Source organism: Hibiscus syriacus, unplaced genomic scaffold, assembly GCF_006381635.1.
Source record: "Hibiscus syriacus cultivar Baekdansim isolate YM2019G1 unplaced genomic scaffold, ASM638163v2 tig00020266_pilon, whole genome shotgun sequence".
NCBI lineage: Eukaryota > Viridiplantae > Streptophyta > Magnoliopsida > Malvales > Malvaceae > Hibiscus > Hibiscus syriacus.
In genome coordinates this window covers 54,281-126,369 of record NW_024062484.1, presented here as the reverse complement: position 1 = coordinate 126,369, position 72,089 = coordinate 54,281, and the positions used below count along the sequence as shown (strand labels likewise).

At 34.3% G+C, this 72,089-nt stretch overlaps 1 pseudogene; it reads right to left on the bottom strand.

The window, feature by feature from the left end:
- Positions 1–18,197: 18,197 nt before the first annotated feature.
- On the bottom strand, positions 18,198–46,618 carry LOC120209784 (annotated as a pseudogene).
- Between the last annotated feature and the right edge of the window lie 25,471 nt (positions 46,619–72,089).

Genomic DNA, 72,089 nt, shown 5'->3' with positions numbered 1-72,089 from the left:
GAGAACAAGAGATGGTGTAGTTGAAGTTGGTAGGTTACGTGTAGCTGAAGTTGGTGCTAGAAGCTTGTGAAGTTTGTTAGCTTATGAAGTTTGTTAGAGCTGTTTTAAAAAGCTGTTAAGCTTGCTAGCTAAGAGTCAATTATGTCAGGTTGGCTAGTAGTTGATTATAATTTTACCTATATATATTTGCCATTGTATCTTTGAAAAAGTAATGAATAAGATTTACCTTTGTTATACTGATATTGAGTTTCTTAACACCCGTTAATAAATCAGCCCCGTCTATCTTATGCCTTCGTTCCTCTCTTCCAACTGGAGCTTAGACTTATACTAATATTCATATTATCTCTCCTAACTGTTGGATGATTTTTCTGATATATCCATTATTGTTGCATAATTTGCTTGGCACAGGGAACCCGAGTAAAACCACCTTCGGCTTTTGTCAACTTCATTTCCGTGGACTACTGAAAAGTGCGGGTTCTGCGGAGTAAGTTTTTTGGTGTCTCCCTTTGGATCTTATTTAGGCGACTCGCCTCCTCTAGAGCCAATCTAATCGCGTGGAACGCATGTTTGTGTCGATGTTGATATGTGGCCCTCGTCTTAGCCTAGTTTTCATGCCTCCTCCTTGTCCTGGCGACATGGCTAGGAAGGTTATCCCATTGTCCCCCTTCTGATGGTTGTATGGTAAGAAGTTTTCTAGTTTATAGCAGTTTTGGTCTTGATTCAAACTTCCTCTGAGGTGGCTAGCGATCTTTTTTGGAGTTCACGGTTAGGAAGTTTAATATTCTTGCTTATGGTCTTGATCCCATTGCATGCTCTCCAAATTTTTGGTTTTGGCTATGTGCCTATTGCTTCGAAAGTTCTCTTATGGGTTCCCAAGCGCTTGCTCAATCCTAGTGTTCTTGATGTTGGACTTGTGAAATGATATTATCATTTCCCTTGGTTCGGTTTCTTTTATAGTTGTCACTTGATTGATGTCTTTTACTTTGTTTTGGGGTTTTGGTCGAAGATGTTTGTTTCGCTCTATTGCAGGAGTTAATAAGGGCAAAATTCATTGCCACGTGGTGTGTTTTGTTTCTATTAAGATCACGTTTGATCGATGGGCACTTATGGGGGTCGGGGTTGTGTTCTATTTGCCTAGGACGAACACTGCTAAAGACTTTAGTGCTTGTTGACTGCAGGTTACGTTTTTAATGGTTTGTTGTTAGGCCTCTCTTTTGTTTTTGGGCTACATGTTTAAGTATGGTCATTGTAAGGTTTCGTTTTGTATCGGACAAAGGTTGAATCCTTTTCCTACGATGATGGTTAATAAATTTTGTAGACACTTTTTCTCCTTCTGTTATCGCGATCAAATTTGATTGTGGTATGAAAAGGCTTTTAATGAGACTCGCTCTTACTTTCAAAAAAAATATAAAGTGATATACACATTTTTATAATATATAATAAGATAAAAAAAGGATTAGGATTAAACTAAAAAAATAGGTATAAAACTACCTAAAATAACACCTAATTAGTAATTAAAATGGAAAAGACTACCAATTAACAAACCTAAATCTATAAACGCAATAAAAAATGGTATATACCTAGCATTTGAGACAAAAATGAATAGAGAAATAAATTACCTACCTAAATTAGTAATATCATCATAGATGCATCACCAATCAAACAAGGATGAAAATACAATGAACCATAAATTAAAGGCTCGAAACGTTAAATTTAAAACATCATTCACTGACTAAATCAAAAAATACTATAAATGAAGGAATCTTTAAGAAAATTCTCTCAGAAATCTCCCCAAAGCTCTCATCGTCTCATAAATCTCAAAAATTTCATCGATGTTGTCAACGAAAGTCGATGTCTGAAACCCGAACTTAAAACTCTTTAAGCCTAAAATTCATCATCCAAACTTAGATCTAGGAAAGTTACTTTCGAGTAACTTCATCCAAGCCCTCTAAACAGTTGGTAACTATTTAAGGTCATACAATAATTTTTCCAATTTGCATACCTTTTTGTCACCCATTTCTTTTCCTATTCTTGGAGGGATTTACATATAATCTTCTTCTTCCAACTTTCTATTCAAGAAGACATTTTTTTATATCTAGTTGATGTAATTTCTAACTTATCATCTACCAAAGACAACACTACTCTTATTGAATTTAGCTTCGCTACATATATAAACATTTCTTGAAGGTATCCAACATAATTATGTAAATCTTTTAACTACCAACTTTGCCTTGAATCTTTCCACTCTTCATTAGCATTGTATTTTATAGTAAAAACTCAACTGCAGTCCACTGATTTATTCCTTGAGGTAACTGAGTTGCGGTCCATGTCTTATTACTTTAGAGTGCATCGATCTTCGCTTTGATAGCTTTTCTTTATCTAGAATCTTTCATGGCCTCTCCTGTTTATTGGAATGTAAACATTATACACTTTTTTAATAAATGCTCAAGAAAAAAACATTATCCACCATCTTCACATGAATCCTCTTATCCTTTTGTTGTCATATACAAAGACATTTGAGGTCTTTCAAAAATAAATAATCTAAATGGGTATATATAATTTATTATTTTCATTGACGACCATTCTCAAACTAAATAAATTTTCTTAATGAAACAAAAATTAAAGATTGATAAAATATATTTTAGAAGATTTCATGGTGTAGTCGAGACTCGATTTAAGAGTAGAATACAAATCCTTCAAACGAATAATAAAAGAATACTTTGCTAAAATCTTCTATAAATTAATCCCAACAAAATGAAGAAAAGAATAAACACTTCTTAAAAGTCAATATTCCAAAATATTTCTGGACAGAAATCACTCTTAACTTATCAATAGGATACCAACCAAACCTTTAAATCTTAATATCCAAGGAATGTTTTTCCAAACAATTTCTCTTATTTTAATCTATTTTGTCGAACCCGCCTTTCGGGTAGGCCCAGAATTGGACTTTGACTTGAGGGAAATGTGTTAAAGCTGCCACCGATCATTTATTTTAAAACAAATAGGTTGATCGGATACTTCAAATTCTTACATGATCTGCATCTTACCAAAGATATATTGGATTCGAGAATCGGTTACAGTCAATGAAGGATTAATACCCTTGAACTGCCCTTTCGGTACTAATTAATTTTCAGTTGTCTTTAATTAAGAAAATTGAAAGTTTAAAGTAAAAGGTAAAATAACGATCCAAATTACTTACCTTTGATAAATTTGAAAGTGTACCATTAAGAAGTCAAGAAACGTATTAGATAAAAAAAGAATGGAAAAAAGTAATAAAAATAAATAAAAGAAAATACAGAAAATAAAAGAAATAAAAATAAAGATAAACATATAAAAATACAGAAAATAAAACAAAGAAAATAATAATAATAATAATATATGATAAATAAATAAAAACAAGAATAAAATAAACATAAATAACGAAATAGAATAATATAAAGGAAATAAAAATAAAGTGAAGATAAAGAAAATAAAAAGAAAGAAAGAAAGAAAGAAAGAAAATAATAGTAAATATATATATTTTTATATATATGTGTGTGTATAATAAAATGTTAGGTAAAAATAATAAAAAAATATATATAATAAGTAAAATAAAAATAAAAATATATAGTGATAGTAATAATAATAAAGGGGAAAAAAGAAAAAAAAGAAAAAAAAATATACATTAATGATAATAGGGAAAATAATACTAATAAAAATATATATATAATAAAATATAAAATTTAAATAAATAAAAAAGAAATTAATCATGGCAAAGGACTAAATTGAAAGAGTGGTAATTAGGGGGGCAAAATTTGAAAGCAAATTGGTGGTGAAAACCAAATTTAAGGGAGCCAAATAAACACATGAAAACACGGGGGACCAAAGTGGGGATTTCCCCATTTTTAATGAAAAACACGCGGATCTAGTATTCTCCGGGTCAAGTCGCGGGTCACCCATCGGGTTGGGTATAAAGCCCAACTTTTTAAACACCCAATTCATTTTTTATTTCACCCAAAACAAATCAAACACTTTCTCCTCACTTTCTCTCAAAGTTCATGGGGGTGTTCTTCATCAAACGAAGATCACCACAGTGGTTTTCCAGAAACTGGCCAGCCCCCACCTCGTCGGTCACCGTACACTAGCGCCGACCACCGTTAATCGACGGTGGTCGGAAAAATTTTTGTATTTTTTTAAGTTTTTCTTCCCTCTCTTCGAATATGAAGTTGGTTTGTTGAAAAAAGACCTCAGGAGGAGTAGATCTAAAATAGATCTTTTCGAAAAACCCCTCCCTTGGGTCTTCGGTCGAATAATTTTTGGGGTTCTTACGAGTAAGGACAAACAAAAATCAACATGCATGTGTCAAGAACAACCGAAAAGGTAAGAAAAATGATACATTTCTTTTATTTCTCTTTCGAAAACCTTACAAACGTTTTGACTGCTTGTATATCTCTCTGCGTATTTCGTATGATTTTCTTGTGTGTAATCTCTCTTGGATTTCCTCCCCCCTTTCGAATGTAAACATTACATTTATTTATAGAAAAAATGCTATTTTTAGACTCCTAATAAGATTCAAACTCTAATCTTGTTTCTTGATTTGTTTGTGGTACTGGAAAAATAGGGGGTGTTGGCGTGAAAAACAGCAGTTGACCGAGCGGCTGGGCCGAGGTTGTAGTGTTGTGGAGAAAGGGAAGGGTTAGGGTTTCAAAACCCTAACCCGTTCAGATCCGGGCCAGTTCGGGTGCTCCAGCGGGTCATAGGCTGCCTGTCACGTGTTTTGCCTTCTGTTGGGCCACTGTTGGGGTGTAACGAGCTGTGATTTGTGTAATGGGTCACCCGTCATTTTGGGCCTGTAAATGTAATAAAATAAATAATAAATATATTTAATCATATAATGTAATTTGTAATATTATATAACACAATAATATTAATTAAAACGGATAAAATTTGGTGTCTTCAGCTGCCCCTCTTTGCTCATTATTGTGTAACGAAATTAGAGCAAAGATTTAAAGACACAAATTTCGTCCATATCGAATGTCCTCTGTCGTAGAGTTGAAATCCGATGTTAAGGCTGGTTTGAATCACGAAATAACTCCCTTGTCATGAGGTCGAGTTTAACTGGAAAATTCTGAGCACGATATCCTTTCTCGCGAAGTTGAAACCAAACTCAAAGCTTTGGTAAGTAGTTCATGAATAGTCTTCTAGCTCAAGATGAAGCTGAAACTTGACTTAAGGACTGTTTTATTACAGACGACTCCTTCGTCTTGAAGTTGGGTCAATCTATTGGGTACAATATCATTCGTTGTGAATTTCAGATCGTAGGAAAATCGAAAAGTGGCTTTTGGTTGCCAAATTGTAGTCAACTTCGGTCTTCTTCTCAGGCTAAAGACCTTCGTTTAAAAATTCGACTGGAAAATAATTCATTGATTCCACCATGTGGTTGATAGGCCCTCAAGCTGAACAAAATTGAACTAAAAAAATCTTCGTTGACAGATAGCTTTTCTCGACTTAAGCTAAGCTGCTGGAAAATAGTTTCTTGTTATTAAGGCATAGCTAACCCAGGTCTTCTTCTTGACTTAAAGACCTCGGTTTAAACTTTATCCAAAAAGTAGTCGATACGTTATCGAGCTGAATGGAATTGAACTCGAAAGTTTTCATTGATCGATAATCCTTCTCGCCTTGAGTTATACGGTACTAGGCTGAGAGATTGCCCCAGATCTTCTTCTTGACTTTGAAAACCTCAGCTTCAACCAGAAAGTAGTTCCTCGATGCTACCATGTGTTTGATGTGTCATCGAGCTGAATGGAATCGAACTCGATAGTTTCTTGTTGATAGATAGTTTTTCTCGACTTAAGCTATGTTTTAAATTTGGCATACCCTTGAGGTGAATGGAATCAAACTCGAAGATATTTATTGACAGATAACCCTTCTTGCCCTGGGTTATGCTATAAATTTGATATGTCCTAGAGCTGAATGTAATTGAACTCGACGGTCTTGGTTGTCAGATAGCCCTTCTCACCTTGAGCTATGTTATAAATTTGATATGCCTTTGAGCTAAGTGTAATCGAACTCGAAGGTATTGGTTGACAGATAGCCCTTCTCGCCTTGAGCAATGCTGTAAATTTGATGTGCCTTTGAGCTGAATGTAATCAAACTCGAAGGTCTTTGTTAACATATAACCCTTCTCGCCTTGAGCTATGCTGTAAATTTGATGTGCATCTGAGCTAAGTATAATCAAACTCGAAGGTCTTGGTTGACAGATAGCCCTTCTCACCTTGAGCTATTTTGTAAATTTGATGAGCCTTTGAGCTGAATGTAATCGAACTCAAATGTCTTTATTGATAGATGACCCTTCTCGCCTTGAGTTATGTTGTACTTGGCTGGGGAATAAACCTATGTTGCAGATGACTTTAAGTCAATCCGTTGGGCACGATATCCTTCGTCGTGAAATTGAAATCGTGGATGACTCCTTCGTCATGAAGTTGAGCTTTGAATTGGATATCCTTCGTTGTGAAGTTGAAATCCAAGGATTGTTTCACCAAAATGGTTTTTAGTTGGATATCCTTCGTCAAGTTGAAATCCAATCTTGAGTAAGTTTCACCAAATTGGTTTTGAGTTGGATATCCTTCGTTGTGAAGTTAAAATCCAATCTTGAGTAAATTTTGTCACTTCGAGTTCAATATCCTTCGTTGTGAAGTTGAAATTGACTCTGAATGAAACTGAAAAGTTGTTTGTTGACAGACACCCCTTCGCTGTGAAGTTGAGCTTTGAATTGGATATCCTTTATTGTGAAGTTGAAATCCAATCTTGTGTAAGTTGTGTTGTTTCAAGTCCAATATCCTTCGCTATGAAGTTGAAATTGACTCTAAATGAAACTAGAAAGTTATTTCTTGACAGACACTCTTTCGCTGTGAAGTTGAGCTTTGAATTGGTCACATTGGTTGAGGTGTAGCTCCTCGTTGTTGAGTTAAGCAACCACCATCAATTTCTGAATGTGCTTTTGAATCGAGTATCTTTTGTCTTGAAGTTGAAACTTGACTCTAGAAGCTGCAAAAAATTATGTATGATAAAAATGATAAATGTGACGCTTTTAAGTATGTCTAAGATGCATGAAACATGAATTAGTTATGTGTTTTATCTCTTGGATGGAGCCTCATTTTTGTCTGCTGGTCTTGTCCTTGGAATCGATCATGGCTCATTTTCTTCTCAGGTTGTTGATAATGTCACAAGTTCTATCTGGTCTCTCGGACTGATTGTTTTCAAGAATGTGAAATGCTCGAAATTTGGCATTGTTCGTTTTTTCTTCAATAGAGGCAAAATAAGCCTCAACAGCTTCTAGGACTTTTCACATTTGAGACTGTCGTGTTTGAAAATATTTTTCTCTTTTCTCTTATTTTAAGAGGAAAAAAAGATATAAATATGTAAGAATTTAGTAAAACATTGCCCCTTAAGCTAGGCTTGCAATCGAATCAAATCATAAACATGAGTTCAAAGAATATTAAAAGAATCAATAGCTCTTTATCGCTTTCAGAGTTATAACTCTTTGACAAATGTCCAAAATTGATGAGTTGGTTTTAGGTTGGCTTCCTATTTTCTAAGGTTTCGGGCACCAAAATATTGTTTCTTTCTCGGTCCTTTTGAACATCGCAACATGCCCCTATTTCTTGGCTTGGCATTTTAATCGGATGCAGACAAAATGACGTAACTAGCGTAATCAATTACTAGACCTTCTATTTTCGGTCATCTGAAATCTTCCATTTGTTCAAGCTTTGTAGACTCCTCTAAAAAAGGTAGTGCGGAAATATCGGTCTAAAAATGGGAATTCCTGAGTGCTCGTGTGAAATTGACTATAACAGGTGTTTCTTAACTCCTTTAGTCCATCTTTATCGAAACTCCTTATTTAGATAAACTTAATTTGCCATTGTCTGGCTAGCTGAATCCATAAACCCGAGGCATTTAACCAATTGCTCTAGAGGGACAGCTCAATATTATAATCATCTTTATCAGGCTAGCTGAATCTTATCCATAAATTTGGGGTATTTAACCAATTGCTCTAGAGGGACGGTTCAAGCTTTATTGTATAGATATTATAACTACCTTTATCAGGCTAGCTAAATCGTATCCATAAAGCCGGGGCATTTAACCAATTGCTCTAGAGGGACAACTCAAGTTTTATTGTATATATAAAATATTATAATCTGGGTATACGGATCCTATTTCTTAAGTTTGTCAAGAAGAACCTGTTATAGTCTAGGTGTTGTTAAAAGTCAAGGAATCACATCTTTAAAGTTTAATTTCCATGCAACTGACCTAAACTAGATTCACCTACTCGACTATTCCATCTGTGAAGATCATTATCATCATAGAACGTCCTAAAAAAATGTGTAATAATGTCATATACAAAAGATGCCCCATGTTGTCCGCTCTTATGCATACCTAATACCAAGCCTCTTGTTCATTCTCTTATGAAAGGGAAGGCTATATCAGTTCTTGAAAGAAAAGGGTATGGTGTTCGAGTGTTTCTTTTGGGGTAAAACCTAGGGTCATTATTTGATCATGTCACTTTTTCAAATATCTATAACTCCGATCATTTACAAAGTTTCTTAACCCTAGTTGATATTCAAAGAATTTCAAGTTGTAAATTTGATTCAATGCTCAACATAAATTCACTTAAATATCCTTATAAAAAAAGTTCAAAAAACAAACAAGTTACAAAAGAACATGAGAAAGTTCAAAAAAAACAAAGTCAAACAGGATGTTGCAAAATGGAATAAGGCCTTATTATGATGCCCCACCAGTTGGATTAGGGTCTTCATCTGCACTTGCTCCTCATTCCTCAATTGTTTCACTTGTCGGGGCTCCTTTTGATGTACCCTCAGACACAAATTTCTGCTTCCTCCTGAGCAGCTTCTTGGGAAAATCCCACTTCTTTTTGATTTATCAGCATTTCCTTTCTTGGGTGGAAATTAGGCCCAGATTTAGATCCAAAATGATTTTCCTCGGTGGTGATAGCTTTGGTTGGATCCCGAACGCATATTGCAGCTGTGATTAGCGTAATATTTGTCAGGCCTTTTGAGCTTCCCAGAATCCCTTTTGCCTTCAGGAAATCTGATATAGGTGTTTGAGGTATCTTTAAAGTTGCAACTGTCCCACTGATTCTTAAACCCACAGGCTAGTCTCGGACTACATTCATGGAAGCCCTTTTGCTTGGATTTCCTTTCTGATCATCTTGCGCCTTATGTTTTTCCAAGAACCCTCTGTTGAAGCAGTTTGAGGTATCTTCTTGTCTACATCTACCCTATCCATTCTCAAACCCACAGGTCAGTCTCAGATTACATTCATGGAAGCCCTTCTGCTCAGATTTCCTTTTTCACCCTTTTGCACCTTATGTTCTTCACAGGAATTCTCTGTTGCAGCAACGACTTCCAAGTTTTGGACCTTGATCCCTTTTTCTTCTACCTTGCACCCCTAAATTGCTTGTTCTAAAGGATCTTCAAGATTGCTAGAACCTTAACTGAACAATCTGGGGTTCCATCCTGATTTATCCAAGGAATCTCCTTGTAGGTCTACTTCTCATTCTGGGACCACTATGATTGGACATATCCTGGTGTAATCAATCTGGATGTGAGCATTTTTTAATATACTTTTTCAAGCGAAAAGTGGAAGGGAGGGAACTGAAAACCTTGCAATCTGTTTTTCTTCTCATTTAGTCCCCATGACGAGAGACTACTTGACAATGGCTTTATAGATAGAACTTGAGTGTCCTAACTGGATGATTGTAAAAGGTTAAACCTCTAATCATGAGAGGTTGATCATTTTTAGCTTTCTTGGTCAATGTTTGGTCCTCTTCTATGACCTTCTTCTTTGAGTGAAGCTTATCTCTCACAAGAGAAATTTTATTCCTTATTAGCTCTTCTTTCATTGTTGGCCCAATGGAACCTTCTACAACCACATTTGGTTTTTGGAGCTGGCCTGAAATACTTGGCTCCTTAATAGGTCCTCTGGCCACTGTCATTTCAGTTTCAGCACTAGCATTCATAGTCTCATCCAAAATGGGATCCACTAGTGGCTTCTCCATATAGATCACAATATTTACCATGTTTATTAACTTAGTCATATGTTCTCTTAATTCATCTTGAAATCTTATTGCTTGATGGATCATCTCCTGTTGGTTTTTTATGAGTTGCTCTTGAATTTTCTCAATCTTACCAGCACGCGCTAGTATCTCATTCATTTCTTTGGATCTTCTTACTGACACGCTTCAGGTAACTTCAATTTGCCTTCATTGTTTCTCTTTTAACTACCTTTTCTTTGAATGAGCTCGATGTGTCCAGTTTTGTTCCTTTTTTATGAGACATCCCTTGTTAGTTAACGTGGATGTAATGAAGGAAAAGAAAAAAAATAATGTGAAATATGCAAGAATGTATGATGCATGAAATGTTCGAGGCATTGATCCAAAAATGTCTCTATTATCATAAACAATCCTTATTGGGGATGAAAGTGTTATTTCTTAAGAGACAAAACATTTTAAAAGTATAATCTTTTAGACCCTGAACAACTTCTGATAGGTTGATTCATCTTCCGTCTTTTTTCTATCACCGGTTGGATGCTCTGTCGAACTGTTTCGTCTTCTCTAGCTAAACTATGCAAGTGACGAGCTGCTTGCTCCAAAAAGTCTCGAATGACTACATCTCCGGCTTTCACTCTCTGTTGATCTTGTTCCTAATGAAAGTGCCATTGGAGCCCTCCATCGATAGGAACTATCTGAAATTTATCTGCTTGCTTGTCAACAATGGCCTCCAGTTTCAGTTAACGCTTTGCCATCTTGTTCTTGTTGCTTTTGAAGGGACTCCCCAGGTCAGTAACCTTTTTCTCATCTTACCCCTATAACCTTTGCCAAACCGTTTTGGAAAAGTTAACTTTTTACGTGCTTGATATAAACCCGATCCATTATAAGTCCTTTCTACCCATAGTCGGACTTCTAAGCTTTCCTACCCAGACATGATCTTTATCCCACATGTTAATTTTGAACCAGTCCTAACTACATAAATTTCTATTTCACATACTTTGAATAAGAAATAAAGCATGAAATAATATCAAAGTAGCTTAGGGTTTGAAATGAGGTTTTAGGGTGGACTCTAATTCCCTGTAGTCTCCCGGTTTAGGTTCTAAAGAAAGGTACCCGAGTTCTCCTTGCTGGTGCCCCCTTGGGCTTGCCAAACCCTTAGTCCTAAGCCCATTACATGCTTGTGCGGACTAATGTATCACGGAGAATAAATTCTCACAAAGACATAAGGTATATGAATCTCGAAGGCTACTTGCTAGGCTCGTACGAAGAATAAATTCTCACGAATGAGTCACTTTCACCCCTACTTAAACAGGGTTTAGAGCTCGAGTATAAAGCCTTAGATGAAAAAAAGTTTGAAATGCTGAAATCATTGAAAGAAATCGTCAGTACAACTATTTATTTGAAAAGGGATAATCAAAAGTAAGTAATAAGGATCGAAAAGTTACATTAAAATTTAAACTTACCATTTTCATTAAAAAGACAACTGGAAATTAACTTAGCCTGACTCGATTACATGTCTCCATCGGAGTCGCCAAGCTGTCGAACCCGCCTTTCGGGTAGGCCCAGAATTGGACTTCGACTTGAGTGAAATGTGTTAGAGCCGCCATCGACCATTTATTTTAAAACAAATAAGTTGATCGGATACCTCGATTTCTTACCTAATCTGCATCTTACCAAAGATATATCAGATTCGGGAGTCGGTTACAGTCAAGAAGGATTAATACCCTTGAACTGCCCTTTCGGTACTAATTAATTTCCAGTTGTCTATAATTAAGAAAATTGAAAGTTTAAAGTAAAAAGTAAAATTACGATCCAAATTACTTACCTCTGATAAATTTGAAAGTGTACCCTAAAGAAGTTAAGAAACTTGTTAGATAAAAAAAAGAAAAATGTAATAAAAATAAACAAAAGAAAGATACAGAAAATAAAAGAAAAAATATATATAAAATACAGAAAATAAAATAAAAATAATATATATATATATGATAAATAAATAAAAATAAGAATAAAATAAACATAAACATAAATAACGAAATAGAATAAATATAAAGGAAATAAAAATAAAGTGAAGATAAAGAAAAGAAAAAATAAAGAAAAAATAAAATAAAAAAAAAGAAAATAATAGTAAATATATATATGTGTATAATAAAATGTTAGGAAAAAAATAATACAAATATATATATATATATATATATATAATAAGTAAAATAAAAATATATAGTGATAGTAATAATAATAAAGGAAAAAAAGAAATAAATATATATATATATATATATACATTAATGATGATAGGGAAAATAATACTAATAAAAAATATATATAATAAAATATAATATTTAAATAAAAAAAGAAATTAATCATGGGAAAGGACTGAATTGAAAGAGTAGCAATTTGGGGGGTAAAATTCGAAAGCAAATTGGGGTGAAAACCGAATTTAAGGGAGCCAAATAAACACATGAAAAATACGGGGGCACCAAAGTGGGGATTTTCCCATTTTTAATGAAAAACACGTGGATCTAACATTCTCCGGGTCAGGTCGCGGGTCACCCATCGGGTTGGGTATAAAGCCCAACTTCTTAAACACCCAATTCATTTTTTATTTCACCCAAAACAAATCAAACATTTTCTCTCTAAGTTCATGGGGTGTTCTTCATCAAACGAAGATCACCACCGTGGTTACCAGAAATCGGTCAGCCACCGCCTCGCCGATTTCCGTTTACCGACGCCGGCCACCGTTTATCGGCGGTGGTCGGAAAATTTTATATTTTTTAAAAGCTTTTTCTTCCCTCTCTTCGAATATGAAGTTGGTTTTTTGAAAAAAGGTCTCGGAAGGAGTAGATCTAAAGTAGATCTTTTCGAAAAACCCCTCCCCCGGGTCCTCGGTCGAACAAATTTTGGGGTTCTTGCGAGTAAGGACAAACAAAAATCAACATGCATGTGTGAAGAACAACCGAAAAGGTAAGAAAAATGATACCTTTCTTTTATTTCTCTTTCAAAAACCTTACAAACGTTTTGACTGCTTGTATATCTCTTAACGTATTTTGTATGATTTTCTTGTGTAATCTCTCTTGGATTTCCTCCCCCCTTTCGAATGTAAACATTACATTTATTTATAGGAAAAAAATGCTATTTTTAGACTCCTAATAAGATTCAAACTCTAATCTTGTTTCTTGATTTGTTTGTGGTGCTGGAAAAATCAGGGGTGGTGACGTGTTGGCGTGAAAAATGGTTGTTGACCGAGCGGCTTGGGCGAGGTTGCGGCGTTGTGGAGAAAAGGAAGGGTTAAGGTTTCAAAACCCTAACCTGTTTAGATCAGGGCCGCTTTGGGTGCTCCAGCGGGTCATGGGTTGCCTGTCACGTGTTTTGCCTTTCGCTAGGCCACTGTTGGGGTGTAACGAGCTGTGATTTGTGTAATGGGTCATCCTTCATTTTGGGCCTATAAATGTAATAAAATAAATAATGAATATATATAATCATATAATGTAATTTGTAATATTATATAACATAATGATATTAATTAAAACGACGAAATTAAGTGTCTTCACTTCCATTAAAAATCGTTGACTGAACACCTTTTGTTCATATTAATCAACGGTTAAGATCGAAACTAAGTCTTAGATATACAGAATGTGTCCTCTTCGATACAGGAATGTCTACAAATGTTACACTTCTACCACCAAAAAAACTTATGTCTCCATGAATGTTACCAATTTTTAAACAAACCTGACTATATCCTAAGACTGAAAATCAAGAGTATAACAAAATTTTATTTTCTTAGTAACGTTCAGTATCTTCCTTCACTAATACTACAATCACATGTTGAACCTACACTCGAACCAGCATTTCAATTTCTTTCACCTCAGTATCTTCATCGCTAATATTGCAATCACATGTTGCACCTTCACCCGAACCAGCATTATAGCTTCTTTCACCTGCTACATCCGAACCAATACCTATACTAGCTACAAACATGTTTCAATCTACTTAAAACCTTAAAAAATCCAAAACTCAGTGTTTACCAAAGGAATAAAAAAATCATTTTTAAGACCACACTACAACCTAGAATTAATCAGGAACTTGACCTTTGTCTAACATCTCCTTAAGAGTTTGGGAGGTAATAAATCATCTAGTGAGGAATTATTTCTAAATGAAAATTGTGTTTCATTTAGTGATATTACTGATATGTTTATTACTCAAAGAAAAGGTCCCAAGTGAAGAAAAATTATCAAGGAAAAGATCAATACACTGTAAAATAACAAGACATGAACCATAGCTGAGTTATCATGCAAAAAACAAAATAGGAGACAGATGAATTTTTATTGTAAAATACAATACTGATGGGGAGTAGAAAGATTCAAGACACTAATAGCCAAAAACTTTACACAGTCCTATGTGATAAACTATCAAGAAATATTTGCACTAGTGTCGACAAAGCTAAATTCAATAAAGGTGACATTATCTTTAGCAGATAATAAAAGTGGAAACTTCATCAATCAACATAAAAAATGCCTTAAAAAAAGTTTAAAAAACTCTTAAGTAATACATCTTGATGCAATTCATTTAATTATAAAGTATTTAAATAAGACTCCTAGACATGACCTAATATTAAAAAAAAGTAAAGACAAAATTGTGAAAATCTTTACCATTTCCAATTGAGCAACAATGTTAACACACAGAAAATCCATGAGTGGATATTGCTTCTTTATTTGGGGTAACTTGGTTACATAGAGAAACAAGAAGCAGTCAATTGTAGCAATGAGTAGTGTTAAAGCTAAATATAGAGCTTAAGCACTTGAAATTTGTAAAGGTATATAATTGAGGAGATTACTTACAGAATTGAGACTAAATCGATATGAAAACATTGAACTCTACAATTATAGTCAGTCGACCATTAGTATTGTCAAGAACCTGGTCCACAATGAAAGAACTAAGCATGTGAAAATTTATCGACATTTCATCTCAAAGAAAATCAATCATAGAGGAGTGAACTATTGTTTGTTCCTATTAGAGACCAACTTGCTTATTTTCTTATTAGAGCACTACAAAGAGTTGGATTAGAAAAGATAACATCCAAGCTCAATTGTACAACACATACTCACCAACTTAATTTTTAAGAGCGCAAGGCGTACCGAGGCATAAAAAGTCCCTAGAGTCTAAGCGCAAGGCGCAGGCGCGCACATTTCGTATGTGAGACATACATTTTATGCTAAAAGATTTATAAATCAATTCTAGAAAATATCTACACACATTACCCGCCAATTCACTCATGAAGCACTTAAACTCTTCCGGACACTCCATTCCTTCACCATTGCTTGTCTCATACTCAAGAGTTAAGAGCTATTTCTACAATTCACAAGACTCATTATTTGTGTACACCTAGATTCATGCATTATTGAGCCCGATTTTTCGATTTTATGCTGTATATTAATCCTAGATTCATACAAAATTACTCTTTTTGTGCAGTTTATACAGCCTAGATTAATCCCTTAACTCTAGCCATTTTATGTAATTTTACGCCAGACGACCTATTCTTTTTCTCTGCTAATATACACCTAGATTCATTCATTATACAGCCTAGATTAATGCCTTAACGCCAGCCACTATTGTGGCTCATGTATTCACACTTCACCGTTGGATTCATGCATTATACAACCTAGATTAATGTCTTAACTCCGGCCATTAGTGTGGCTCGTGTTCACACTTCACTTCTGAACATGCATTATATGTGCAATCTCATCACTTGAATCAACGCCTTAAACGCCTACCATTAAATGTGGCTGTGTATTTACGCATCATTTCTACTTAATAGATCTATTCGTTTATACTGTTTCGGCTCTCATTTCTTCTCCTTCCACTATAGTCTCCTTTTACTTTGTTTCTTTTGCTTTCTTTGTTATATAAACTTTTAATGATCTTCAGTAGCTGGTGTTGTTATCCCTTGCCCCTAAGATGAAAAAAGCGCGAGCCCGTCGCCCATCGCCTAAAACCCATAAACACGAGCCTCACAGCGCTTCTTGTAAAACGCCTCTCTAACCTAAGTGGGCGTTCTCTTCATCCCCTCTTTGCGCATCACACTAGTGCTTATTCACACCTAGGACGCGCTTTTGGAAACCTAGCTCACCAGCTCAAGGGGAAGTGTAGATTGTAGGCGTATGGATTATAAGTTATAGATTAATGATTATTTTTTATTTATCCTTTCGTAATTTGTATGTCTCTTAGTAGTTTAATATTACTCTTAAGTTTTATCCTAAGTGTAGATAAAGATAGTATCTGGTGTAGTCCTAGTTAAAGTGAAACATTATGTTTTAAGTCTATAAAAAGACATGTTATAACCAATTTATTCAAGTGAAAATAGAGAAAATCTTAGAGTCAATTCTAGAAAATATTTTTTTAGTTTTTGTTTTTATTTTTCTAAAATAGTTTTTATTTTTAGTTCTTTAAAAATCAGAAAACATGTTTAGTTAATATAAATGAAAACTTGAATCCAAAAATAAAATAGTAAAAATTTATTTGGTTTCTAACTTTTAAAAATAGAAATGAATAAATAATTATTTAAAAAATTAAATTATAAATATTAAAAAATTTCATTATATTATTTTAACATAACAAGTGAGTTATGCAAATATAAAAAATAAAGTTGATAAAAAATTTTGTAAAACAAAATTTATTTTAGTTTATAATAAGAATATATTGTTATTGTATATTAGACGTCAATTAAATTTTAAAAATACACAAAACAAATATTGTAATAAGAAAGAGCACACAAAATATTGTTAAAGTAATAGTATGTTTAATGGTAATTAAAACCCTCAAACTTTTAGGGAAAATAATTAAGGTAGCCCCTAAATATTTTTACAATGAAACAAATAATATAACCCTTTAAAAAACAGAATAAAACATTTAATTGTCACGATGCTTATATGATGGTTCACAAACTTAAATAAAAATCTACAATATTAATGTGATAATTTATTATAATGTTGTAGCAATACACGATGTACGATGATGTAGTAAATGAACTTAATCATTTTTTTAGCTAAGTATGTTGGGCAATTGATTATTTTAAAACAAAAATGAAGACTTATTATTTTTAAAAAATTATTTCAATTATAAATATAAAATATAAAAAACTATTAAAATATTTAATACATTAAATATAAAATACTACAAAATTAAGTTATTAAAAATTTCAATTTAAGGACTATATTAAGTGTAAAAAAATTTCAGAGACCATATTATTTATTTTTTGCAAAAAAATTAATGGTTTTAAAATAAATGGAATTGTCGAAAAACGAATTTTGTGGATAATTATTATTATCCGATATTACTAATGAGTAAACCTCTCTCAACAAGATAAAAAATAAAATTTTCCTTCTATGAAATGAAACTCTAATTTGGCGAGTCAAATTAAACGAAATTTATATTCTTTAAGCCAAAAATTTGTTGTGAAAACAATCTAAACTCGTCTAAGTTAAAAATTTAAATCTTATGTTTCCCTATTTTTTATATTTCTAAAACAATTTTAATAAAAATATTAAATATATTTTCTTTATGATTTAATATTTTCACTTACTTTTATGTTTTAAAAATCATTTTCCAATTTCACAACCAAATATATTTTATATTTTCTAAGGAAAAAACTAAAATAATTTATATTTTCTAAAACCAAATAGACCTTGTTGTTTTATTTTTCATATTTTCACTTATTTTCATTTTTATTTTTCAAAATTGATTTTCCAATTTGACAACCAAACATATTTTCTTTAACGTTTTTTATTTTATAAAAAACTAAAACGAAAATAATCTATATTTTCTAAAATCAAACTATCTCCACATAATCTAGATTTTCTACGCATTGGCCAACCATAACCGTATCATAGACATTTTTAAAATAATAATAATAAATTATAAAAAAACCAATTTAGTATTCTTTCTGCACCATGTGCATATGGAAACTGGCCATGAAAATTTCTCGAAGTTTCACTGGGATGATGATATTCATATATTAAAGACAGTTGAGGCAAAATAAAACATAAAATACAAAAATGAAGATGCCCCTTACCTGAAGCGGAAGAACATTCTGCAAAGCACTCTAAACCTTAAAATACAAAAGTCTTGCCCATCTTGGGGATCAAACATGTATATCAGTTCATTTCTTCTGTTTCGGTTTTTCTGTTTTCGGCTCTGATCTTGCTTCGAAACGTTTCGACTGCCGAGAACGAATCTCTAACAACTTCGACTTCGCATCTCGGAATAGAGCATCCCATCTTGAAGCCATCAATTGCTGAAATCAAATGACATGCAACGGTTTAGGGAAAAAAAGTTTTTGCTATTATTTTATTAGAAATTTGATAGATAATATTGGCAAATCCATTTTACAAACCTTTAGATGATCCATTGCTGCAAGGTTGAAACCAAGGGTATCTTTGCATTCCTGGGAAATTCAAAGGTTATGCCATTGAAATAGATCCTCAAGTATTCCCAAATCTAAAATTTATTTATGGATTATGTGATCATGTTGAACATAAATTAGATAGTAGAAATAAAAAGAGATCGTTAAGGGAATCCACAGGTTTAAAACAATCATAATCCGAAGTACATATTTACCTTAACTCGTGCATAAATAATATCCTTTAGAACAGCCAGCACTGGTCTAGAAGATGGGGTACTAATTAACTGACTATGGCGTGTCTGCAACAAAATTGTAACGATCCTGCAAACAGCATACATTGTAATAACGAGTATTACAAGTATAGCACTCAAATGCATAAAACATATGCTTTCTTAACACCAAAAGATTTAGTGTGTCTGAAAAAAGAGAGAAAGAGAGAGAGTGCATGGTGTACATGCCACTCATCTATTCACCAAAACATCCAACCATAAGCACATTTATAAGCATAGAAGCCAACCTTGTCAGGATTTGAAGTCCAATCCTTCGTATAAGAGAGCATCTTGGACTCGGATATTGAGATAAACAATAAGATGCCTAAAAATGACGATCCTAAAAAAAGATAGTCCAGCCTCCATGTTCTGAATCACTAACTTGGCTATTAACATGGCTGAAATAAGAGAAAGAAACTCAAAGTGACTAGAATTTCAGTTGATGAGTGATCTTTGATCCCATTATTGGGCATATAATTGACTAAACAATAGAAGATCATGAACTTAACCATCTGAAAAAAAGTCACAATCAGGTATATCAAAAAAAAAGACTAGTGTTGAATTAGATGCTTAATCCTCATAGGTCTGATTTCGGGTGTAACTGTCTCCATGCGTGCACTACAAAACATGGATGAAATACGTATCATCATTTCAAGAATTTTGTACTACAACTATAGAGAATGCCACACACAATGCTCAATTATCAGTAACGTCTGCTCCATATCATCGTTGCTAATATTTAAGAGAGCACGGAGGACATAGTCTAATATTGGTGCTAATCTTTGGTCCCACTATTAGGCAAATAATTAACTAAAAAATAGATCATGGACTACAAACTGAAGAAAACAGTCACAATCAGGTAGATCACAAAAAAGATGAGTGACAAGAGGTGCTTATCCAGAAGTTTCAATTATGAGCTTAATCCTAATAGACCTGATTTCAGGTGTGCAACTGTCTCCATGAATGCACTAGAAAGCATGGATGAAATACCATATCATCTTCCAAAATTTTGTACTAGAAGTAGAGAGAATGCCTTGCACAATGCTCAATTACCAGTAAAGTCTGCTCCAGATCATTGGTGCTAATATTTGAGAGAGCACGAAGGACATAGTCTGATGGGGACAACCCAAGCATACTCATTTTTGGTTGGAATTCAGCAAATTTTCCTCTGGCTAGCTGCTCCTGAAATATAACATAGTAAACATGTAGACACCCGTTTTTGTCCGGGTCTTTTTTTAATATTATTATTATTATCGTTATATTATTATTATTACTATTATTATTATTATTAATTTACATGTTACAATTTTTGTAGGCTTCACAATCTGACCCCAAACACCAAGCCCACCAGGAGACCCAAACACCAGACATGCTCAGATTGGACCCGAATCAACCCGGTTCAACAACCCAGACCCGACTCGAGACGAATAGGGTTTTATAACCCTAACCCTAGCTGTTACTGCCTCCTCTTATTGCTCCTACCTCCGACAGCCTCTGACGCCGGCCACCTACCGAACAGTGATAGATGTCCATCAAACATAGATTAGAATCATATCATTCAGTCAGACAATCCAAGAAAAATAATGAAATCTCCTAGAAGCATAGGAAATCATTTCCTATTAGATCTATCAGACACCAAACGCATGCAAAGATAAAAACAGAAGGCAATGGGGATTTGAGGGGGGGATTTTTTTTTTAGAGAACGGAGACAGAGAGGATTCGAAACCACAAAAAAAAAATAAAGAAAAATATAGAGAGAGGTGTCTCACCGTGGTTCAAAGCCGTGGAATCCCGAGGGCCGCCATATGCTCGGTTTCTTTCGAAGGTAACATATTAGATTTAGCGGTTTAGGATTATTTTTAGGCTAAAAGGGTTCGAGTTTTGAAGTGGGGAGAAAGAGAGGAAGCTTTTGAGTGTTTTTCCCTCTCTTCGGCCGAGCGCCGCCGGGTCTCCACCGTGGTTGTTGCCGTCCAGGATTATCCCTTTCGTCCCCGATGAGGGAACTTGAGAGAGTCCTCTGGTTTTGGAGACATGAAACAAATGAGAAGGCTGATGAAAAATAAGCCTTGGATTTGGGTAAATACCCAAGTCAAAACGCAGTCGTTTTGCCTCCCCAACCCCATCCGTGTTTTTGATTTATTGGAATAACTACACTTTTAATCCCTGTGGCTTTGTAAACTTACGCGCGTTTCTTCAAGGTTTGGGGGGTAAATCATAGTTTAGGTCCCTCCTGGTTTGTAACATCTCGTTGTAGCCATTAATGGAATCTCATAATATTTTATTTTGGGCATTTATATTTTCCTTTTTATATTTTAGTCCTATTTATATTAGTATTTTGTATGTTTAAATATTTAGATTTTAGCTGTTAATCTTGTGTATTATTCATTTTGGTCATCATATTATGTTTCTATTTGTTTCATTTTTGATATAATATTTGCTCACATTTCGTTTTAATCACTATTTGTTCACTAATATGTTTAGGGTAAATAATTTGTTTTGAGCCCTGATTTGTGAATGAGCTCATCCTAGTCCCTATTTGGTTATTGATGTCTTTGATGATTTTTGATTTCGTAAGGTAGTTTTGTTAACTTTCTTTTTAGTCCCTAGTTGTTGGCATATTGCTTTTATTTTTATTTTAATTTGACCACTAACTTATGATACTTTCATTTTGGTCACTAGATTTATGGTTAATCACGATTTAGATACCTATCTTTACCATGTTGTTCATTATAGTCACCAGGAGGTTCATGTTATTTGTTTATTTTGATATTGACATTCTGTTTTATTGTGTTTCAATTTGGTCACTATGTATACTATTTTGCTTATTATGAATTCAACTACTGATTTTATTCTTTTTCATTTTAGCCACTGATTGATCATGTTTTTTTATTTTTTTTTAATTCTGCTTGTATATTTCGATTTATGCATTTTAGTTACTTGTCTATAAAGTTTATTTATTTTATGTTATTTGTATGTCATATTTTCATGTATATATTTTAACCTATGCTATAATATTTATGTACATATATCATGTTTCAATATATTAATTTATTTTATTTTATTTCATACGCATGTTGTATCATATACATTTATATACTTATTAATTTAATTTAATTTTTCCCTTTGTATATTCATGTATGAAAATATATTATTAATGTTTATTCCATTTTATTCAATGTGATTACATATGACTAATTTTTCAAGAACGCGAATTTGTAGAACGGGCGTGGAAAGTACTACTTGGTCGAAGTGGTACAATCCAATACGACATTCGAACAAATACGAACTTAAAATAAATCCATTTTCTTTTACTAATTAATTTATTTTAATGATGCTATGTGTGTGTTTTTAATTTACTCTTTATTTCCTTTTATTCGAATGCAAATGTTAATTTTATTTATATTCGATTCGCATATTTATCAATGAGAGAATATTTTTTTTATTGACAAGAAATAATCGAGTTAGTTTTTCCGATGGAGGATTACTAATTTTGATATTTCTTTTCGAGTTAAAGAATTTTCTGTAAATAATTTATTCGAAGTAAATTAATTAAATTTCAATAAATGGATCACATTTTAATTATCGATGCGATTTATAGTTTCCACCATCACGACGATATGTAAGCGACACAGTACCAATTTTTGGGCGTTGTAGGGTGTTAGTCCTTCCCTACACGTAATAGACTCCCGAACCTGTTTAAATAAATCTTTGGTAAACACAGACCAGTTTTTATCTTAAAAACGATTTTTTCTTAAAGTTGTTTTTAAAATACGTTTTTAGGTATTCGACCTACCTAACCCAAAGGCCGATGGCGACTCCCTTTCGATTTAATTCAAATTAATTCCAAATCACCAATTTTTCCAAATTAAAGTCATAATCGTTTTTAAAAATAATATTTACTTGTTTTACGGAAAATGGTTATGACAGCTTGGCGACTCTGCTGGGGACTTTTTTTAGAGAGTCAAGCTGTAGGTCGCTTACACATTGTGGTCTCAAGTGGAAATTATAAGTTTGAGTGCATAGTTAACTTATGATCCGTTTATTGAAATTTTTAATTGCTTCGTTTTCTGTCATACTAACAGTTTATTTGTAGCTTTCAGCTTTGTCAAGATTTTATCATTTTTTTCCTTGTTTTGTTTTCCTTTTGGGTCGAAGGTAGGTATGTTCCTCCTCACACACATCACTCGCATTGGCATAACATAAGCTCTAGACACGAGCTTCGATCCAAATTAGTTGGGGTGAATGCTTTACTCTCGTAAGAATTTATTCTTCGTATGAGTTTTTAGTAAATAACCCAAGGGATACATACCTTATACCTTCGTAGGGATTTATTCCTCGTACGGGTATAAGACAATGAATCCCCTCGAATTGAACTCGTTCCGTTTGAAACCTGTAATGGGTGAGGATAGAGGGTTTGGCCGCCCAATGGGGCACCGACATCAAGGACAATTCGAGTCCCTTTTTCCAGTTAGAGCCAAAACCATGCATATAGTGAACCGTAGAACGGTCACCCTAGGTATAGCTATATCGAACCTATGTCCGTCAGTTGGCACCCAAACTAAGTGTACACAAAGGAGGAGTGTTTCTAAACCCTTATCTTTTGCTTTAAGTTCGTAGAATTTATTTCTTTTCGAATAAAAGCATGCGAACTAGATACCATGCGATCAGGACCAATTTCTTGAAAATAGATAATTTTGGGTAGAAAGCATGTCCGGGTAGGATCATTATCTATTAAAGCATGTTAGGGTAGATATCATGTCGGGTAGGTATTATATTCATCTTTGAATAACATTTTTATCCGTATAAATTATTTTACACATACTAACTCGTTTTCTCTTTTGTTTTATACACTAACTTATTTATTTTGTTTATGTCATTTTTTTATCCTTCTTTGCATGGCATTGCATCGTCATGACATAATGTGAAAAGTGTTGTTCCGCAAGGGGATATTCGAGAGAGAAATTTTCACAAGAAGAGGTAAAAGTTTTCAATCAAGCAGTCTCGTATACAGACATGCACTGAGGGTTAAAGAAGCTCAGAACACAAAAATGAGATTTGCTCGAAGATCGTCCATAATTCGAGACTGGAATGGTGATCCATTGATCCTAGAAGTAATCCAGCAGTAGATTCTTATTTACAATCATGTCATCGCTACACATCAAAGAGCGACGCAATGGCTTCAGCACCGGCTAGGCATTAACAAAGTTAGTTTTACTGAGCATTGAGGGGCATATGTTCCAAATATATCCGAGACGAAGCAGTGAGCTTGAAGATTGTGCAACATTCGAGACTAAAAAGATGATCCATTGAGACAAAGAGTAATCCAGCAGTATATTCTCATCTACAATCATTTCATCACTATTTGTCAAGGAGTGACACACTAACTTCAACATCACCGAAGCATTAACGGAGTCAGATTGCAGAGCGCTTGAGGGGCATCATTATTGAGGACGAAGATCCGAGATGAAGCAGTGATCCATTCCAGGATCACCATCTAAGCGAAGACATGTTTGTAAATTAGACTGTCTTGTAATGTGAAAACTTTTATCTCTGGTGAAAATTGTTCTAAAATATTCGTCGTTAGGATCAATATTTTTGCATCTGCATTTTCATCATTACATTTTGCACAACATTTATTTAAGCATTGTTACATGCATTAATCATACCTTGCGGGAAACTTTAAGGAAACACTTCTAACTGTGCAACTGCATTCACACAGTATTGAGAATGGATGCAAAATTCGAGCAACTGAAGAAAGAGCTAGAAGAGAGTTTACAAAGATGCAAGCTGAGTGGGAGGTTAAAATGGAGCAGATGCAAAAGACCACCGTGGATCGTATCTTGCAAAACCAAAAGGACATAGTTGGCCAAATGGTAGCAAAAATGGCTGAGCTTAACCAAGGAAAAGGCAGAGAGAAAATTTCCTTGACCCGTGAAACAGTTGAATGTGTGAAGGCACAGGCTAATTCACAACCACTTATCTCGTCCAACAGGATTCCTAGTCACCAAGCGACGAGAAGAGCCAAGAACGAGATCCCAGAGAATTTGAAACAGTGGTGCAGAGAGACATTTCAGGGAATGAGAGGACAAACCTCTCACAACGGGATGGATGCAACAGAACTAGTACTAGTTCCCGACTTGGTGCTCCCGCCCAAATTCAAGATGCCCGAGTTTGAAAAGTACAGGGGAACCAGTTGCCCCAATGCCCACCTCACGATGTTTATTCGAAGAATGACTGGATACACTAACAATGATCAGATGTTGATCCACTGCTTTCAAGACAGTTTGATTGGACCCGCTTCAAGGTGGTACCACCAACTGAGTCATTCTCAAGTCCGCTCTTGGAGGGATTTGGCTAGTGTTTTTCTGGGCCAATACAAGCACATGATTGATATGGCCCCCGATCGAACAATGCTTCAGAATATGGGGATGAAGAATTATGAGAGTTTTCGACAGTACGCACAACGATGGAGGGATATTGCATCTCAAGTGCATCCACCAATGACTGAAAGAGAGTTCATCACTCTATTCATAGATACATTACAGTCTCCTTATATCGACTACATGATAGGGGTTGCCACTAAGAGTTTCTCTGACATTGTCATGTGTGGAGAAATGATTGAAAGAGCTATTAATAATGGCCAGATATGTGGTACTAGCCATACTGTCATTGAGGAAAGAGCTGAGGTCAGTCTAGTGGATTTAACTAATCTGGGGACCGTGTCTCATAATGTTTTTCGTAAAAAGACATGCATCAATCCAATTCCGATGACATATGAGGAATTGCTCCCAGCTCTAATTGAGAACAACCTGGTGATTCCAGTTCAATCCAAACCAAGAACTGACCCATATCCTGAAGGCCATGATATTAATGCCATATGCAGCTATCACATTGGGATCTCAGGGCATACCACTGAGAATTGTAGGGCATTAAAGTGCAAGGTCCAAGATCTGATCGATTCAGGGACATTAACGTTCAATGTGTAATGGGGCATTCTGATCGGAAGTCGGTCGGGGCATCCATCAGGAGATTTTGTTGCATTCTCATGCATGACATCTTGTTTGAATTTGTTTTTCTTTTGCTCTTCTTATGTTTAAATTTTTGTGAGTCACTTGACGTTCGAACATTGTAAATAAAATACTTCCTTTTGAAAAAATGACAATGAGCAAATTTTAATCTTGAATTCTTTGAATATCATTTTAATTAAAAGCATTTTAATAATTGAGGTTGTAAATCTTTGACAAATGACAAGATTGAACCCTGCAAAACAATGACCCCTTGATCCTAATCCAGAGGTACACCAGAATACATACCATTTTCTTGCAGGGACCGAGCTAGTTTTCTGTTCACATAAAGAGTCAATCAAAGGGTTTGGCATTCAGGTATGTGTTAGGAGTGGATAAAATGGGGCAGCTAGCACATGAGATTGCAAAACTAATTGGTTATTATTTCTGTTTATGACGTTCAATGATGATCATAATCTTCTCAGATGGAATGGTCAAGTAGATGAATCTAGTTTAGGTCAGTTGCTTGGGAATTGAACTCTAACGATGAGATTTTCTGACCTTCAACAAACACCGAGACTATAACAAGTTTTCCTCAGCAAGCTTAAGAAATGGAATCCGTAAACAAACAAAAAAACCATATATATATGTATACAATAAAGCTGAGCTATTCCGCTAAAGCAATTGGTAATAGAGGAAATTCGAAAGCCCTGGCTTTATGAATAGATTACATTCAAACCATGACATTGATCGGGTACTTGGCAATCCGGTGTATGCTCCACTGTGGTTGTCAAGTCGAAGACTTTGTGATGACATGAATCCTTCAGCTAGCTTGATAAAGGTAATTATAAAATATATGTACAATAAAGCTGAATTCAGCTAGCCAAACAATGGCAAATTAAATCAAATTTACTAAATAAGGAGTTTCGGCGAATATGGACTAAGGGAGTTGAGGAACGCCTGTTATAGTCGACTTCACACGAGCACTCAGAATTCTCGTTTTTAGACCGATATTTTTGCACTACCTTGACTAGGTAAGTCTACGAAGCTTGAACAAATGGAAGATTTCAGAGAACTGAAACAAAAGTGTTCTAAAGAGTTTAGCAAGTAACTATGCTAGTTGTGTCATTTTGTTCGCCTCCGATTAAAATGCCAAATCAAGAAAGAGGGGTATGTCATTACCTTCACGAGGACCAATGGATGAAACACACCTTAGAATTTAGGTAGCCAACCTCTAAACACACCTGTCGATCTTGATATTTGTCAAAGATTTGTAGCTATCAAAGATTAAAAGAGTATTTGATTTTTGATATTCAATGAATTTATATTTTTGTGATTTGTCAATTGTGAAACCTAGAAAGGGGCAATATTGTCAAATCTTTGATTAAATGTCTTTCAGAACTCATCCAATTGATATTTTCAAACTTTTGAAAATAAAAGAAGGAGAAAAACATTTCCAAACAAGATAATCTCTCTGGAGGCATATCTTGGTATTCGACAAATATCTCTCCGAAGCTCAAGATCGAAGCTGGGGCAAGAGAAGACAAATTTGTGGGGCAAATTTGATGGGGCAAATAAAACAATTGGTCTCAGGTCAAGGTTTGTAAAAGTACACCATGGTGGAAATGAAGACAAACGGAATCAATGATATGATAGAGTGAAGACTGCTCTCGCAACCATTCTCCTTTCAGCTCGAGAAAAAACATACATCAACATATATGTACATACATACATACACTAACATACATGTTACATAAGTTTGCATCTTTGCATCAAACGTTTATCATCATATGTATTAAAGACATTTTTCTCCTCACTTGAGCACAAAAAAAAAATCATCAAATAAATTTCATATTGACATCTATCATAACATCCAAGATAGTTAGTCAAAAATGCATCATTCTGATCTTTTCAGGAAATAAGAGCTCAGAAATAACCAGATGTTTTCAACTTGAAAGAACAATGCAATCCACATATTTGGCTTCCTGAAGTCAACAATCAGATCTTCTGAAGACGTTTCCTCAACATGCAGGAATCAATAGACAAACTTTGAGCTATTGAGATTATTTTCTTTAAAAAAAATAAATAAAGTGTCGTCTCACTAGAGATAGTTTTCTTAAAAACAAATTTTATTTTGTCTCGCTTGAGACAATTTTCTCTTTAAAACAAATTATGTCTCGCTTGAGACATTTTTCCATAAATTTTGAGAATTTTAAAACAAATTGCGTCTCGCTTGAGACATTTTTCCTTTGAGATACAAATTTTGAATTTGATTCACTTAAAACAAAATTAATCTCACCTTAGATTGTTGTTTCTTTCAAAACAAATTTCGTCTCGCTTGAGACCTTTTCCCTTTGAGATCCAAATTTCGAATTTGTTTCACATTAAACAAAGTTGATCTCACTTGAGATCGTTTTCTCAAAAACAAACTTTGTCTCGCTTGAGACAATTTCTCTAAAAGCAAATTTTGTCCCATTTGAGACTATATCTTAAAGCAAATTTCGCTTGAGACATCATTTTCTCTCATAATACAAATTTCAAGGTTGTTGTACTTAAAGCAAAATTAATATCACTTGAGATTTTCAAAGCTGATTTGTCTCGCACGAGACAGTTTCCCCTTTAAACAAATCCTGAAATTGTTTCATTTGAAACAAAATAAACACTTTTGAAGACACCTTTGAGATTATTTCCATATAAACAAAATCGACAATATTTGAATCTTTTAAAACGATTTTTTATCTCTTAAAGACAATTTCTTTTGAGGAAAAAATCTTTGAGTTTGTTCCTCTTGAAAAAATCTTTGAGTTTGCTCATTTTGAATAAAAATCTTTGAGATTGTTTCTTTTGAAACAAAAATCTTTGAGTTTGTTTCTTTGGAAACAAAATTTTGTCTCTCTTAAGACAATTTCTTTTGAAACAAAAATCTTTGAGTTTGTTTCTTTGGAAACAAAATTTTGTCTCTCTTAAGATAATTTCTTTTGAAACAAAAATCTTTGAGTTTGTTTCTTTGGAAACAAAATTTTGTCTCTCTTAAGATAATTTCTTTTGAAACAAAAATCTTTGAGTCTGTTTCTTTGGGAACAAAATTTTGTCTCTTTTAAGATAATTCCTTTTGAAACAAAAATCTTTGAGTCTGTTTCTTTGGAAACAAAATTTTGTCTCTCTTAAGATAATTTCTTTTGAAACAAAAAGCTTTGAATCTGTTTCTCTTAAAATGAATTTTGTATCTCTTGAGACCGTTTCTTTTGAAGTAAATCTTTGAATATGTTCATTTTGAAAATCTTTGAGTTTGTTTCTCTTAACAAAATCATCTTTGAGTCTATTTTTTAAAAACAAATGTTGTCTCTCTTGAGACAGTTTCTAATTAAAAACTAACTTTTGAGATTGTTTCATTTGAAACAAATTTGGTCTTACTTAAGATGTAATCTATCATTTGAATCTGTTTCCATTGAAACAAAACAAACAAAGTCTTTGAGTATGTTTTTCTTGAAACAAAAACATCTTTGAGTTTGTTTCTCTCGAAACACTGATCTTTGAGATCAATTCCCTTTAAACGAATTTTGTCTCATTTGAGACAGTTTCCCTTTAAACGTCGTCTTTGAGTCGTTTCCCTTAAAACGAATTTTGTCTCTTTTGAGACAGTTGCTTTTAAAAATATCATCTTTGAGTTTATTTTTCTTGAAACAAATCTTTAATTTGGTTTCTCTTGAAACCATAACTCCTAAAGATGGCCAGCCGTCCTCATCATGTAGGAACCGTGTCATCCCCAGACCAGATCTCTTCATCACGTATGAGCCGTGTCAACCATAGATAACCAGCCGTCCTCATCACGTAGGAACCGTGTTATCACCTTTAGATGGCCAGAACTCTTCATCACGTATGAGCCGTGTCATTTCCCAGACCAGATCTCTTCATCACGTATGAGCCGTGTCAACCATAGATAACCAGCCGTCCTCATCACGTAGGAACCGTGTTATCATCCCTAAAGATGGCCAAGAACTCTTCATCACGTATGAGCAGTGTCATCCCCTGACCAGATCTCCTCATCACGTAGGAGCCGTGTCACCCTTAGACGACCAGACCTCTTCATTGCGTATGAGCAGTGTCGTCCCCACCAACAAAACTATCCATTTTTTTTAAAACCAAAAAGAGGAGAACCAGACAAAAACGTGTTTTCTTGTCGTCTTTGCCCTATTCTTGTTAACACAAGAATGTGCAAAGAGGGGCAGCTGTAGACACCCATTTTTGCCCGGGTCTTTTTTTAATATTATTATTATTATCGTTATATTATTATTAATACTATTATTATTATTATTAATTTACATGTTACAATTTTTGTAGGCTTCACAATCTGACCCCAAACACCAAGCCCACCAGGAGACCCAAACACCAGACATGCTCAGATTGGACCCGAATCAACCCGGTTCAACAACCCAGACCCGACTCGAGACGAATAGGGTTTTATAACCCTAACCCTAGCTGTTACCGCCTCCTCTTATTGCTCCTACCTCCGACAGCCTCTGACGCCGGCCACCTACCGAACAGTGATAGATGTCCATCAAACAGAGATTAGAATCATATCATTCAGTCAGACAATCCAAGAAAAATAATGAAATCTCCTAGAAGCATAGGAAATCATTTCCTATTAGATCTATCAGACACCAAACGCATGCAAAGATAAAACAGAAGGCAATGGGGATTTGAGGGGGGGATTTTTTTTTAGAGAACGGAGACAGAGAGGATTCGAAACCACAAAAAAAAATAAAGAAAAATATAGAGAGAGGTGTCTCACCGTGGTTCAAAGCCGTGGAATCCCGAGGGCCGCCATATGCTCGGTTTCTTTCGAAGGTAACATATTAGATTTAGCGGTTTAGGATTATTTTTAGGCTAAAAGGGTTCGAGTTTTGAAGTGGGGAGGAAGAGAGAAAGCTTTTGAGTGTTTTTCCCTCTTTTCGGCCGAGCGCCGCCGGGTCTCCACCGTGGTTGTTGCCGTCCAGGATTATCCCTTTCGTCCCCGATGAGGGAACTTGAGAGAGTCCTCTGGTTTTGGAGACATGAAACAAATGAGAAGGCTGATGAAAAATAAGCCTTGGATTTGGGTAAATACCCAAGTCAAAACGCAGTCGTTTTGCCTCCCCAACCTCATCCGTGTTTTTGATTTATTGGAATAACTACACTTTTAATCCCTGTGGCTTTGTAAACTTACGCGCGTTTCTTCAAGGTTTGGGGGGTAAATCATAGTTTAGGTCCCTCCTGGTTTGTAACATCTCGTTGTAGCCATTAATGGAATCTCATAATATTTTATTTTGGGCATTTATATTTTCCTTTTTATATTTTAGTCCTATTTATATTAGTATTTTGTATGTTTAAATATTTAGATTTTAGCTGTTAATCTTGTGTATTATTCATTTTGGTCATCATATTATGTTTCTATTTGTTTCATTTTTGATATAATATTTGCTCACATTTCGTTTTAATCACTATTTGTTCACTAATATGTTTAGGGTAAATAATTTGTTTTGAGCCCTGATTTGTGAATGAGCTCATCCTAGTCCCTATTTGGTTATTGATGTCTTTGATGATTTTTGATTTCGTAAGGTAGTTTTGTTAACTTTCTTTTTAGTCCCTAGTTGTTGGCATATTGCTTTTATTTTTATTTTTATTTTAATTTGACCACTAACTTATGATACTTTCATTTTGGTCACTAGATTTATGGTTAATCACGATTTAGATACCTATCTTTACCATGTTGTTCATTATAGTCACCAGGAGGTTCATGTTATTTGTTTATTCTGATATTGACATTCTGTTTTATTGTGTTTCAATTTGGTCACTATGTATACTATTTTGCTTATTATGAATTCAACTACTGATTTTATTCTTTTCATTTTAGCCACTGATTGATCATGTTTTTTATTTTTTTTAATTCTGCTTGTATATTTCGATTTATGCATTTTAGTTACTTGTCTATAAAGTTTATTTATTTTATGTTATTTGTATGTCATATTTTCTTGTATATATTTTAACCTATGCTATAATATTTATGTACATATATCATGTTTCAAATATATTAATTTATTTTATTTTATTTCATACGCATGTTGTATCATATACATTTATATACTTATTAATTTAATTTAATTTTTCCCTTTGTATATTCATGTATGAAAATATATTATTAATGTTTATTCCATTTTATTCAATGTGATTACATATGACTAATTTTTCAAGAACGCGAATTTGTAGAACGGGCGTGGAAAGTACTACTTGGTCGAAGTGGTACAATCCAATACGACATTCGAACAAATACGAACTTAAAATAAATCCATTTTCTTTACTAATTAATTTATTTTAATGATGCTATGTGTGTTTTTAATTTACTCTTTATTTCCTTTTATTCGAATGCAAATGTTAATTTTATTTATATTCGATTCGCATATTTATCAATGAGAGAATATTTTTTTTATTGACAAGAAATAGTCGAGTTAGTTTTTCCGATGGAGGATTACTAATTTTGATATTTCTTTTCAAGTTAAAGAATTTTCTGTAAATAATTTATTCGAAGTAAATTAATTAAATTTCAATAAATGGATCACATTTTAATTATCGATGCGATTTATAGTTTCCACCATCACGACGATATGTAAGCGACACAGTACCAATTTTTGGGCGTTGTAGGGTGTTAGTCCTTCCCTACACGTAATAGACTCCCGAACCTGTTTAAATAAATCTTTGGTAAACACAGACCAGTTTTTATCTTAAAAACGATTTTTTCTTAAAGTTGTTTTTAAAATACGTTTTTAGGTATTCGACCTACCTAACCCAAAGGCCGATGGCGACTCCCTTTCGATTTAATTCAAATTAATTCCAAATCACCAATTTTTCCAAATTAAAGTCATAATCGTTTTTTAAAATAATATTTACTTGTTTTACGGAAAATGGTTATGACAAAACATATAAATTGCAACACAACTATTTAAAAACTATCCTCCTTCAGTTTTCTTAAAGCATTTTTTACTGCTCTACAATTTTCCATAACAACTCTAACAAGCATTTCTGAGCGAGATGGACATCATCTCTGCAAGACGAATTTATCATATTGGCAGTTATACTTATATCTTTCTATAAGTAAAAAAAAAACCGCTTCTCTTATACTCAATATAGAGGACTGGGCAAGTAACAACCACACCACACCCATATGGTTAACAACTTTCATTTTCTTTTGTACTTCTTCCTTAGGGGAAGAAAATTATTTAAAAACGTCAACCGTTGAGGGTCAAATACAAATTTGGCATCAATAAGGCCTTGACTCAATGGTAAGGTTGAAGCCCTGGGAATCATGTGCAGGGCCTTAGTCCAGACTTTATTTTTATTTGTCCCACCATTTCTGGTTATTAGTACGGTTACTGTGATAGTTATTTGGATATGTATTATTTGTATTTGTGATTGAACTTGCAACTTAAAAAAAAAAACCCACTTTCCCCCAAATTTAACAAGCTAGTTAAAGCCACTAACACTTCAGCATAGAACAAATGGATCAAGGCAAGAGAAGGATACCTCATGTCAGCTATACGTTTTAACACTACTTCCGCTACATCTAGTGCATCAATAATAGAATCAGTGGCTGTCAGGGTTTCCTGAGTTCTCGTCCCTGCTAATGCAACAGCTCCCTCCACTGGAAGTTCTTCCTTCAGTATATGTCTGTCTTCAAAAGTATTGTCAATGTCAGCCTCGAAGATTTCTTCCAATCTTTTCTCTCTTTCTTCCTGCACATTCAAGCAGGATTGAATACAAAAGAAGAAAATCCATCTAAATGTAATCACAACTGCAGTAGAAGAACTAGCTTAACAATGGCATTCCCCTCCTGAGCCAAGAACTTCTCTATTGGAACACAGAAAAACATTTTGAAAATACCTCAATAAAAAAAGGCTCCTCAGTACGATCCCAACGGCAAATGGACCGGTCATGAGATCCTGTAACAACAAAGTCACCACGGTTGCTAATTGCAAGGCACCAAACATCTGCATGATGTCCCTCAAGCGTTAAAAGGAATTCAAACTTATCAGCGTCCCACTACTTTATAAGGCGATCTTTCCCAGCACTGAACATGTAATGCGTGTTGTGGACAAACTGAACTGCCATAACACTGAAAAAATACCTAATCAGATTTGGCGATTCAAAGGTTCAACAAAATTACATAAACAATTAGTATTAAGAAACCTTCTGCATTCCATAGTTATTAAAATCTTACAAAACCTGTCAGCATGAGCAAAGATGGATTTGTGGCAATCACCAAAATCCAAGCCCCAAATCCTCAAATTCTTGTCTGCGGATCCAGTTACAATTAAATCTCCATCTGATGAAATATCCATACATAGGACAGGAAGTTTGTGTCCGTACAAGGAAAGGAAAATTTTGAGTGAGTCCATAAAAAGAATATGCATAAAAAGGGAAAAGAAAATCATTATTATCACAATAGGCTCATAGTAATGCAATACAAGCTGACTTGCACGTCCTAATTGATAATAGGATACCACAATAACCTACGTGATACGTCCTAATTGATGATAGGATACCACAATATCCTACGTGATATTATGAAGTCCAATTGGAGAGATATTCAGTTGGTTAAACTTTATTTTTTCAATCAGAAGCTTCTACCAGAACAAGCTTAGAGAGAAGGAATCTGGAAACAAACATCTTTGAAATCAACAGATTCAATTTGCACATTCAAGTCAATAAGACACGATTAGTGCAGTGGCATATGGATGCAAGGTCACATCTAACGCCCATATAAATCATGAGACGTAAAAGGTTCTAAACAGAGGGTTGAAGACATTGACCAAAAGTGAGATGGAAGGAAAGGCCAATTATATAAATCAACTTTGTGCTTTACAAGTTGAGCAGGAAATTGCATGATGTGTCCAATTACAAATTATAGTAAAACAATAACAGAATAAATTCACCAAGCCAACCAACAGTGGACAAATTAAAATTCAAAACAGAGAAGGATAAGTCGATCATTCCTACCTTTATAGTGCAATCCAACAATGCAACAGCAACATATTTAGCATCTGGACTAACAGCAACCACTAAAACATCATCATTCATTTTCATAGTCCTTACATTTGATATAGTAAGGCTTTTGGAATCCTGAATATCAACAAGGCCAATCTAGCATCACTCATGAGTTAACTCAGCATGAAAATTACATTTGTAATAAAGGATGAGTTGCACAGTCCACTACATATTATATCAAGGCAGGGCTACACAAGCTGAGTTGGAGAAAATAAACAAAATAGATATAGATACAAGAAAACTTTAAGTAGGTTGTGAAGGTATGAGGAACACACTTAACCAGGCTTTTGCTTGATCTGGTATTCCCAGAACTTAACATCATGGTCTGCACTGCCGGTAACAAAACCATTTTCATTTGAAACGGTAGCAATTGCCCTCACAGAGCCACTATGAGCTTCAACTTCACTGGAAGTACCACTACCAATGTCAATAATTTCAATTTTCCCATCTTTAGTGCCAACCATTGCATATTTGTTATGGGGTACAATTATACCACAGAGTCCAAAACCAGAATCAATTGTTTGAAGGCAAGAACCAGTACTTGGATTCCAAATCTTCACAGCATTGTGACTGGTTGACATCAAAAGACTATTGTCTGAAATAAGTGTGACACTTCTAACATCAGAACGGTGTCCTTGAAACTCAATAGCAAGTGTTCTCGTACTTGCACTACTTTCAATTGAATAAAATTCCAGTAAGTTATTATTCAAAGACAATGCTAGACTACCTAGTGAACTCTTTGCAGTGACTGGACAGAAAGAGATGGAACAGATCTTTTTGCTGGCTAGAATAGTCTGAAGAAGCTTAAAAACATCAGGAACTGTAACGACTAAGATATTCCCAGCTTCTTCAATATCAAGATTTGCTTCTACATTTTCAGTTACTTCAACTTCCATTTTTGCAGACTTCTTATCTTTCTTCCTATTAAGTCTTCGTTTTGCTTTGTGATTGGATTCAACTTCATCCAGTACACGGAACATTTCAACTGTTTTTCCAGCTACTTGACAAGCAAGCAAATTTCCATACTTGCTAAATCTCACAGTTGCAACCATATCCTTACTTTGTCGCTTAATTTAACCAAAGGGCTTTAGAACTTCCCACTTATTTTGAGTAAATGAGTCACTATCATTCCCAGTTTCAGCCCCATTTAAATTCACCATAGATTCTCCACTCTCAAGCTTTACATTGTAGAATCTGAGTTCAAGATCTGCTAAACCGGTGACCAAGTATCTTGCATCAGGGTCAACATCAATTGACCAAATTTCACTATGATGGCCACTGACTATTTGCATACAATGCTTAGTTTCAAGATCCCATACTCTCAAAAATTTATCCTTGGAATAACTAACAAGTTTTTTTACCAGAATCAAGGAAAAAAAAGGTCTTATCTGCAAGTCACAAAATATAAAGAGATTAAAGCATATACAAATAACAAATGTCACGATAATTTCTCAACTTCAATAGAAAATTTTACAAATGACAAACCTGATCACGATGCCCACGAAGGCGAAAAAGACCTATCTCACCAACAACATCCCACAATATAATATTGTTAGAAATCCTTAAATTAAGGAGATTCTCTATCTTAGTTCTAGGAATTTCTTTGTAAATATTAGTCATAATCTAATTACTAATATTTAGGGATAGGTTAATTATTAGAGATTATTTCCTTTTTATTCTTTTTTTGTTATGTTAAAAAGGGTGTATTCCTATTAGAAGAAATAAGACTTTTTTTCTTCCTAAATATGTTCATGGTATCAGAGCCAGAGGATTCATTTGATCCTATTCATTTGTTTCTCATCTCTCTTCCTAAATAATTATTTTCCTTCTCTCATGGGTGATATCCATGAAACCCTCTCTGAGACTGAGATCTCACAAATTACTCAAAATCACAGCCATGAAATACCTCAAACTGACCTTAACTCCTCTCTTACAATCACAAATCATCGATTAGATGAAAAAGAATTTCTTGTAATGATCACAATCTGTCCTTATGGTTCTTCATGGTGGAGGAAATATTGGGTACATCAATGTAGACATTCCCTGACCAGCATCGACAGAATATGGTTATGCAACTTGGGAGCTTAACAACTCAATGATCATGGCTCATGGCTTGGCTTATAAATTTGATGGAAGGTAATATAAATCGAACTTACCTTTTTTCAAAACTGCCAAAGAAATGTGGGATGCAATTAAGGAGAATTACTTGGATCTTGGAAATGCTTCTCAAGTATTCGAGATCAAATTAAAGTTGAAAGATATTCGGCAAGGAGCACTTGAAGTCACTCAATATTACAACAACCTAAAGATCTTATGGCAGGAATTGGACATGTATTATGAAGTTGATTGGGGAAAGGGCTCGGAACAGACCAAGTTCATGGATCATATTAACAAAAAACGTCTCTATGAGTTCCTAGCGGGACTAAATCGTGATCTTGATGAGGTCCAAGGACGAATACTAGGCAGAACCACACTACCAACCATTCGAGAAGCATTTGTTGAAGTAAGGAGGGAAGAGAAACATCGTCTTATTATGTTGGGAGATACAAGAGAACTAAAACCTTTGACCACAACTGGTCATCGTCCTTCCGAGAACACTGGTCTTATTTCGAAAGGCCCACAGTCTCAAAGGTACAAGGCTGGAATTGATTCTGGTTCAAATAGATCATGGTGTAGCCACTGTAACCGGGTTGGACATACCAAGGATAAATGCTTTCAACTCCATGGTTATCCTGGAAAAAATCTAAAAGAAAACAAGGCAACAATGATATCTACTACTGAATAAGATGTCCAGGATGTTCGGTTAACCAAAACTCAACTTGAGGCTCTTCATAAACTCTTCGGGTCTCCTACAGCCAGTGGTCACTAGTTATTCAAGGTACTGCCTTAAATACTACACATGAACCCATTTGGATACTATATTCGGGTGCATCCAACCACATGACAGGTAATCTAAGTTTGTTTCACACATATTTACCTTGTCATAATCACTCCCGGATTCGCATAGCTGATGGATCTTACTCGCCGATGGCTGGAATTGGAACAATTAGACTTATTGAAAATTTTTCCATTGATAAAGTTTTATATGTTCCAAATCTTTCTTTTAATTTACTCTCAATTAGCAAGCTTACCAAGGATGAGAAAGTACTTGCTGAATTTTCTGCTTTCGGTTGTGTGGTTTAGGAACAGGAATCGGGGAAGATGATTGGCACTGCTAAAGTTGATGATGCTTATATATTTGGAATAAAAATAGTTCACAAGAAGGGATGTCCTTATCTACATCGAAAGAAGAATCTATCATGCTATGGCACCGTAGACTAGAACACCCTAATTTTATGTACTTGAAGAAATTGTTTCCTCTACTATTTCTAAATAAGAAAATAAGTTCATTGAATTGTGAAGTTTGCCAACTGTCTAAACATACCCGTGCCCCTTATCCTTTGAAACATTATGTTCAAATTCAACCTTTCTCTTTAATCCACAATGATCTATGGGGAGTTAGTCGAATAAAAAAGGTCACAGGGGCTAGGTGGTTCATAACATTCATTGATGACCACACTAGAGTTTGTTGGGTCTATCTCCAAAAAAAATGAAGTCTCTAGAGTCTTTCAAAGTTTTCATTCAATGATTCAAACTCAGTTCAATTCCAAAATTCACACCCTTAGAACTGATAATAGGAGAGAGTACTTTAATTATATCTTAAGCCCTTATCTTTCTGAGCAAGGAATCATAAACCAGAGTTGTTGTATCGACACCCCTCAACAAAATAGAGTTTCTGAGAGGAAAAACAGACACCTTGTAGCCGTGGCTCGTGCTCTTATGTTTACTATGGGAGTACCGAAGTATTTATGGGGGAGAAGCTGTTCTAACTGCTTATTATCTTATAAACCGACTCCCATCAAAGGTATTAAACTTTCAAACACATTTACATACTCTTCAAAAAAATTCCCTTGTTTCGTGTTCCAAATCTCCCAACCAAAACTTTCGGTTGCAAAACATTTGTCCACAATCACTAACCTAACTTATCTAAACTTTATCCTAGATCCCACACTTGTGTCTTTCTTGGATGCTCACCTACACAAAAGGGGTACAATTGTTATTCTGAAACCCTACGCCGGATGTTTGTGTCCCTTGATGTTACTTTCTTCAAAAATAAGCCATATTTTTAGCCTCTCATCTTTAGGGGGAGATATTCAGTGAATATGAGACCTTGAACAACCTTCTCATTATATCTCAAGACCCTATCACTCCTACCACCACTACAAAACCCGCTGAAAATCCTACAACCACTGCTGAAATTCCTATAGCCATTGCTGAAATTCCTATAGCCACTGTAATTCCTGATTTAGACCATGTTTTACTCGACTCCACTATGCAGCAACATGAAACAAGGGTGATTAACCATACTAATGAAGAAAAATAGCTCTCTCCTCCTGAAAAACAACAAGAAAAAACTCGGTAGCTTCATGTATACTCTCGGAAACATCAGCTGCCAGAAACTGAAACAGCAGTGTCAATGCCATCTTCACCTGAGGACTGTCCTGAGGAAGAAGTATCTCCTCATTCACCTTCCATCTATCTTCCAATTGCAGTAAGAAAGGGTACTAGAAGTTTCACTCAACATCTCATTTCTCAGTTTGTATCCTATGGGAACTTGTATAAATCTTAAAATGCCTTTATTTCTAATATTGACTCTGTAGAAACTCCAAAGAACATAGAAGAGGCTCTTAAGCAAACCAAATAGAAGTAAGTCGTGTTGGAAGAAATAAAGGCTCCTGAATACAATGGAACATGGGAAATATCTAAACTACCTATTGGGAAGAAGATCGTGGGTTGTAAGTGGATTTTCACTATGAAATTTAAACCAGATGGGAGCATTGATCGATACAAGGCTAGACTTGTAGCCAGGGGTTTCACTCAAACATATGGGTTGGACTACAAGGAAACATTTGCACCAGTGGCCAAACTAAATACTATTCAAGTACTCTTCTCAATTGATGTCAACTTAGATTGGCCTTTGATCCACTTGGATGTAAAAAATGTTTTTCTCAATGGAGAATTAAACGAAGAAGTCTACATGGATTTTTCGCCCGGATTCGAAGAAAGCAAGGGCCAAGTATGTAAGTTGAAGAAGTCTTTGTATGGAATAAAACAATCCCCTAGGGCTTTGTTTAATCGTTTTGCCAAAGCCATGACGAGTAAACATTATATTCAACGTCAAGCTGATCACACCTTATTCTATAAACATTCGACTAATGGGAAGTGTTGTATTCTTATTATATACGTAGATGACATAATATTGACATGACATGATTCTATTGAAATTGAAAGACTAAAAGAATTCTTAAGTCTTGAGTTTCAACTTAAAGACTTGGGGAATCTCTGATATTTTCTTGGAATGGAGATAGCAAGGTCAAAGTTATTTCAATCTCTCAAAGAAAGTATGTTCTTGATTTACTTTCTGAATTCGGACTATTGGGTTGCAAACCAGCCTAGACTCCCATGGAACCCAACCTTAAATTAGGAACTGATAAGGATAGAAAAGCGGTAGACAATGAGAGATATCAACGGTTAGTGGGAAAACTTATTTATCTTTCTTACACTCATTCAGACATAGCGTTTGGAGTAAGTGTTATTAGTCAATTTATGCATCCTCTTAGGGAGAAACATTTGGAAACTGCCTACAGGATATTGAGATACTTAAAAGGGACTCTTGGTAAGGGGTTGCATTTCAAGAAAAATGTAAATCGAAGCATAGAAGTCTACACTGATGCAGACTGGGCAGGTTTTGTTAATGACAGGCACTCCACAAGTGGATATGGAGAAGTAAAAAGCAGTCGGTTGTGGCATGCAGCGGTGCTGAAGCTGAGTATTGAGTTCTTTCCCAAGGTATATGTGAAGGAATGTGGCTACAACGACTAATGGGAGAACTAAAATTATCCTATACAACACCTATAATATTGAATTGTGACAACCAGGCAGCGGTTAGTATAGCTCGCAACTCTATACACCATGACCGCACCAAGCATATGGAAATTGATCGCCATTTTATTACGGAGAAAATTAAGAAAGGGGAAGTTTGTGTTTCATATCTACTTACTCGACAACAAGTAGCAGATGTGTTAACCAAGAGCTAAAGGATCGAAGAAATTATGGGCAAGCTAGGTTCGATTGACATCTGCACTCCAGCTTGAGCCCGAGTATTGGAAATCCTTAAATTAAGGAGATTCTCTACCTTAGTTCTAGGAATTTCCTTGTAAATATTAGCCATAATCTAATTACTAATTTTTAGGGATAGGCTAATTATTAGAGATTAGTTTATTTTTATTCTTTTTCTGCTATGTTCAAAAGGTGTACTCCAATTAGAAGGAATAGTACTTTTTATTATTCCTAAATCTGTTCAAATATCATTGTATTTACTTCCAGAAGCAAGTAGAGATCCAACCTTATTCTACTTTAAAGCAGTCACAACCTCTTTATGTCCTTTCAATATAGTCTCGAAACTTCCTTTATCACAATCCCAAATCCTTATACTACCATATGCGTAACCACTTGCTACCTGCAATTTAAAATTATTCCCTCGTACTTGTTTCATGAAAATCACTAAAAATCATGAAGAGCTTTAAGACCTAGTTTGGTTGGTACTATTATAGTTCATATGTTTTTAAAAGCTCCTAATTTATCAATGAAAAAAAAACAACATTGGGAATGTATATTATCCACAAAATATCTATTTTCATATCCAAATGAAACTTTCAGGTTTAACTTCAATCAGGGATGGACCAAGGGGTGCTGGGTGTGGTAGCATCCCCAATAAATTTAAAATTTCCTTATATTTTAGGTACTTTCCGTGTATTTTATATGGATTATCTAATTTTGTGCTCCTGAAATTTTATAATTCCGCACTCCTAAAGTTTTAATATAATTTCTTAAGGTCACACCCTTACATAAGTTCTTACATCAATCCCTGACTTCAATTAAAGGTAAGAAATAAAATAAAACGGAACATACACTACAATAAATTATAAAAGAAGAGAAAAAAACCTTTTACCAGTGAAGAAGGGGAGGAGGCGACACAGGAGACGGCGAGAGAGGGGTCGCGAGAGGAAATATGTAATACCCTAATTTAGGGGCTAAATTTTAAGAATTATAAAGTGGTGAATTTAATTGGTATTTTTTGAAAGAAACAGTGGATTAAATTGTAAAATTTCAAAGTTGGCAGACCGTTTTAAGAAGTACAGGAAGTTCAGTGGCTAAACTCATAATTTTACCATTTTTTTAGGAGTTAATATAAACCCCCATTTCCCCAGCAGAAATACACTCATAATTCCTCTCCTGGTTAACAACTTTCAACTCTGATCTACTCGTCGTCCGACCTCCGATCGACGAAATGAAACCATCATTGTGTTCGATGTCGATCGAGGAACAAAACCCCTCAAACCTTTCGTCGTGAATCGTCGCCGTTCGTCGTTAATTTTAGTCGGAAGTATCGTCGGTAATTACTTAATTTCAGTTGGTTTTTCGTCGATTCACGACGATCAGGTCATCTTTTTACGACACCTCCTGCACCATCGTGTTCCTTGTGCCATTCCGAGTCTGTCGGTGTCCTCCTTGTCTCCGTCAGCGGCGGCGCGTGAGGAGTTGAAGCCGTCAAAGTTTCTGACGTTTTAGAATCGAGCTCTCCGCCTTTCAAAATTGTGAACCGAGCTTTGTAAGTGCCTCAAAATTGCTTAAAATAATTTTAAGAAATTTTTCCGGGAATTTTCCGATACCGGGTTACTGTTGACGCGCCACACACGCCACCCTCGAGAGTGGGCATCGTCTGGTGATAATTTTGTAATTAATTTATGTTTGGGTGCTATTTGTGTAAAATTCGGGTGTTAGTTTAGTAAATATTTATAGAATGGGGCTGATTTGGTAATTAATTTCTGTTAGGGTGATATTTGTGTAAAATAGTCGATTGTTGACCGTTGACCGGCGTTAACCACAATTGACCAGAACTTTGACCGGCTTTGACCGGGCATTAAACGACCTTTGACTTCGACCGAATATACCTATCCTGATGTTTTTCGACATCTCAAGTCTGATTCCGCAATCCATTTTTTGAAATTCAGACCCGAAGACCTCGAAATTGCTAGTCAAACCCGTTGACTTTGATTTTGACCGAATATTCCAAATTTTTGAAAAGTCATATTTTATGCTTTCGACGTCCTGAATCCGAAGTCGGTTTTTCTAAATTCGAGCCCGGTAAGCTGTTTTTCACTTATTTATCATCCGTCCCGATTTGTTTGTCAGAATTAAGCCCCGTTTTTTATGAAATGTTTATTGTTATATATCTGAGGAATTATTGGAAGATGATTTAAAGATCGAGGGTGTTTGAATGAAATTTAATGGTCGATCAGTATTACACGGAAATCGAGGTAATACTTTACTACCTCTTTATGTTTTATGGAATATGTTGATATTGGTAAATACATGAATCAGATAATACTGGTCTCATATGTGTAGTTAATTAATTTCTACACTCGATCCAAATACGATAAAAATTCGGTAACTGATTATAGTTCAGATGACTTTTATAAGAAATTGATTGATTGTTAGAATTAAAATTTCAAGTTTTGTGTATAGTGATAAAGGAATCAAATTGGATCTGTAACATATAATTTATTTCATCAAAGGTACTTGGATGGGAAATTATGAGAATATTCCGGTAGGGTAAAATTATAAAAATACCCTTATGTTGTAGGATGACAAGAATTATCCCTTGAAGTTGGCTAAAAACTCTAAAAAGACATATTGATCTGATATAATTACAGATGTGCATAAGAAATGATAGTTTTGTTTAGAAAATTTGGATAACTGGTTTTCAACGCCAAAAAAGGGTTTGCGTAAAATGCTAAAAGTTTGTTAAGGAATAATTTCAAGATCAGAGAATGTTCGGGAAAGAAATTGATCATAGGATCTTTAAATTATAATTATTTTCGTTAAGAACTAATATCAAAATTTTCTAGTTAAGAAATTACGAAAATGCCCTTGAGAGGTAAAATAGTGTGAGTTGACACGAAAGGAGAAAGTACTTTGAGGATTTGTACTTAACTTGATTAAGTAAGAATTTAATTGTTAAGATTCTGTATTTGTACATAAAAATTCATGATATTCCGTTTGTAAAATATGAGAAGGCACTTGACCCGAAAATATTCGAGTAATGAGTAAATACCTGAAGAATAATTTATTGGGGTATTCTGCTGTCATAATTGTTCGAAAGGACTGAAATAAATGATAAGATTGAATTTAATAGTAAGATCGGACAGAAGAAAATGATTAAAATACATTGAATCGGTAAAATGACCAAAATACCCCTGTAATGATATTGACCCAAGTATACCACTAAGCTCATAAATGATGGGATAACCTCGAGCTCTGTAATGATTGGAATAAAAATAAACATCAAAAATGACCAAAATACCCTTATGGCCTATACTAAGTAAATGTCTTGGATTAATTAAGGAATCCAAATAAGCATAGGAATTGGACTACCTTTAAAAGTAATGGAACACAATTTAAGTGAATAGATCAACCCTAAAGCTATGCCAATACCTGAATAGCATAGATATTACTTGAATGTGTGCTCGTCTTCTCAAGTTTGGCTCGATGATAATTTTGGAAGTATTCAGCTCAACTCTAGATCGCATTCAGTACTAAGAATTGGACGTTTGTTTGATAAATCAACTACGAAGACCAAATTGAATGGATCGGAAGTACAATATTTATATAAATTAGGAACGTTTAAATTACTCTGGAAAATCCGAAGTAACTGGAATGGACTTGAATGCTAAATGAACTAAGTAACCTCAATGACTGAGGATTAAGTGATTAGGATAAGCTGGAAATTTGGATGAACTTACATGATGTATTATCCCTATAGATTATGAACCACAAATTAAGTACGTCAGCATTTTATGATATAGTGAAAGCGTGAACATGAAATAAAGACATTGGAAGATTTATTTAGCGATGATTCCGAAGATGATATATGAACTAGAAATTATGGTATTAAAGAGTAAATATCCTGGAAGAACAATGAATTGACCAATCGACAAGCATTAGTTCTAGGAACTATTCATCTAAGAGTTGTTCGATAATTAGATCAAACGACATATTTTGTATAAAGATTCCTGAACACTTTCATAATGCATATGAATCATAGCAGAATTCTAAAGTATCAACCTTAAATGTCAGATTAGATTGGTTAGCAATCAATTCCCTTCAAATTACATGTACCACATGATGATTTTATATGTTTTTAAATGAGTTTCACCGAAATTATTGATTTACTGATTTATGAACCATGGCAACATGTTATATGTTTTCCGATTACGGGTTTTACCGAAAAGAATGAATTATTCTTGATTTATGACATCGTGGAATCTACTGGTTTTATGAACTATGTTTATTTGAAATATGTTATCATGTTTCCTATTTTCATTGGAAAATATGATTTTGATAAATCACATATTGAATATTTTTATGAGACAATACCCGATGTTCTGAATACATTTTATTTTGATATATGATTTACCATATATTTTGATATGGTTTCTGGTTACGGTATTTTTGTACATGATTTCTAAATATGGAACATTTTCATATTTTAATGGATTAATTACCGTTACAGTTTCCCAGGTCCCTTTGCTGTGTGCAAAAGTAAGCCTTACAGTTTCCCAGGTCCCTTTGTTGTGTGCAAAGGTAAGCCTTACAGTTTCCCAGGTCCCTTTGCTGTGTGTAAAGGTAAGCCTTACAGTTTCCCAAGTCCCTTTGTTGTGTGCAAAGGTAAGCCTTACAGTTTCCCCAGGTTCCTTTGTTGTGTGCAAGGGTAAGCCTTACAATTTCCCAGGTTCCTTTGTTGTGTGCAAGGATAAGACCTTATCGTTTTTGCATGCTCCTCTGCTTTGTGCACAGGGTAAATATGTTTTAAACTGCTACTGTTTTAAAAGATATGTATCTTTTCACTGGTTTTACGGGAAAACACTAGATAACCTATTCTGATCTCCTAAACTCAGTCATCCGAAATATTTCTCTGAACTGAAAGCTCATTGTCCGTTACCACCTGAAATATCAGTAAGATCTCTGCTCAGCATAAAAATCTATAAATGTTCGAAAACAATAAGGAAATATATTTATCTGTATATGCACGTTCTTCAGCGTCATCTGGTAGTTCTGTATTACTGAGCTTTCCAAAGCTCACTCTGTTACTCATCTTTTCAGGCTAAAAGAATTGTACCAGTGCAGCTATCGACTTCAGTAAGGGAGTTCTTTCGGTGCTGTTTGCAGAGTATGGTACATGTGATTATGGGGCATGTAATTGTATTTTGTTTTATATACGAGTCTGAAAATCTGTTTTATTTCGAATATTGATAACTTTTATTTTATACTCAAATGATTTTATGAGTTAACAATTTTTAAGAAAAGTTTTAAATTTGCCGCTATTTTTATAGTGGGTCACTTCGGTGGCCCTAATGTGACACTCTAGATCGGATCGGGTTACTCGCAACGGTCTGAGGGGGTTACAAAATAGAAAGAGATAGAGTTTTAGTGTAAAAGCCTTAATAGACGTGCCAAACACCAAGCTTCTCGAGAGTCGGGGCGAGAATGGGCTTGCCTGAGCTGTTGTATGTGATATTCGATTCAAAAGATACAATTACACCGAAGGCAGCCGCCGGCTCATACCTTAGGTAAGATTTCACCATGGCCGCCGCCACTGCTGCTACTTCTTTTGCTCTGGCGGTTTGGCCTTGTTTTAGCTCTTGAGGTTTAACCAATCCAAGGGTTTAAGAAAAGGTGTGTTTCCACCCATTCTCCATCAAATTTCGTGTGTTTTTCTATGGATAGTCAATTATAAATGGGCTAATTTAAAGCCCGATAAAAATAACCCGTTCAATTTTGGGCTTAAAACCATCCTAAATTTCTTTCTTACATCTATATTTTAGGGTAAACTATGTATTTAGTCATCCACCTATTTTTGTGGTTCTTTTTGGTCATCTAACTATTTTTTTAAATCATACCCAAAGCTATGTTTTCTTCCACTTTGATCACCTATTGTTAAAAAATAAACAGAACTGCTAATGTGACAATTTTTATTTTTTTAAATAATGACTGATATTACCTTATGGTGACACACCAACATCACCGTAAACGTTTTAACAACAATGACCAAAATAGAATCAAAATACAATGTCGGATATATTAATTTTTAAAAAAAATAATTAAATGACCAAAACAAAACTTTGAAAATAGGTTAGTGACTAAATACGTAGTTTATCCCTTTTTATCATGTTATATATATATGGGCTATGACCTATTTACATAGTGTAAAACTAAAAAGTTTTACGCCTTTATAGAATCGTTGGATGAGGGGAACAAAAGCTAAGATTAACCGTATAAAATGATAATATATTCCCTAGAAAATAAAACAATGAGTTAATCTCAGCCTTTGATTTTCCGTTATCCAACTATCCTAAAAGGTGTAAAACTTTTTAGTTTTACACTATGTAAATGGATCCTAACTCGTATATATATTCTCACCTATAGTAAAATTCTTAGTTTTACAGTTTTTTAGGGTTGTTGAATGAGGAGAAATCAAAGGCTGAGATTAACCCTTTGTTTTATTCCAATGAATATCTTCTCATTTTCGACTATTAGTCTTAGCATTTGATTTCTCTCGTCTGATGGTCCTAAAAAAATATAAAACTCTTAATTTTACCCTAAGTATAGTTGGACCGTACCTCTATTCATATTCTCACTTAGATAATTCTTAAATTTATACTAAAGATGTACACACTGTATTTTGTCCGGGACGGTATATATACATACACAATATGGGTCCTAAGTCGTGATTTCTTTTTTTTAATGTTAATTGTTAATATTAATTGTTAATAGGTAATGTCAATCATGAATGTTAATTACTAGTAGAATGATAGTAATAATTGTTAGAATTAGTTATTGTTGGCATTAATTGTGCTATTAATTATGAATGTTAATTGTGCTATTAATTGTGAGTATTAATTGTGTTAATCAATTGGTAATGTTAATTGTGTTAATTGTATTGATGTTAATTATGTTTGATTTATAATATGTAAATAATTAATTATATGTATATTTATAAATAGATATTTATTTTTATTTTATTTTGTAGGTTACAATGACAAAGGACCCAATTATAATTTACAAGCTGGCCCGATAATACAAGGTTAACTACAGATGGGCCAAGATCCAACTGATGACCCGAATACCAAGAACAAGTCCTCAGACCCAAAATTCGGCCCAATCAGCCAACCCAAAAATTAGAGTTTTACATCTCAACGTCACAGCCGCCAGAGATCTAGTCGTTGGATCTACCACTGATCTAACGGCCTAGATGGAATGGATCTTAGGGTTTCATCATAACCCTAGGACTGTGGCATGATGCCGCTAGCCATACTGCCACTGCCACTACTCATTAGTCACGTCACCGCTGCCATGTCTCCATCATCGTCGTTGTCCGATCCTGCTACACCGCCTGTCACAATCACCTCAACCGAACATCACAACACATCAAGTCAATCAAATGGGAAAAAAAATAAATAAACAATTTTTTTAAAAAAATTACCCGCATAAAACAAAAGATGCAATCTCAAACATCAGATTCACGACTGACACCAAGAGCAAATCATTCCATCTCAATCGACATTGATTATACAGAGAAATCATAACATGCTGCAATGGATTCGTATGAAAAGGGGGAGTAAGCAAACCATTAAGGGGATGTTTGGTTCGGGGAATGTTAGATTCCCATGAAAATGGAATCCACATTCCCCGTTTGGTTGGTCGGGATTGTCATTCCCGGTAATGTTTTATTACCAATAGTGGATTTTTTTGGGTATATTACCGGGAATGTCATTACCCCTTCCCTTAGGTATTGTTTGATTACTGACTTTTTGGACTAAAATGCCCTTAAATTTTTTTCCCAAAAATATCCTTCTTCTCTCATTGAATAATAAAAATTCTACAAAGGTTAAATTATAAATTTATCCTTAAACTGTTTTAGATTTACAAAAAAAATCTATAATTAAAATTTTATGTGAAGTTCAGGGGTTAAAATAAATTTTTACCCTTTCATTAAACCTTTTTATATTTTCAATTTTGTAAAAAAAATTATATAAATTTTATGAATTTAAATTTTTTAAAGAAAATATATAAATATTTTCCTACTTGTTAAAAAAACAAATATATAATAAGGACAATTTGGTCAAATATACATTCCAATAATCTTTTATTCCTCTTACATTCCTGCTAAATCAACCAAACACAAAATACATTATTCCCAATAATCCTATTTCCTGGTAATCTTTTATTCCCACTGGTAATCTTACATTCCGTGAACCAAACGCACCCTAGGGGATCTCTTTTTCGAAAAAAAAAGAAACGAAAAACAAGAATTGAAAGCCAATAAAAGGGTAGAGAAGAGTGGAAGAAGTTTACTGGTCGATCGAAACCGCGAAGCCTCGCCGGAGTCAAGAGGAAACGTAACAAAGAGGTAGCTCTTTTTTAGATTTTTAGGAGAACTATAACAAGTTTAACTTTAAAGGGTGTAAATTAAAAAAAAGTAGTAATAGGAGGGTAAAACAAGGATATAAGCCTCCATCGACGCTGGATAGGCGGAGGCCGGAGAGATTTCAAATCTCTCGGACGAAAGAAAGAAAAAGAAAATGGGAGAAAAGATAGGGATGCGACTGAGGAGAAACCAAAATGAAAAACTAGGGTAAAATTTTTGTTATAATGGGGTATATATACAAGCTAAAACAATATTTTTTTTGGAGTTTAGGGTTCCCTGAAACATGCACATGGTCTAATTTTGTGAAAGGCCATTCTAATTTTGCATATTCACATTTTAGTCACTAAATGCAAGATTATTTTATTATGTTTCGGTTTTCTAACTTTGTCGCAAATTCATTTTAGTCATGATCTATATATTATTAGATTACAGTTTAATTGCTATTTCTTGTTGTCAATTTGTGATTATTCTATTTTAGTCATCACATATATTTAAATATTATGGTTAAATGTTGGGTTTATACGATTAATTTAACATTTGTTTTATTTTAGTCTGTTGTTTGATTTATGTCCAAAATGTCCATATTTGCACTTTAAATCTCCCGAATTTATTTGGTATGCCTTCTAATCACCATTTGTGAAAGTAATGAGAAGAAAATGTTAAGATCAAATGCTTCGCTGCCCCTTGCACTTTATTGAAATTATGATCTGGTCCCTGCACTTAACCTTACATGAAATAATTTATTTATTTATTTTACTTTTATTTTTTATTACTTGTTATTATCATTTTATATGTATATATATGTCTGTATTATTAGTGTGGTAACATTTTTTATTACTTTTTCTTATTTACATATTTATTTACCCAATGCCTTTAAATCATTATATATATTAATATATTATTAAAATGGAAATGTATATATTGTATTTTGATCTTTTATAAAAAGAAAAATTGATAGAATTAACAATGTAAAATTTACGAGATCCATAGTTAAATATTCGACTAGTTTATGGAAGACCTTCAAACACCTGGAATGTCCTACCGAGATTTATTTGAATAAAATACTTTAATATTTTATTTATTACTTATTAGGTTCACTAAATATATTTTATTCGTTTTGTGTAATTTTTTTTTGCTATTTGATATTTTACATACCTTTTTCTAAATTTTAAATTATATACAATATTTTCACATAACTATTTTAATAGGTGTAGATGTTCAAATTTCTTTTTTATCTATTTATTTGCCTGTCATTTAATTGTTTTCTGTTATCAATTTATTTATGTTTATTTCTATTTGTCATGATGAATATCTTCTCCATTTCCCACATGTTATTTATTGTCATTGCATTCAGATATCATGTATTTATTTTCTTGTCCTTTTTTGAAAATTCAAAGATAATGTTGTCTTATGCCGTGGGTTAACGAAATCATGTCCAATATAACTAGTTTCAATTTCTGTTAATCCACGTAGTAAGGGAATATCCTTTTAAATTGTATAGAGTGAATTAAGCAATTTTATCGAGTCAAATATTTTCAAAGAATTAAATTCACTCTTTTCAAAATTCATAGAAATAGAAAGGAGCATAACTTAAATTTTGAACTTAAATGTGTGAAATTCCATCATTTTAGACAACGTATAATCGAAGGTACAAATGTTTTGTCGTTATGCGGGTGCTCACCCTTCCCCGCGTGTAATCGATTCCATCATTGTTTTCACATAAAGTTCACTTTTTTTAAAATAAATATGTCTTGTTTTTTTTGGGTAAAAGGTTTGTGAGTTCTTCCTCAAACACGTCATGAGTAGCCCTCCGTCTCCTTTAAGTGGGAGTGAATCACTAGTGCCTTCGTGAGTAGCCCTCCGCATAGGCTAGTGAATCACTTTTGAGGTACATGCCCTTATGATCTTCGTGAGTAGCCCTCCGTGTAGACATAAGGTGTAACACCCATTTCTCATATACGTTCCCATACACGAGTCACATATGTCACATGACTTTCAAATATTTTCGTACTTGAAAACCAGTAATTTTTTTGTTTCTTTAAATAAAAAAATTAATAATATAGTTTAAAAAACATTCTTCAAATACATATATATATATATATAATGTTAAAATCCATCAAACTGTAGTTTAAGTTCGAACATAATATAATACAACAACTAAATACATCTACTCAAAATAATAATATTGGTTCATACTATCCATATTTAAAATAGCATAAAACGATTCAGTTTATCCATTACAAACAAGTTTCCAAAATAGTTAAACAAAGCTTATAGGACATTCGTAAGTACATGCCACTAAACTAAGTCAAAATTACATCATATGATGCCTTACTGATATTGTAGTATATTCCTTAATGCTTGGAGTTGCTTTGTACTCTTTACTTCTAATCATGGCTTTTACCTGCGCGTGAAAATCATCACACGCTAAGTATATACTTAGTGAGGCATAATAAAGTAAGTAAGGTGTTTCAAAAACATGAGTAAACCATTATAATATCAAAATACGATTTATCGTATAAAATACATAAAAACTGACTTGGTAAACCAAATTTCATTTGCATAACCTACGAAACAATATTTAGTATGCTCAGCATACCTATCAATCAATATTTTTTCCAAAGTGTCCATTTATTTGCCCAATGTATATCGAATGAGAATGCAAGGAACATGAGTTGCACCTAAGTGCTAAACGAAAGCATATGTTATGTGGTGACAGCAACACTATACTAAGGTAACAAAATGGTAATTCACAAACTCATTATGAATACCATGGGTGCACATATAGTGCCAAAAGTACACAAAGTATTGATATGAAAATGCAACATATGCATTAGACAAAATTGATCGATAACCATCATACACAAAGTATGTCAAAATGAACCTATGACTCTCAATACACATACAATAGGCCTTTAAATCAAATTCACAGATTAAACATTTATTCTGAAACATCGATAGCTATTAAAACAATATAAAAGTTCATCCATCTATTTTAGGGCAGTTCATACCCTAAAATTATTTGTAAAATCATTTTCATAAACTTTATGAAAATATTTCAAAATACGATAAAACATTCTTTTATAAAAATGTTAGAGGTTGACTCATCGCAAGTCGTCCTCATATCATATAAGTACATATTAAATGCACTCACCTGGTATGCCTCGTTATTATGCCTTGTTGTAGTCTGACTATTCTAGAACTTTTTCCTTGCTTGTTTTGTTTGCTTGTCTCACGAATTTGATTACGATCTTCACAAGCATCCATAATCACACATACCAATAAAAAATACAATGTTAGTATCCTTACTAACATTTATACAAAATAATAATACTCAATAGTAATATTATTTTTGAATTCTTTTAAAATTTATCCTAACTTTTCTTTTTATTCATAATGGGCCCTTATCATAAATTCTTCTGTTCAAGCCCAAATAAGCCCAATAAATTTCCAGCATTAAACTTACAACCCAATATCTCAACAATACCATAATTAGCACTTAAGCCACTAACTTTCTCAATATTCACTATTTTATAGTTAAACTTTACCAAATTTCCAAAATGGCTTAATTTTACATTCTAAATTCAATTTAAGACCTCAAACAGTAATTTCCAGTATTGTACATTAATTATTGAGTAATTACATAATCATTCACAACTTTTACAAAATTGCCAAATTGGTTCCCCAACTTTTCAAAAATTACATAATAGTCCCAAAATTTTCTTTGGCTTGTAACATACATCTTACATCAATTCCAGCCCTTTAATAATTTTTCTCACTCGACAATACCATGGCCGAATGATTTAACCTTGAAATATAGGTTTTCATGATTTTGCTCGATTTTGATTCGATTCGAGCATGAAATCAACTTCCAAATAACTTTACAACATCTCTATAATCAAATACCTAATCAACTCTTATCAAAACACAAAGTTCTTCAATTTCCTCTTTGGGCAAAAATTATAGAATCATTTCTAGGAAATTTGAACATGTTTTAATCATAAATCAAGCGTAAAAATGAATCTAATACCTCAAAAACATCAAGATCCATCATCAAATTCATGAACCCTAGTGTGAACACAAACCATAATATTTGGGAGTACCAAAAGATAGCATTTTTCGAATATATCATTTTTCTATTTCACGGCATAACTTGAAATCCAAATAAAATATCTCAAAAAAGGAAACCAAATTTTTTTCTCTTACCTTGGATAGCTCACGGCAACTTGGAGAAGATGATAACAATTTGGCATGAATTTTAGATGATTTCATGCCAAATTTATCTTTAATTTAACTTTAATGAATATTAAATTCATTAAATTGGGAAAAGACCAATTTACCCTTAATAAAACTACATATTTACCATCCAACCAAGACACCTCAACCTTACCGTCTTCTTAAAGTCAAATATGGACAAACAAAATCTTACTTTACCGATTTACCCTTGCATTTTTCCAAAAATTACAATCTTGCCACTTTTATCCAACGATCCAAATTAAACATGAAATTAAATCCTAAAATCCAAAGATTTATATTATTTTTCAACATTTTAAAAATGTGGAAATAATATTTTTTATGTCTAATTTATCATCCTTCAGATTTTCCTGAATTTTCTATTCGATCCGATTTACCGAATCTTTTCTCAAACTTCATCGCTTTATAACTTTTAATACAAAATCCGTACAAAAATTTTGATTCCCACATAAACGTTATTCTTGAAGTAAACTATTTATTTATGAGGCCAAAATGTAACTTTTTAATATTACCATTTTGGTCCCTAAACTTTTTCTTATTTTCTTCTTTGACCATCAAACTTTCAAACTTTACATTTTGGTCACTATATAAAATTTTAGGGTATGGAATAAGGAATTTCTTTCCTCAAATTGGACTCAATTCATTTAAGTCTATAATGGACGAGGATCGAGGGTCCAATAGCCCATAAAAGCACCAACAATAATGATAATTCAAGAACCCCTATTACTTTAGAACTAAAACCCTACATATGGTAAACTTGTGTCCATCAGAAATTATGTTGAAAACATTTTAATGTTTCAATATAACAAATTAAGTGTTAATGAATTTTAAGATTTTATATTGAATTTTAAATTATATATTCGATTAAATTATTTAAATATCAAAATATCACTCCAAGTTTTTCAAATGTCAATTTCAATCCTTACTCAAGTGTAAGATTATGTTTTAATCTTAAAATATATTTTTAAACAAATTTTACAAAGTATTTCGAGCCTTAATCGATCCAAAAATATTTTCCTTTTAAAGGACTTCAAGAAAAACCAGATTGCCCAGAGGGAACAGATTCCCTCCCAGGGGGTACCGATTCCCTGGGAACAGATTCCCCCCAGAGGGTACCGATTCCCCCAGGGTTTTGGCTTCGAGAGAAAATAGAATGTCCAGAGGATATCGATTCCCCCCAGGGGGTACCTATTCCCCCTGTGTAACGGTCGAAATATTTGAATTTTACATTGCAGGAACCGATTCCCTATGAGGGGGTACCGATTCCCCCCATGCTCCAAGCTATTTTATTAGTTGATTCTCATCCCCAAACGGCTCCAAAACATCCCCAACGACTATATACAACTTCAAACACATTCCAAGCTATAAATACAAGCTAAGGGCACTTGAAGAAGCAAGAGAACAACTACCCAAGCAATCAAACACAAGAGAAGAGTTTTTCATTCTTATTTTATCTTTCTCTTGTAAATATTTTGTTCTTGTGAGCTTAATTCTTGTAAACACCTACCTTAGAGAGGTTTTCTTGTTTACATTTCTTATCTTTTTGTAAAGGGGAAATGTTCTAGTTCAGCCCGGAAAAACTAGGGAGTTGTAAGGTTATCTCTTTGTCCTCAAAAGAAAGAACAAATTAGTAAATTTGTTGGAATATCCTTGGTGAGGAGCTAAGGTAGTGGACGTAGACTTTGCTTGAGAAATTCGAACCACTATAAATCATTGTGCAATTCCCTATCTTTCAATCTCCTTACTCCCTAAACACAAAACAGTTTCGACTCCTCTTTACAAACTGTTCCGGTTGTCGATTCGAGCTTCCGAAAATCCCAACAATTAGCATTAGAGCCTAACTCGTTAAGAAGGTTTAACCACCTTGAGACGATCCTCGAAGAAGCTCTACCAATTCCCGACGCAACCGACAAATAAATGACTTTTTCCTCCGGTGCTTATTATCTTCAATAATATCCTATTATGGATTTACAACCGGTCAATAAGCCACCCTTCTTCAATGGAGCAAATTATGAACATTGGAAGAATAAGATGATGTACTTTATTCAATCCTACAATCTAGGAGCTTGGAACTCAATCATGGACGGTTACTCCTCTCCACCCGGTAAGTACAACGATTGGAGTAGAGAAGAGCATAAAAATTTTCAGCTTAATTCTAAGGCTATACATATTCTATTATGTGCTTTAGGCCCAAATGAATATGGAAGAATCTCATCTTGTTCCAGTGCCAAAGAGATTTGGGATAAGCTCCAAGTCACTCATGAAGGAACCGACGAAGTGAGGGAATCAAAGAAAAGTCTTCTCAACCATAGCTATGAGAACTTCAAGATGAAACTCGATGAAGACATCAAAGCTATGACGGATAGATTTTCCGTGATTGTCAACGGTCTCAAGGGATATGGAGAAGTAATCTCAAATGAGAAGCTTGTGAGGGAGATTTAAGAATTGTATTAATTTTAAAAGAATAGTAGAGGATTTGATTAAGAGAAAGGTAATATCGTTCGATGACTCATAAATGCCTTGTGTAGCTATAAATCCACTTCCAAATCACTAAAATCAAGGCGTCAATTCTTTCGATGAAGCTCGAAGGATTAAAACTAAAGTAGAAGAGGGCAAACCACCTTTAAGTTAGGTTTACAAGAAAATGCGAGCTAGAAGGCTAGTGAGACCAAGGAAATAATCTGTAGAGGAGAAATCTGAGACTTATTGTGAGTATCACTGTGAAGAAGGTCACCGACTATTAAGAATTTAAATAGATAGTCTAAGAGATTATGGACAAGAAATAGATGCAATTTTTTTAGGAAAGTCTAATTAGCAATGAAGGTGATATTTATACATCAGAAGGAATTTAAATAGATAATCTAAGAGATTATGGATAAGAAATAGATGCAGTTCTAAAATGATTCAAGGAAAGAGGCCAGTGTTGGTTATTTCTATGCCTAACTATGAGATAAACAAAGGAAAAACAATTTCAAAGGTAGTGATACAAACACTGAATTTGTTTGCTTATACGAGAAATAGAAGGGTCACATGGAATTAAACATGTCAGATTAATACCCCTAAAGAAACAAAAGATGAAGTGGATGAAGTTGGAGGGTTCACTAGGACTGGTAGGTGTTATGCCCCAAGACTAGCTGGAAAGACGAGGGTTGTGGTGGTGGACGAACCAGGGTAAAGGCTAAATGAGCATGTTCAAACTATGAAGGCTGAAGAGTTCTTAAAAGTTTTGAAATATAATGAATACAATATCATAGATCAGCTATGAAGAACCTCATCTAGAATTTCAATGTTATCTATTCTTTTACATTCTGAGGTATATCGAAATACATTGTTAAAAGTGTTGAATGAAACATTTGTGTCGAAAGATATACCAGTAGATAGCTTTGATAGCTTGGTGAATCACATCAACGCTGATAAATTCATCTACTTTTATGACAAGGAGATACCAAAGGAAGAAAAAGGTAGATGCAAGGCGTTACACATAATTATTCATTACAAAGGGGTTATTTTGTATGAGGTATTAATGTTATGCCATGGGCAACGTTGAATAGACTACCAGTTAAGACTTCAAATATGAAGGTCTATGTTAATATGGTTCGTGCATTTGATGGCAGTGAAAGAAATATTATGGGTAAAATTACAACTCCCCTCCGCGTCGGCCCAACTACCTTTGAGGTAGAATTTTTAGTCATGGACATCTATCCAAGCTATAATTGTTTGTTGGGAAAGCTATGGATATATATGGCTGGGGCAATTCATTCCTTATTACATCAAAAGTTGTGGTTCATTTTTTAAGGAACTTTAATTAATATCAAGGTTGAAGAAGAAATTATAGCCTCTGTCATCACTGAGGCACCATATGTAGAGGTGAGGGATGATGTACTAAAGTCTTCATTCTAATCCTTGAAATTTATGAATATTACTTGTGTACTTGAGGAAACCATATGCCCTCTCCCAGATTGTCAAGGAGCACTATAATGCATTTGAAGAAAACCATAGCTTGAGGAACTTAAATTGGGAAAGGGTTTAGAAAGAGTTTGCAAGGAATCACTGAGGTTCTGGATCTAGTGCCAAAAAAAAGATAGCTTTGGAATTGGGTATGAACCCACTCATCAAGATAGGTTAAAGATGCCTATAAGCTTAGGTAAAAAAGAAAGACAAGGGCCGGTGGTCAGGATATTATTTGGGAGCCTATGGTTATATGACATATCAGTCATACCTTCTTATCTGGGGGTTTAATGATTGATGCATCAGAGCACCCATTGGTTTGCAAAAAGATTGTGGAAGTTGATGTTATAATGAAAAACTTGAGCATCAATTCTATCACAGATGAATCCACGATTGAATGCTTGCGAGCTTCGATTCGGCCTTGCCCTCCTAGATACATTCTTGACAACTATATTGTTGAAGAACTACCTATATTCTACAAGCTCGTTTCAAAGTAATGCATAATAACAACCATATTATTTTTTATAACTCAAATCTAATAGGGTTTCTTTTGTAAAAGGCAAAACTGTTATTTCTTTGTTGCATTATTACTATTATTTTAGTAAATATATAATAAAATTCTTTTCCATAGCTTGAACATATTCTTTTTCATTCGCAGGTTTCCAGATATCATTTACTCGAATAATGATATTTCCGAACTAAATGTTGATTTTGAAAATGATATGTGTCTAGAGGAATCTGAGGGTTATAAAGATGATGATGAATGTGAGTTGAACCTTGAACTTGCAAGATTTATTGAACAAGAAAATAAACTGATTTTACCTCATAAAGAGTTGACTGAGATAGTAGATCTAAGGACAAAGAAAGAAAAATTGAGGTCAATATTAGTACCTCACTCTCAGTAGAAATGAGGCAGGACCTCAAAAACCTGCTACGTTGTTCAAAGATGTGTTTGCTTGGTCATACCAAGATATATGGGGTTTGGATACCAATATTGTTTTACATAAGCTACCAATAAAGCCATTATGCAAGCCGGTACAACAAAAGCTTCGAATGATGAGACCAGACATGTTAAAAATAAAAGAATAAGTGAAAAATTAGTTTGACACTGGATTCTTACAAGTGTCCATATATCTCGAATGGGTAGTTAATATCGTGTTTGTTCCAAATAAAGATGGTAAAGTTCGAATGTGTGTTGACAATCAGATCAAGATGGATCTTGAGGATATGAAAAAGACAACATTCGTAACAAGTCGGGCATATTTTGCTACAAGGTGATGCCATTTGGACTGAACACCGTCGGGATAACATATCAGTGAACCATGGTCACTTTGTTCCACAATATTATGCACAAAGAAATAGAAGTATATGTGAACGATATGATAGTCAAATCACAAACCAAAGAAGAGCATGTTAAAGTTCTGAGGAAGATATTTTTTAGATTAAAGAAATAACAATTGAAGCTCAACCTGGCAAAATGTACCTTTGGGGCCACTTCAGGGAAGTTGCTTGTAGTCAGCGAAAAAGGGATAGAGATAGACCCTGATAAGGTTAAATCAATCCAGGAATTGCCACCACCAAAAACTCCAAAGGAGGTTTGAGGATTCTAGGGAGATTGAATTATATTACCCGGTTTATCTCTTAATTGATAGAAAAGCGTGATCAAATATTCCGCCTGTTGACAAAGTAAAACCCATGAATTTGGGAAGATAGTTGTCAGGAAGGATTTTATAAGGTCAAGCACTACTTATCAAACATTCCAGTTATAGTACCCCAATTCTAGGAAAGCCATTGATTTTGCACCTAACGATTTTAAAAAAATCAATTGGGTGCGTACTAACACAACACGATGAGACCGAAAAGAAAGAGCGGGATATGTATTATCTTAGCAAGAAGTTCACTAATTGCGAAGCTCGATATTCCCCGATTGAGAAGTTCTGTTGTGCCCTAGTATGGACTACAAAGAGATTGAGACAATATTTTTTGTACCATATACTTAGTTAATATCAAAGTTAAACCTGTTAAAGTATAAGATGGAATCCTCAGCGTTAACTGGGAGGATGGCCAGGTGAAAGATGTTGTTGTTTGAATTCGATATAATTTATGTTAGCTAAAAGGAAATAAGGGGTACACTATTGTAGACTTCTTGGCAAGTAGAGCACTGGAAGATTATAAACCGGTGAAATTTGAGTTTCCTAATGAGGACCTAATGTGCATCTCCAACGTAGAAGAAGAAGAAGCCCCAAGAGGAGAAATATGGAAGATGAACTTTGATGGTGCCTCAAATGATGTGGGGCATGAAATTGGGGCAGTGTTAGTTTCACTAGAAGGAGATCATTACCCTTTTACCAGCCGACTGGATTTTGAATGTACAAACAACATGGTTGAGTATGAAGCATGTATCATGGGAATTCAAGATGTAATTGAGCGCAAAATTAAGATCCTGAAAGTATTTGGAGACTCAGCCTTAGTCATTTACCAGCTGTGGGGAGAATGGATGACTAGATATTTCAAGTTGGTTGAATACAAAAATCTGGTCATGGATTTGATAAAAGAATTTGAAGAAATTACTCACTTACCTCCGGTGAGAAGAAAATCAAATGGTACATTCTTTGGCTACATTAGCTTCAATGTTCAAAGTTAACGATCATGCTTGAATGATGCCTATCCGAATGAGCATAAAAATCCCCAACTCACTGTTGTAATATTGAGGAAGAGGAAGAAATGGTCACCCGTGGTACTGTGACATTCTTCAATATGTCAAATACCGAGCTTACATGTCGAAGTAACTGAAAAACGATAAAAGAACATTGAGAAGACTAGCTATGGGATACATACTTGATGGGGAAGTCCTTTACAAGAAAGGAAAAGACCAAATTTTTAGCCGAGAGAACACATAACAAAAAGGTAGCTCTTTTTTAGATTTTTAGGAGAACTAGAACAAGTTCAACTCTATAAGGATGTAAAGTTTGAAAAAAAAAAAGAGTAACATGATGGTCAAACAAGGTTATAGGTCTCCATCGATGCCAGATAGGCTGTGGCCAGAGAGATTTCAAATCTCTCAGTCGAAAAAAAATAAGAAAAAAGAAATAGAAGAAAAAAGAGGAATGTAAGTGAGGGGAAACCAAAATGAAAAATTAGGGTAAAATTTTTGTTATAATGGGGTATATATACTAGCTAAAACGGCGTCTTTTTGGGGAGTTTAGGCTTCCCTGAAACACACACTGGTCTAATTGTGTGAAAGGCCATTCTAATTTTGTACATTTATATTTTGGTCACTAAATGCAAGATTATTATATTATGTTTCAATTTTCTAACTTTGTCGCGAATTCATTTTATTCATGATCTGTATATTATTAGATTAAGGTTTAATTGCTTTTTCTAGTTGCCAATTTGTGATTATTCTATTTTAGTCATCTCATATATTTAAATATTATGGTTAAATGTTAGGTTTAGACGGTTAATTTAACATTTGTTTTATTTTAGTATGTGGTTTGATTTATATCCAAAATGTCCATATTTGTGCTTTAAGTCCCTCAAATTTATTTATTATGCCTTCTAATCGCCATTTGTGAAAGTAATAAGAAGAAAATGTTAAGATTAAATGCTTCGCTACCCCTCGCACTTTATTGAAATTTTGATCTGGTCCTTGCACTTGACCTTGCATGAAATAATTTATTTATTTATTTTACTTTTATTTTTTATTTGTTATTATTATTTTATATATATATATATATATATATGTATTATTAGTGTGGTAACATTTTTTATTACTTTTTCTTATTTATATATTTATTTACCCAATGTCTTTGAATCATTATATATATATATAATGGAAATGTATATATTGTATTTTGATCTTTTATAAAAAGATAAATTGATAGAATTAATAATGTAAATTTTACGAGATCCATAGTTAAATATTTGACTAATCTATGGAAGACCTTCAAACACTTGGAATGCCCTTTCGAGGATTAATCGAATAAAATATTTTATTATTATTATTTATTACTTATTAGGTTCACTAAATATATTTTATTCGTTTTAAGTAATTTTTTTGCTAAATGGTATTTTAAATACCCTTTTTTAAATTTTAAATTATATACAATATTTTCACATAACTAGTTTAATAAGTATAGATGTTCAAATTTCTTTTTTATGTATCTATTTGTCTGTCATTTAATTGTTTTATGTTATCTATTTATTTATGTTTAATTCTATTTTTCGTGATGAATATCTTCTCCATTTCCCACATGTTATTTATTATCATTGCATTCAGATATCATGTATTTATTTTTGTCTTTTTTTGAAAATTCAAAGGCAATGTTGTCTTCTATCACGGGTTAACGAAATCACGTCCAACATAACTAGATTTCAATTTATGTTAATTCACGTAGTAAGGGAACATCCTTTTAAATTATATCGAGTGAATTAAGCGATTTTATCAAGTCAAATATTTTTAAAGAATGAAATTCACTCTTTTCAAAATTCATAGAAATAGAAAGGATCGTAACTTAAATTTTGAACTTGAATATGTTAAATTCCATCATTTTAGACAAAGTATAATCAAAGGTACCAATTTTTTGGGCGCTGAGGGGGTGCTCACCCTCATCACGCATAACTGATTCCTGAACCCTTTTAAATGAATGTTTGGTAAATGCAGACCAATTTTTTTCTTGAAACACTTTTGAAATTTTGTTAAAAGAAGTTTTTAGGTATTCGACCTACTCAACCCAAAGGTTGATGGCAACTCCAACTTTTAAATTAAACAAAAATCCAAATTTAACAAAATAAAGTCAATTATTTTTAAATTTAATTAATTTATATTTATTTAAAAAAGGTTATGACAAAAGACATTTTTTATAATCTTACTTTTACTTTTGAAAAATATTTTTTCATCAAATAATTATTCTAATCAATAGTTATTTATCAAAATAATTTATTTTAAACTTTGAATTCATTAAAAATAAACCTTATATAAATATAGATAACGTAATCAAATTTTATATGATAATTGAATTAAACATATAGATATAGTGCCGGCATAAGTATCATCCACCTTGAGGTTGATAAGAGTAAATAATGTTATCAAGGTATTTGTCGTAATCCACGTCTACAAGTGTACCATTTTTTTAAATCAAAAGATAAATAACGGTGGACAAATGGAACTTACTCTCTATGCAACCTAGTCGAAGTCCAAGACTTATTATTCAGACAACGATATCCTCTTTATTATTTATTCCTTTCTCCAACGTGTATTTGGCAAACCATGGCCGCCCATCTTTTGCTAACGTGTTTCAACCAATATATTCTTATAAAATATATTTAAAAACTTCTAATTTTATATTGATTTAAAATTGTTGTAAGAATGAGAATAGTTAAGATTTTTTTTAGATTAATATCTTCTCACTTTATATTGATTTCAGTTTTTGTTTTAATACATCCAACGATCTTAAATCAAAGTAAAATTTCTTAATTTTACATTATGTAACTAAATATTTTACAATATATTTTATTTGACATATATATAATAATATTGAATAAATATAAAATCAATATAATCAATTACAAAATTAAAGAGGATGGAAGACATCACATCTCTTAATTTTTCAATCTAATAATAATTTGGGTTTTTATGAGTTTAAATATTAGATAAAAACTTTATTTTTAATATTTTAATTTAAATGCTTATTACGCTTTTATATTTTTTAAGTTTAATAATTTGGTCATTTTCGATGTTCAATTCTAGTTGTATCCTTAAATATAATAAAATAAAAAGTAAAATTAGTCAAGACGAAATCTTGAAACTAGAGGATAATTTAAAAATATATAATATTTGATAAATCAAATTTAAAGAAGTATACTTTGTGACGGTATCATCCCAAATATGACATGAACTATCCGGAAGATTTGGGATGTCATATTAGATGAAATTCAACGTTGCACTACTACTCCATTATATACCATTTAAAGGAGATAGATTTAAGTAGGCAAGTCATGTCTTGCCTACTAGTAACATACAATTCAAAACATGATATGAATGACATCCATTATCATAGTATTCTGTTAAGGGCTTAATCATATATTTTATAGAGAAAATAACCTCAGTGACCAAAAATCTCATATAATATACGATTTTAACCAATTTTTTCCGGATTTGCCAAAATGACCAACAAAATCGCAATGCGATCGCTAATTCGCAACGCGATCTCCATTATCGCAAATTCGCGTTGCATTTTCGCAATGCGATAGTTGAAAATCGCGTTGCGATGGTCTACAGTATCGTTGCGATTTTCCCAATTCGCAATGCGAATAAGTAAATCGCAACGCGAATTGGGAAAATCGCAATGCGATACTGACTATCGCAATGCGATACTTACTATCGCAATGCGATAATACAAAATCACAACGAGATACTGACTTTCGCAACGCGATTCTGACTTTCGCAACGCGATTTACATAGCGCCATTCGTATTAACGCGTATTTTTTTTCAAATTCCAAACACGAATTTTTTCTTAATAAATCGGAAACTGAACCGTCCACAGTAATCGCAACTCATAACCTCAAACCCAAAAACACAACACTCAGCCCCATCTCCATCTCTCACTCTCTACGGCGAAATCCGTCCCCATCTCCGAAGATTCCGTCCCCATCGCCGGCGAAATCCCTCACAACCATTCACAGTCAAAAATCCCTCACAATCATTCAGAAATGGAAATCAACCTCCGAGGGTTAGTTTTTTATTTTATTTTGAAATTTTTGCATTATTTTAGGTTTTTCATATTGAGATTTATGATAAGTTTACTGGTAATTTCAATAATAGATTAACCATTTCACTTAGATTTCTTATTAAATTCTTCGATTGCTGCCAATACTGCTAAACTGTTTAGCCTGTGAAGTTAGTATTTATCTTTGCTTTGTCTTTTGGTTGAAGTAATGCAGAAGAATAATAGTTTCGAGAATGAAAATCGCAACGCGGAAATAACTATCGCAACGAGATAATCGCAACGCGAAATAAAAATTCACAACGCGAAACCAAAATCGCATTGCGATTTTCATTTCGCGTTGCGATTTTCATTTCGCGTTGCGATTTTCATTTCGCAGTTGCGATTTTCATTTCGCGTTGCGATTGTCTGGTCGCGATAGTCATTTCGCGTTGCGATTCTCTCGTTGCGATAGTCATTTCCGCGTTGCGATTCTCATTATCTCGTTGCGATTTTCATTTCAACCAAAAGACAAAAACAGTGTTGCAAATTTTAGTTTCAAGAATAAACTACTATTTATGTTTATTGTTTTGTTTTTGGTATATCTGACAGTGTAATTTTTGGTATATCTAACTTGGTATGTTTATTGTTTTTTGTAGAAATTTTTTTCGGCTTCATTGACATTAAGGAATAAAGTTAGCCTAGCCACTACAATTGCTTCGAAGCTTTCACCTGCACAAAGAAAATTGTTTGAAGAAACCTGCTTCGGGCCATGGCTGAGAGTACAACATCCGGGTGGAGATGCTAGTTTGACCCATTTGTGGCTTCAGACCATAACTAGCGATCTACCCGACAGTATACAACGTGGTGAGGAAGATATATGGTTTCATTTTCCACCGGCGTATACTTGTTTTGGGCGGAAGGAGTTCTGCTTAATCACTGGTCTACGATTCGGACACGATGATGTAGGCCGGTACACTCGTCATATCACCCGCCCATCATGGTTATCCAGGGTTTTTCCTGATGAGTCAATAGAGAAGCCGAACTTACATGTCGACGACATGAAGAAATTGTTTAATAAGAAAGATGGTTTTACTCGGATGAATGACGTCGATGTTGTCCGAGTATGCCTTCTACTACTTTTGTATGCCGGCTTTTTAGGCAGAGAGGCCAGACAACCTATTCCTCAGGAGCTAATATTATTGGTAGAGGACCTAAATGCATGGAATCTGTTTCCGTGGGGTTCGTATATATGGAAAGCTACCTTGACTAAGTTGTCGTCTGCCTTTGATGACCGCAAAAGTTTGAGGGGCGATGGGTTCGAAATACACTTTGTCAGGCTTTGTTTGGGCCTTTAAGGTAAGATTTCTATATAATGTTTTCAAAATTATAATTAATTATTTAACAATTACTAATGTTTGTTATTATATTGTTTGTAGATTTGGATATTCGAGGTTTTCCCCAGCATGCGGACATATGCATTAAAATCCTCAGATGATATTCCTAGGGCTATTCCTGGAAGAGGAAACGTATGTTGGATTGGGAAGACTTAATACCATATGCAACAATAAATAATGTAAGTTAACACAAATACTATCATATATAAACAAGTTATTAATAGTAGACGTTTAACTTTGTTTTAGTTTTTATATTTTTAGGAGGCCAACTCCATTAATGAGACTGACACCCACGGAGGCTGAGCTTGCCACTGATTGGTGGCAAGCTAGTCAGCGTTTTTTTGATGGCACGAATGATGAGCAGCCTCCACTTCCTCCACTTCGAGAGCCATCACCTCACCCAGAGCCATCCCTGATCGACCCGACTATACACCTCTACAACGAGAGCCATCACCTATCCCGTCACATCATCGAGTCTCTTCTCCACCATCACTCATGATAGGCGACCGACAAAGATGCCACGACTTCTATCTCCCTGTTCTCCACCTCCACGGGATGAGTCAAGGGAGTTACGTGATGAGGTTAATGCTTGCGTGAGGAGATCGGTACTCTACGCGATAACGATGGTGCATGGCGTGTGGAGGTGTCTACTTACGTGGTGAGGTTGTCACTCTACGTGAGATGGTAGTATCGTTGCAGAATGAGGTTCATACTCTACGCAACGAGGTAAGTTTAAGATTTTCCATATTTAACTTGATGATAAATTTACTCGTAATTTCACTTAAATTAACCATTTCACTTAGATTGCTTAGTAAATTTATTCGGTTGCTGCCAAAACTGCTAACTTTTTACTTAACACTGTGAAGTTAGTATTTGTCTTTGTTTTGTCTTTTGGTTGAAAGTTTGAAATATATTTATCTTTGTTTTCACTGTTTTAAATATCATGTATGTTTATTTACTGATATTTGTATTTTTATTTAGCGGACCGATAAGGTGGATACTTTACGTCGGGTTTTTCTTGCACGACAGAGTTCACGCATCAGACGGCGTGCACGTGCTATTAAGTCTCCGTATACCCCAATAGTGCGAAGACACCGCAAAAAGAAGCCCGACTCGCCTATCATCCCTCAAGAGTCCACTCCTATCGTTGAAGAGGCCCCTATCATTCCTCGAGAGTCCCCTCACACCGTTCAAGAGGCCACTGTCATCGTTGAAGAGGTCCCTCCCACCATTCAAGAGCCCGATTCACATGGCGTCATATGTAGGATTCTTGAGAAACCCCTGACGTGCCGGACATGATGGATTCAAGTTGGCTCTCGTATGAGTTACCGGCCAGTACCATACCGGTATCTGAAGAGGAGAGGAAAACAACTACCAGACACAATTCTGGATAACACCCTTTGGGCTAAGACCGCAGTTGATTTTATCTACATGAGCGAAGCCAGGGGTGTTTCACTGACATATGCAAGCTCAATGATGATATCTATTGTTGCTTGATCGGTCTTGGTGGGGCGTATTATTAGGGGTCGAAGACAATGGCTATTTCGATGGAGGGGTAAGTCTTATATTTTTCTTATATTTTCATTGATTATTTTTTTGTAAATTTATGTAAGTTACTATATATGTATTTTTTGTAAAACAGCATATTGATGCGTGGGTGTCACGTCTTCTAATAATTAGGAAACTTAAGGAAAATAAAAGAAATACACGGTATACAATTATGCCGACGTCTTTTAACGCCGTTCACTTGAAGAATCAACGAGATGAATCATTTGCGTTGGGCAATGGACAAGCTAAACTTTATCCTGCATGGTGGGAGGTCGATAAGGTTAGTGTTTATTTTAGATTGAGTTTAAAGGTATTCATAAATAAGTGCGCAAATGAATGAATTATTACTTATGATTGCAGGTGTTTATCCCTGTTTTGGAACGTAACCATTGGCTTCTCGTCGAGCTTCAGATCCCATCCCTTAAGGCAATAGTATATGACAGCATGATAAATTACATATCATTGGCTGATTTAAGAGATATTATTAAGGGATGGAGCTCTTATTTGGCTAAATACTTGGATGCGATAAATTATTGGACTCGTTCTGGAAACAAGAAGCCAAAGAAGCTCAATATTACAGTTAGCAGAGACGAGACCGCACCACAACAAACGAAAGGACCCAGAGGAGATTGTGGTCCTCTCGTATGCTTGGCGTTGGACCGTTTGATCACATGAAGTATAAAGTATCTACCTCCCACCGATATAGATAGAGCTGCAGTAGGCTTGTGGTTGGGGAAGGATGGGGAAGGATGTCGTTGGATATTGGAACGGATGTCGCCGGAGAGAGTGATAGATGGAGATGGAATGAGTTGCGATTTAGGGATTTAGGTTATGAGTTGTTGCTGCTGCGTATATATACATACACAAAAAATTTGGCTTGCGAAACTAAAACCTGTTGCGAACTTTGAAACTCGCATTGCGATTCTGTATTATCTCGTTGCGAAAGTCAGAATCGCGTTGCGAAAGGCAATCATTTGACCATCGCAATGCGAACTGCAAATCGCAACGATAGAATCGCAATGCGAAATGAAAAAGGCAACGAGGATTAACATGCATAAACTTTTAACAATTATTATTGAATTTTAGGTACTTAACCAAACATTTTCAAACCAAAAGGAGTATATGTTAACAAACTTGCATTATGTGTATTTATGTGTGCACTTTTAACATTTTCAGTTAGGCATGTATTAGTAACTTGAGTTTGAACATTGCTATGATCTGTTCAGTGTCATCACTTAGACATTCATTTGACTATCGCAACGCGAAAATGGCTATCGCAACGCGAAAATGGTTATCGCAACGAGAAAATCGCAATGCGAAATGAAAATCGCATTGCGATTTTCTCGTTGCGATTTTCATTTCGCATTGCGATTTCATTTCGCATTGCGATTTTCCGTTGCGATAGCCATTTCGCGTTGCGATAGTCTGTTTTGCCTTCAACATAAAGCAGATTGAAAACCAACAAATCAACTATTACATTTCAACACAAATTATGTACACATCAATTAAACAAATCAACATTTACAAATCAATTAAACAATCAAAAAATAATAATAATTCTTATTTCTTCATCAATTATTGAATCAATGAATCACAACTTTGTGACCCCGTACATCCATTTCATGCAGCTCACTTAAGGATTAACCTGCAGAAACCAAACATTTGCTCAAACAAGACTTCCTACACATCTAAAACCTACAAACAGCAAATTATTGAATTCTAGGTACTTAACCAAACATTTTCAAACCAAAAGGAGTATATATGTTAACAAAACTTGCATTATGTGTATTTTATGTGTGCACTTTTAACATTTTCAGTTAGGCATGTATTAGTAACTTGAGTTTGAACATTGCTATGATCTGTTCAGTTGTCATCACTTATTAGACATTCATTTGACTATCGCAATGCGAAAATGGCTATCGCAACGCGAAAATGGTTATCGCAACGAGAAAATCGCAATGCGAAATGAAATCGCATTGCGATTTTCGTTGCGATAGCATTTCGCGTTGCGATAGTCTGTTTTGCTTCAACATAAAGCGATTGAAAATCAACAATCAACTATTACATTCAACACAAATTATGTACATCAATTAAAAAATCAACATTTACAAATCATCTTTTACAAATCAATTAAACAATCAAAAATAATAATAATTCTTATTTCTTCAAATTATTGAATCAATGAATCAACAACTTTGTGACCCCGTACATCCATTTCACACAGCTCACTTAAGGATTAACCTACAGAAACCAAACATTTGCAAACAAGACTTCCTACACATCTAAAACCTACAAACAGCAAATTATTGAATTCTAGGTACTTAACCAAACATTTTCAAACCAAAGGAGTATATATGTTAACAAAAAACATGCATTTGACTTACCAATTAACAATGGACACTTTCATAACGCGGATGCAGGTAGGCAGCGTCGAATATATTGCTCTAGCCATATAATGCCGAAACCACAAGCCTATGCAGCTCTATCTCTATCGGTTGGAGGTAAAAACTCTGTGCTTCCCGTCGTCAACGCGCCAAGCAAAGGCATACGAGAGGACCACAATCCCCTCTGGCCCGGCGATTGCTGTGGCGCGGTCGTCTCTGACAACTGTGACATTGAACTTCTTTGGCTTCTTGTGTCCAGAATGACTCCAATACTTAATCCCATCCAAGATTTAGCCAAATGAGAGCTCCATCCCTTGAAAATATCTCTCAATCAGACAGTGATATGTAATTGATCATGCTGTCATACACTATTATCTTCAGGGATGGGAGCTGAAGTTGGACGAGAAGCTAGTGACGACGTTCCAAAACAGGGATAACCACCTGCGATCATAAGTAAAATTCATTTTATTTGCGCACCTATTTATGAACACCTTTAAAAAATTAAAAAATAAACACTAACCTTATCGACTTCCCACCAGCAGGATAAAGTTTAGCTTGTCCATTGCCCAATAAAATGATTCATCTCGTTGATTCTTCAAGTGAACTGCGTGAAAAGCCGTCGGCATTATGTATATAGCAAATTTTTTTTTATTTTTCCTAAGCTTCCTTATATTAGTAGACGTGACACCCACGCATCGATATGCTGTTTTACAAAAAAATATATTAGTGAATTACATTATTTTTAAATAAATTAATCAAAATCATATATAAGAATATAAGACTTACCTCCCCATCCAAATAGCCACTATCTTCAACCCCTAATAGCACACCCCACCAAGACCGATCAAGCAACAAAAACATTTCATCGTTGAGTTTGCTGATGTCAGTGTAACACCCTTGGCTCCGCTCATGTAGATAAAAATCAACTGTGGTCTTAGCCCAAAGGGTATTATCCACAATTGTTTCCGGTAGTTGTCTCCTCTCCACTTCAGATACCGGAAGGGTACTAGCCGGTAACTCATACGAGAGCCAACTCTCATCCATCATGTCCGGAACCAGTGGGGGTTTCTCAATACTTCGATATATTACCCCATGTGAATGGGCTCTGGAATGGTGGGAGGACCTCTCAACGATGACAGTGGCCTCTTGAACGGTGGGGGGGAATCTTGAGGAGAATAGGGGCCTCTTGAACGATTGGAGGGGACTCTTGAGGGATGACCGGTGAGTCGGCTTCTTCTTGCGGAGTCTTCGCACCATTGGGTGAACGGAGACGTAATAGCACGTCCACGCCGTCTGATGCGTGAACTCCGTCGTGCAAGGAAAACCCGACGTAAAGCATCCACCTTATCGGGCCACTAAAAAAAATTAATACAAAATCAAATAAACAAACATGATATTAAACAAAGACAAATATATTTCAAACTAGCATTGTATTCACCCAAATCATTATTCTATCATAGTTCACAAAATGCTCAGATAACATTCCAGAAGTAAGCACTTATATAAACATTTAAAAGGATAACATATATAAACATTCCAGAAGAAGAATAGTTTACTTTCGCAACACGAAACTTAAATTCGCAACGCGAAATGACTATCGCAACGCGGAAATGGCTATCGTAATGCGAAATGAAAATCGCAACGACAAAATCGCAACGCGAAATGAAATCGCAACGACAAAATCGCAACGCGAAACACAAATCGCATTGCGATTTTCATTTCGCGTTGCAATTTTGTCGTTGCGATTTTGTCGTTGCGATTTTCATTTCGCATTGCGATAGCCATTTCTGCGTTGCGATAGTCATTTTCGTGTTACGAAAGTAAACTATTCTTCTTCTGCAAATTGAAACTTGAATGGATTGCATTACTTCAACCAAAAGACAAAAACAAAACCAAAAACAAATACTAACAAAAACAGTTTAGCAGTATTAGCAGCAACCGAATGAATAGGTGATGGCTGTCGTTGTGGAGGTGTATAGCCGGGACGATCAGATGATGGCTCTAGGTGAGGTGATAGCTCTGGGCGAGGTGATGGCTCCCGAAGTGGAGGCTGCTCATCAACCGTTACATCAAAAAAACGCTTACTAGCTTGCCACCAATCAGTGGAAACATATGGTAAATCTTCCCATTGCAAGGTCCGTTTCCTCTTCCAGGAAATAGCCCTGGGAATATCATTTGAAGTTTTTATTGCATATGTCTTCATGGCAGGAAAGGCCTCAAATATCCAAATCTACAAACAATATAATAACAAACATTAGTAATTGTTAAATAATTACTTATAATTTTGGAAACATCATATAAAAATTCTTACCTTAAAGGCCCAAATAAAGCCTGTCAAAGTGTATTTGGAACCATCGCCATGCAAACTTTTTCGATCATCCAAGGCAGAGGATAACTTATTTCATGTAGCTTTCCATAAATACGAGCCCCACGGAAACAGGTTCCACGCATTTAGGTCTTCTACCAATTTGA